This window comes from Centropristis striata, chromosome 13 (genome assembly GCF_030273125.1).
Source record: "Centropristis striata isolate RG_2023a ecotype Rhode Island chromosome 13, C.striata_1.0, whole genome shotgun sequence".
Taxonomy (NCBI): Eukaryota; Metazoa; Chordata; class Actinopteri; order Perciformes; family Serranidae; genus Centropristis; species Centropristis striata.
Window position 1 is genome coordinate 35,501,292 of NC_081529.1, and position 72,089 is coordinate 35,573,380.

General features: G+C 38.5%; 2 protein-coding genes across 3 annotated transcripts in view; one reads left to right on the forward strand and one right to left on the reverse strand.

Annotated features, from left to right (window-relative positions):
- Positions 1 to 1,790: 1,790 nt before the first annotated feature.
- gprc5ba (G protein-coupled receptor, class C, group 5, member Ba) lies at positions 1,791 to 35,662 on the forward strand. 2 transcript variants are annotated; one of them, XM_059347144.1, is made up of 4 exons: positions 1,791 to 2,764; positions 23,649 to 24,680; positions 26,933 to 27,078; positions 30,794 to 35,662. In XM_059347144.1, the coding sequence occupies exons 2-4, from the start codon at positions 23,651 to 23,653 to the stop codon at positions 30,836 to 30,838; spliced, it is 1,221 nt and encodes a 406-aa protein (XP_059203127.1). In that variant the 5' UTR covers positions 1,791 to 2,764; positions 23,649 to 23,650; the 3' UTR covers positions 30,839 to 35,662. The 2 variants fall into 2 exon arrangements, with proteins under 2 accessions (XP_059203127.1, XP_059203128.1); XM_059347145.1 differs by having other exon boundaries at positions 1,792 to 2,764; positions 26,933 to 27,054.
- Positions 35,663 to 44,835: 9,173 nt separating this feature from the next.
- Positions 44,836 to 72,089, reverse strand: part of iqck (IQ motif containing K) — a 31,783-nt gene continuing 4,529 nt past the window's right edge. Inside the window, exons 5-9 of the mRNA XM_059347157.1 lie at positions 71,869 to 71,921; positions 71,654 to 71,731; positions 70,364 to 70,448; positions 53,707 to 53,818; positions 44,836 to 45,249 (exon numbers count right to left, since the gene is read on the reverse strand). Coding sequence (XP_059203140.1) covers positions 44,948 to 45,249; positions 53,707 to 53,818; positions 70,364 to 70,448; positions 71,654 to 71,731; positions 71,869 to 71,921 — 630 coding nt within the window. The 3' untranslated portion in view covers positions 44,836 to 44,947. The remainder of the gene's footprint in view (positions 45,250 to 53,706; positions 53,819 to 70,363; positions 70,449 to 71,653; positions 71,732 to 71,868; positions 71,922 to 72,089) is intronic.

Consider the following 72,089-nt stretch of genomic DNA (forward strand, 5'->3'; position numbering starts at 1 on the left):
AAATGACCACTAAAAAGACACAAATTGACAAAAGAAAGACACAAAATTACCAAAAAGGACATAAAATGACCATTAAAAATACACAAAAGGAACAAAAAAGACGTGAAATTACCCAAAAAGACACAAACTGACAAAAAATAGATGTAAAAATGACCACTAAAAGGACAAAATAATAAAATTAACTCTTAAAACCAGATAAATTAAAGCTGCCAGCAGTGATGAACTGGCCCGAGCAGAGTGACCTGATGATTATTTGGTTCTTACCAAGATAAAAAAAACTTTAGATTTAGAACTGTTAGATCATTTATCTTGTTTTAAGAGTTAATTTCTTATTTTAAGTGTTCATCATGCTTATTTCTAGATTTAATAATCTTAATTTAATAAATCTTGTCAAGGTAAATTATCTGTCCATGCAGCAAGATCATTTCCCTCAGATTTACTGTTTGATCTGGTTTTTAGACTAAACACCTTTTTACAGTGTGACTATGACTTGGATTTGTGAGTTGAAGTTGCATAAACAAAGCAACGAGTCCTTGTGAAACAGTCCCTCAGTGAGTGTTGTTGTTGTTGTTGTTGTTGCTCAGCAGGTGGTCCCTCTGTTTGTTTGTGGTTCAATCACCGGCTCTTCTGTTCACATGTTGATGTGAGCAAAACACTAAACCTTAAACTGCTTCTGATGAATAAACCACACATGCAGCTTAGATTAACTCTAAATTGCCCATAGGAGTGAATGAGAGCGTGAATGGTTGTCAGTCCTTTGATAGTCTGGTGACTTGAACCCCACCCCTCCAGATAAAAGGTTAAGGATAATAAATGAATGACTTGTTAAACCAGTGCCTGCTGCCATCATTGTCTGTCTGCAAATAAGAGGCAAAATGTGTGTTTTGTGTAAAAGTGCTAAGCTTATATATGAAGTCTATTATTTTACTGAACTGGTTGTTTAAGGAGGAAGAAACTGATTTCTATTATGGCAAAATATTCACAATGAAAGGGACATTTAAAGTGGGGTCATCCCTCTGTTCCCCGGGACCTGTGTTTTAGAAAAAAGGTCCTATGTCCCCTACAGCAGGGGTCTCAAACTTGCTGCCCGCGGGCCAATTGCGGCCTTGTGACGATATTTTGTGGCCCCCACCTTGGTATGAAAGTTTAATGTGAGTTTTTTTATGAATGGCACTTTACCGTGTTGTGTGTGGAAGGTCCCTTTAATTACTTTTTTTGGTAATTTTGTGTCTTTTTTTAAATAATTTTGTGTCTTTTTTGGTAATTCTGTGTCTTTTTATGTGGTAATTTTGTCTGTTTTTTGGTAATTTTGTGACTTTTTAAAAATATTTTTGTGTCTTTTTTGGTAATTTTGTGACTTTTTAAAAATATTTTTGTGTCTTTTTTTAGTAATTTTGTGTATTTTCTTGTAATTTTGTGTCTTTTTTAGTAATTTTGTGTATTTTTTGGTAATTTTGTATCTTTTTAAAATAATTTTGTGTCTTTTTAAATAATTTTGTGTCTTTTTAAATAATTTTGTGTCTTTTTAAAATAATTTTGTGTCTTTTTAAAAAAGAATTTTATGTCTTTTTTTTAATATAATTTTGTGTCTTTTTTGGTCATTCTGTGTCTTTTTAAGTAATCTAGTTTTTTTTCTGTCATTTTGTGTCTTTTTATAATAATTTTGGTACTGCCTCCAGCCTTGAGAGCCTTTGAGACCCCTGCCCTGTAGCAATACATACCGAAACACGATGTGAACGTCTCTTAAGAGCTTTATTCTGAAAGAGACAACCGGAAATGGAGCTTTAATAGTCCACCTTGACGCTCTATTGGTATATTTTCTATGAGTTAGCGCAGTGAACCAGGCAAAACCAGTATCGCGAACTGGACCTAAGCAGGAGTAGAGAGTCCAGACTGGGAGTCCAGCTGCACCAGTGACACCAGGACGTTAGTGTGACGAGGTGTGTGTCTGTGTGTGTGTCTGTGTGTGTGTTAGAGACAGACAGAGAGCCGCTGTGCGCCTAGAAAGCATTTATTAAGCTGCTCTCTCTGTCAGCCACCAATTAATTTATCGGATAGTAAACCAGACACCAGGAGAGAGGACAGAGAGGAGTTAGTGGCGGCTCTGGAGAGCTGTCACTTTCTGTCTGTGTGTGTGTGAGAGAGAGAGTGTGTGTTCGTGTGCGTGTGTGTGTGCGGAGAGGGATTATCAGCACGCGCGTAATGCGGAGCGCAGTTTTTGGTGATGCGTTCAGTCGGGAGATGTGCAGCGCGGAGCAGTGAACCTTCAGCGGCATATTGAGGCGCAGGAGCAGCAGAAGGAGAAGAAGGAGGAGAAGGAGATCCTGCAGGTTTTTTTGGAGGGTTTTTTTCCGTCTCTGCGCGTCACAGGATTCCGACTCATTGTGTGTTTCATTTATTCCATCAACGCTCGTGTTCCTCTGCTGCAAAGTCAAAGATGCGCACCGCTGAACAAAGGATTTAAGGGGGAAAACGAGCAAGAATCCCCTGCACGTTTTTAATCCTGACACCCCGGGGTGCTTCGTCCATGTCCGTTCTGCAGCGGAGGACAACAGACACGGGCTGAATAAGCGGGTTCCTGTGGTTTTTTCAGAGCGGAGCTGCAGGAGGAACCATCTGGGCTGATCGAGTCCATGTGGATGGAGAGAGAGTCCTCAGCCAGCGGAGCTCTTTCCGAAATGTGACATTTTGACTCTGCCATCAAACCTGACAACTGTGCATCTGCCTTCATTCTCCTCCAGCGGATTTGTTTACATCGATTAAGGTACGTGCTGCTCCCCATGTAGCCCTCAGCATATTGATTATCAGAGCTGGGTGTGTGTGTGTGTGTGTGTGTGTGTGTGTGTGGATCAGTGTGGAGATGCGTGCCAAATGATTTATATTCAGAAGGTAGGGCTGTTTGAGCTGATCCCATTGGGGGGTCTGGCTTTATTTCAATGCATTGTGTTGTAATAATTGTTGCCAGTGAGGTGGAAGTTGCATCACTGACAGCAGAAACAGCAGAAACACGGTGTCGATGCACCAAATGCTTCTAGGTGTGTGGAGCAGAAAGGAAGGGCAACGCAGTGTTAGAGACAGAAATATACATTTATAAACAGATCAGGCTGCAGAAATGTCCATCTACACACACACACACACACACACACACACACACACACACACACACACACACACACACAGGGCCTTGACCTCAAAGGGCATTTCACATAAAACATGTTAGGTTTAACCCTTTGGAGTCTGGGGCTGTTCTGTTGGTTTTTGACTCTCAAAAAACACTAAAGATTTACAAAAAAAACCTAACACAAACTGTATAAACCATTTACAAAGTGTTCATCCTGTCATGTTGGTATCGTTGTTTTCAGTACAACCTCACCGATATGACCAGATTGTTATTTTTTTTCATTTTGACTTACTGGATCAATATTTTGAACACAAAAACACACCAAAAACATGCACACAAAAAAATACAGAAACACACACAAAGAAAGCTATAAAAAACACAATAAAATGACAAAAAACATGTAAAAACACACAGAAAACACACAATAAAATTACAAAAAACACACATAAAATGACACAAAAAATGACAAACACACACAAAATGACAAAAAACACACATAAAAACACAACAATGCACAAAAAATTGCAAAAAATTACAAAAAAACACACAAAAAAATACTTAAAAACATTAAAAATGCATTAAAAATGCATTGAAATGCTGAATGCACACAACAAAATTCAAAAAAATCTCTGCAAAAACTTAAATAAAATCATGTTAGACTTGGTCGAGGTAGTTTTAACCTTTGCTGAAAAAGAGTTGATGCGTTAAAATGAGAAAATAATTGTCAGATCATATAAATATGGGTATAGAACACATTTTTTTATGTGAATGAAGGGCAAAATAAAAAAGTATTCAAAAACGGCCAAAATAGGCTCAGAGCCCAGAGGGTGAACTACAAACATGGAGGACTTTGACCTGTGTGACAAACAATCTACCTCATTGATAAATTATAGCATTTTTAGTAGCCATTTATTTATTTTTATACTTATTTATTACATCACATCACATGTCCTTGTTCTTGTTCGGTATTTTAAAATGTTTTTACTCATGTTGTTTTCTATTATGATTGTCTTACTATAAGGGTTGTCACAATACTAAAATGTTCAACTCGATACCGATACTCAGGAAAATATTCGATACTCGATACCATTTTCGATACCACAAGGATAAAAACAAAGACCCCAAAATTTAACAGAAATATTTTTATTAACAAGAAAAATGCAACATGTAAAAATGAACAGAACCACAGATTAAATATTTATAATAAAAACAGTTGTGCAAAAAGAAACTGCAACTATGGTAACAAGCTTCAGGTCTGATGTAGTGCAAAAAATAAATAAATACAATAAACAATAACAATTAGAACAATATTTTGAGGTTGTATGCTGTGCTCGGGGGGGATCGATACTTTTGAAAATGAGTATCGTATCCGGATACGTTTTAGTATCGATACTTTTTTGAGTATTGATACTTTTGACAACCCTACTTACTATGCATTACTTATGCATTGGCACTTTTAATTTGGTTTTATAGTTATATCCTATATAATGACAATAAAGACTATTTGTATTTGATTAAGGGCTGATTGGCTGTAGCACATTTTTCTCAGGAGGATTAAAAAAAAAAAAAAGGTTGGTGTCTTTTAGTAGCCGTGCCTCCATTTTTACTCCAACAATACATGGGGGGTATTTACGGAGTGTCAATCACCCTCCAGTCTTTATTTAGAGGTTAGATGTCACACACACACACACACACACACACACACACACACACACACACACACACACACCTCAGCAACAATGGTCTTACTGCAAACACACTCTTCTGGAACCCCCAGGGACACTCCCATGTGGCTGGTATTGTCAAGAAGTGTGTGTGTGTGTGTGTGTGTGTATTCTTGTTCTTCCTACATAGTGAGGACCGGAACATGTTTTTAACCAACAGAGTGAGGACATTTTTGCAAAGTGAGGACATTTTGGCCGGTCCTCACTTCTTTAAAGGCTTTTTTGAGATTTCAGACTTTGTTTTAAGGGTTAAAGGTTACATGATGATGATGATAATTAACTGAAACTGTATTGTGTGGTTACAAAACTAACTAAAATTATAGTGAAAATGTCCTTCATTTTCGTCTTTGTCAACTTTTTTCATACATAATGAAGATGGATCAGACAAAGTAAATAAAGGCAAAATTTTAACTTTATTTAAACTAAAACTAAAGCATTTTAAAAACAAGTACTAAACTAAAACTAGCAATTAAAACTAACTGAATTTGAAAACAAAAAATCACAACAAAATAAACCTTGCAAGGGAATTCACTGTTCCAATGAGAGACCACACAAAGATAGAAGTACAAGAATGTGTGTGTGTGTGTGTGTGTGTGTGTGTGTGTGATTGCTTCAAGGTTTGAATTGAAGTTTTACTATTTTTGCAAATTCCACAATTATAAAATTGGCTTCTTAGAAACGTGTCTAATTTTCATTGTTTTATGTAAAAGTAGGTCCCCATTAGCTCTCTACAATCTCTAGAAAGGGTGGTCCCCACAGGTGATGATTAAAACGGGGGTCCCCATGATGTATGAAAACCAGTATGTGTGCGTGTGTGTCTTTTTCATTGTTAAAATAATGAAACGTCTTGGCTTCTTAGAAAAGTATCTCATTTTCATTGTTTTCTGTAAAAGTAGGTCCCTATTAGCCACCAAATACTCTGTGTGAGATATGCTAATTCATGTAAATGAGGTACCCTGAAAGCATGTTTACCGTTTTTTCTGGATGTCCTCATAAATGCTGATTAAAACATCACTTGATTTCAGAGGTTTGAAGGCGTGTATAGGCGAACTAAGCTGTGGCAAGTTTACTAAATTTTTTTCAGCTCTCTATAACCTCTAGAAAGGGTGGTCCCCACAAGTGATGATTAAAACTGGGGTCCCCATGATGATGATGTATGAAAACTAGTGTGTGTGTGTGTGTATGTGTGTGTTCTTGTACTTCCTACATAGTGAGGACCAGAACACATTTTTAACCAACAGAGTGAGGACATTTTGGGATTTCAGACTTTGTTTTAAGGGTTAAAGGTTACATGATAATGATAATTAACTGAAACTGTATTGTGTGGTTACAAAACTAACTAAAATTATAGTGAAAATGTCCTTCGTTTTCGTCTTTGTCAACTTTTTTCATACATAATGAAGATGGATAAGACAAAGGAAATAAAGGCAAAATTTAAACTTTATTTGAACTAAAACTAAAGCATTTTTTTAAAAAAAAGTACTAAACTAAAACTAGCAAACTCACTCTAAAAACTAATTAAAACTAACTGAATTTGGAAATAAAAATTCACAACAAAATTAAAACTAAAACTGGTGAAAAATCCCAAACTATTATAACCTTGTAAGGGAATTCACTGTTCCAATGAGGGTCCTCACAAAGATAGAAGCACAAGAATGTGTGTGTGTGTGTGTGTGTGTGTGTGTGTGTGTGTGTGTGTGTGTGTGTGTGTGTGAAAGAGCATTCTCCAATGTGTGTTTGCATAAAGCTGCTCCTTAGGTCAGCTAAAACCAAACCTCGTAAACAAAAGGCTTGTTGTCCAACTCTGGGAATAAATTGCTCTTAAATGGCCACTTGAGTCCAATTAGACCAGGGAAGTTAGTATGCAAACGGAAGTCAATGTATGGATTGACTTAGTGTTTGTCAATAGGCAGATGATAGAGGAGCCTGCAGCAGTATTTGTGTAGTGAGAAGCTCCGGGCCTCTTCTGGAGTTCTGTTTTCCATCATTAATCAATATTCAGCAGCGTGGGGCTGTTTATTCTCAGACGGAGCTTTCAGGAGTTAGTTAGCTTCCTCGTGGGAAAAGAGGATGCTACAGTATTTGTCCTCAGGGCTGGTGCCATATGTACCCAGTTTGGATGATTGTGTGTGTGTGTGTGTGTGTGTGTGTGCATGCGGCCTCTTTATGTACACATGACACAGCATACGAGTGTATGAGCTGGATTTACTTACACACTGTAAAAAAAAAAAAAGGTTTAAAAACAGATAAAACACTAAATCAGAGGGGAATTATCTTGCTGCATGGACAGAAACAGACAGAGGTCAACTTTGGAGTACTTTGAGATGTAAAACAATACTAATTGCTAAAAATGTCAAAATGGATGAAGATCTTATTTTATGGTGTTCCACTGGGTTCCGTTATGGGTCTACAACTTTTTTCATTACACTGCAAAAAAGGTGTTTAGTCTAAAAACCAGATCAAACAGTAAATCTGAGGGAAATGATCTTGCTGCATGGACAGATAATTTACCTTGACAAGATTTCTGAAATTAAGATTCATTTTTACATCTATTTTTTGTCAGTTTGTGTCTTTTTGGGTCATTTCACGTCTTTTTTGTTCGTTTTGTGTATTTTTAATGGTCATTATATGTCCTTTTTGGTAATTTTGTCTTCTTTTGGTCAATTTGTGTCTTTTTAGTGGTCATTTTTACAAATATTTTTGGTAACTTTTATCTCTTTTGTAAATTTTTTGTGACCAAAATAAGATGTAAAAAGACACAAAATGACAAAAAAAAGACACAAAATGACAAAAAAGACAAAAAAAACGACACAAAAAAGAAACACAAAAGACGTAAAATCACCAAAAAAAGACACAAAACGTTTTTTCTATCTTGGTAAGAACCAGCAAGCTGGTTTTTAGACTAAACACCTTTTTTACAGTGCAGGCCTTAGAGAACAGCCATATTGAAAGGCGAGAGTGAAGAAGTCCATTCACTGCTCCGGCCTTTCGGTCGTCGTCACCATGAAGAATCTGACAGTGGAAGTATTTCCCCCCAGCCTCTCCAGACATCCCCGGCCATCCTAATTAGGCCTCATTACCATGTGACTGGGCTCACAGCGACACCATATGCTAATTGACTCAACAATTAACAGTGCCAGCGCCTCCCGCCCCTCCCTCTGCTCCCCTTTCTCCTCCTGCATCAACAACCGATGGGTGGGATTTTTACATATATTTTTGGTAATTTTGTGTCTTTTTTGGTCAATTTGTGTATTGTGTGTAAAATAAGGAATTAACTCTTAAAACAAGATAAATTATCGAACACTTCTAAATCTAAAGTTTTGTTTTTATCTTGGTAAGAAACAAATAATTGTCAGGTCACTCTGCTCGGGCCAGTTCATCACTGTCTTGTTTTAAGAGTTCATCTCTTATTTTAAGCGTTCAACATGCTTATTTCTAGATTTAATAATCTTAATTTAATAAATCTTGTCAAGGTAAATCATCTGTCCATGCAGCAAGATCATTTCCCTCAGATTTACTGTTTTAACTGGTTTTTAGACTAAACACCTTTTTTGCAGTGCATTTATGCAACTTCCCTGCTTCTCCTTTCATATATGTGCATTTGTGCTCATGCACCCCTCCTCCCCTCACACACACACACACACACGCACACGCACACACACACACACACACACACACACACACACACACTCACACTCACACTCATGCTCCAGGCTCAAGGCTCGCTCCAGTTCTTCCTTCACATCGGCCTGTTCTCCTCTCTGATAATATCACTCTCTAACCAGATCTGATCTCTGGGATCAATCCCTCCATTCATCCATCAGTGTGTCTATAATAGAAGAAGGTTTTTGACTTCACACAGGAGCACAACACATGACACCGGAGGTTTCAGGCTCTGTTTTTAGGCTTGGGATGCCTTCACATCCAACCCATCGGTTGTTGATGTAGGAGGAGAAGAAAAGGCCAAAAAAAGGTACAAAAAAGACAAAAAAAGACACAAAAAAGACAAAAAGGACACAAAAAAGACCAAAAAAAAGACACAAAAAAGACACAAAAAGGACACAAAAAGGACACAAAAAAGACCAAAAAGACAAAAAAAAAGACACAAAAAAGACACAAAAAAGACACAAAAAGGACACAAAAAGACGTAAAATGACCAAAAAAGAAACAAAAGACGTAAAATGACCAACAAAGAAACAAAATACGTAAAAATGACCAAAAAAGACGTAAAAACACACAAAAAAAAACACAAAAAAAAGGACACAAAAGTTTTTTTTTATCTTGGTAAGAAACTAATAATCATCAGGTCACTCTGCTCGGGCCAGTTCATCACTGCTGGCAGCTTTAATTTATCTGGTTTTAAGAGTTAATTTCTTATTTTAAGTGTTAAACATGCTTATTTCTAGATTTAATAATCTTAATTTAATAAATCTTGTCAAGGTAAATTATCTGTCCATGCAGCAAGATCATTTCCCTCAGATTTACTGTTTGATCTGGTTTTTAAACACCTTTTTTTAGTGCAGTCTTGCCTTTCACTATGTCTGTCCTCTAAGCTTCTATCTGCACGTCTATTTTGTCCTCATAACTCCTTTTCAATATTTTAGCAGCCCCCCATACGTCAGACCTTGACGTCTACCGCATCGTTCCCCCTCTTTCTTCTCCCTCCCCTTTTGATTCTCATTTTTATCTGCCATGCGAGGGCTCGCTGACGTCACTGTGGAGCGGTTACAGATGAAGACAGACGGATCAGATAATATGATGTAATTCACCGTTATTGTTCGTTCTGTTTGAAGGACGTTGGATTGGTTTCCGGTGGTGAGCTAAATGCATTCCTTTGCATTTGTTCAAGGAAAAAAAAACAGAAGTGAGGATCAATGTCAATGTGTTCTCAAGTATCTCTGCACAGGAAACTGGTGCTCAGAGTTGCCTGTGCATAGATAGAAAAACAGAGTTGCCTGTGCATAGATAGAAAAACAGAGTTGCCTGTGCATAGATAGAAAAACAGAGTTGCCTGTGCGTGCTGCTGTGTAGCTGTGATGTCAGCTTTGCTTATTTCTGCAAATGTTCACCACAGATTTCTTCCTCAGGACTTGGAAATCTCATGTAATTTGGCTGTTCTTTTGCAATTTTCTGCGTAGGAGGTCTCAGACTGAATGCAGGATTGAAAAGGAAGGACATGTCTGCAGAGTCACAAGTTCAGTGATGACTGAATGTCTTTTTTTTTATGATGGCATCACCCTAAAAAAGATGAAAATCCTCCACCAAAATCCTCATTTGAATGAAGTGATTCATAGGATTAAATTAGTTAGTTACTTTTGTTTAAATCAACTTTTTTTGATGAGTTTAACTCGTCAGTTTGCTGCTCGACCTCGACATTAATACAGTTAATAATCGTTTGTGTGTGGCAGGCAGGAGAGAGGACAGTTTTGTGTTTGAAAGAAAAATATATCCTTTTTTCAATAAGTTTGAACTTTTAGACCAGGGGTCTCAAACTCAAATTACCTGGGGGCCACTGTAGGCAGTATCAAAATGGCCAAAAAAGACACAAAAGTACTTAAAAAAGACACAAAATGACAAAAAAAGACACAAAATGACAGAAAAAAACACTAAATTACTTAAAGAAGAAACAAAATGACAAAAAAAGACACAGAATTACAAAAAAAGACACAAAATTATTTTTAAAAAGACACAAAATTACCAAAAAAACACACAAAATGATAAAAAAGACAAAATTATTTAAAAAAGACACAAAATTACCAAAAAAATACATAAAATCACCAAAAAAGTAATTATAGGGACCTTCCACACACAACACGGTAAAGTGCCATTCATATAAAACTCACATTAAACTTTCATATCAAGGTGGGGGCCACAAAATATCATCACGAGGGCCACAATTGGCTGTTAGAAAATGTTTTGATCAAAGAAGTCAGAAACAATCAGTCCCAACCACCACTGGAATCTGATCTTATCTACGAATAATATAATACTTTTTTAACGTAGCCTAATCTTTATCTGCAACTGTGCAGAAATATTGGGTTTAAAGAGAATGAACAGACAGTTAAAAAAAGCAACTTTTGAATTCTGATTTCGAATTTGAATGCCAACTTTACTAATGAACACTCGAACCATCCGGTACTACAGTGTAAATACCAACCGTTACCCTCTCTAGGGTTAGCAAGCTAGTGAGTTTTGTTCCACTTTTTTGTAAGCAGTGTAGCATGAAAGCATGGTGGAATTAGTAAGCTAGCTAGCTAACAACAGTGTCTTGAGCTCTCTTCCTGGCCATCCTGTTGTCACTCCCAGCTCTTTAGCTGCTAATGTTTGATGAGTGCTACTCAAGAATCTGAATTAGACACACCGGGCTTTCCATTAACGTCAGAGTAAATCCATCAGCATCACTTTCAGCCGGACAGAGCAATAAGTATAATGCTGAACATGAGGGTTGATGGATTAGTCAAACAAACCTCCGACTTTAGAGACCAACAGCCGTGTTTCCTTTAGAGGGAAGTGTCCACCGGGAAAGTCTCAGGCCACGCCCTCTTAAATGTCCTCTCACTCTGCGTGTCTGCATTACTAAAAGGCTCCAGAGGGATTTAGAGACTCTGGAGGTGACGTTTGGTTTTAGATCGTCGGGTAATCGCTTAGTGACAGTTTCGACCGTGACGTCACATACGCAACGGATTAAACACGGGAGACTCAACTGTGGCCGCCGCCGCTAACTGTGCACAACGTCAGCAACTGATCATAAACAAACCAGCATGGCTAATTATGCACAGCATCTCCGCTGATCATAAACATTGCGATCGTGAATTAACCGGCATCACTAACTGTGCACAGAGTGTCTGGTGCTTGTTGTAAACAAACAGAGATCGCTAAGTGAACACCTCCTGCAGCAGCAGCACATACACACTGTACTGCTACAGAGCTAACTGTTAGCCTGTTAGCACATACACACTGTACTGCTACAGAGCTAACTGTTAGCCTGTTAGCACATACACACTGTACTGCTACAGAGCTAACTTTTAGCCTGTTAGCACATACACACTGTACTGCTACATAGCTAACTGTTAGCCTGTTAGCACATACACACTGTACTGCTATAGAGCTAACTGTTAGCCTGTTAGCAATTTGCAGGCTGGATGCTAAGGAGTTAACATCCCCTCCGGCTCTGCAGCTGGGAGAGACTGCTGCAGGAGGACTGTGCCGCGGCTCGTTAAGAAGAGTAAGAAGGAGTCTTATAAAGTCTCCAAAAACACCAGAAAAAGTTGCTGGATTTGTCTTCAGTCGCTTTCTTGAAAAATAGTCTCTAAGGGGGTCTGAAAAGTCGCTAAATATAGCAACAAAGTCACTAAGTTGGCAAAACTGCTTCGCCGACTTTTACAAATGTTGCGTGTTGTTGTGGCGTCGAGTGCTACGTGACATCCTGTTTAGCGTTCTATCCAATCAGTAACCAGGCTTTTTACAGGGGAGAAAAAAGACCCTGCTCTTCTACAGGGACGAAAAAAGTCCCGACAAAAGACCGCTCTTGACGGCTCGTATTCAGATTAGGGGAGTTTCGGCGAGTGAGACCCGCCTCATTCTGGGTATTGCCCGGTAGTGGAAACAGCCCTAATGTTGTTATTTTTCCTGTGAACATGGAAAGTGCAAAGTGACACTACAAATAGTATAATATTAATAATATTAGTGTAACCTAATCTTTAGCTGCAACAGTGCAGAAATACTGGGTTTAAACAGAATAAATAGACAAAGCTGCACAGCACTCAAAAGTTGATTTTGTATTTCGAATGTTATTAATGAATAATGTCTCGAAGATTTGAACTTTTTCAGCAAAGCCCCAGCTCGGAGGAGGCCTCTGTCCACATTAAGCTCCTTTTCACATGCAGCTTCTTCAAAACTCCAGAGAGGATAAATATTAAAAGCCAGCTTGGTGACGTCAGAAACGCACATGTACAGGTAGCATAAAGAGATTTAGCAGCCAGCTAGCTGACTGCTAGAGACACATGAGAGACACAAGAGACACATGAGTCAGAGGAGAAGAAAGACGTATATATGTAATATATCTAAGACCTTAGGTAAGACAGACAGTTCCCTCCATTCTTGACAACGTTTCAGCCCAGACTGCAACTCTAGGAACGACCTTAAGCCAATTATACTCAGTGAAGACGCTAAAGCAGCTTGAGATAGAAGTAAGAAGAGATAAAAGACGAGTCTGAGACGCCTCTAATGACAAACGTAGCTAGAAGAGCATACAAGCTTATTTAGAAACGCAGATGTGTTTTTAATCCAGAGTAAATCTTGAGACAGGACACCGAGACAGCGCGGTTATTTTAATCCTCTGGGGTCTATGATTTGTTTAAAGTGCTGAGTCATGTAAAGCCAAAGAAATGATAGTTTTAATTTGATAGTACAAAATTTTTTCTTCAAGTATAAAAGTAGGATGGGACGAGGCAGGCGTGGCAAAAATGGAAAAAAGGTGGCTTCCATATTAAAAATGCAGGAAGATTTCTGAAAAAGGGAGATGTAACAGTTTTTTTTAGATCGCTCTAACAAAGCTATTTTTTTTATTTTTCTTAAAAAAAAACATATGTAAACGTTCAGGAAGAACTCAGGACACCCAAAGTGAAGTCGGATCAATGATAGGTATTATGGTTTTGCCAAAAATGCTTTCTGTTCGAGGCCAGAAATTCCAGTCTGTCCAACTCTGGCTGCTGTCACTGTTCAGGAACATTCAGGTGGCAGTTAATTCTGTTGATTGCTCTGCTCTGATTGCCTTTGATCTTTGATGTGATTACAGTTACAGATACACGCACACACACATGCGCATAAGCGTGCACACTCCTCCAGATACACATGCTTCAAGCACGCACGCACGCGCGCACGCACACACACAGGTAACTTTATGCAATTTTCGTTACACACACACACACAAATGCGCACGTAAGCGCACACACTCCTCCAGATACACATGTTTCACACAAACACACGCGCACAGAGACACACACACACACACACACACACACACACACACACACACACACACACACACACACATTTTCAGGTTAAAGGTCATAGGTTGCTGTATAAATAAATACTTGTAAAGGAATGCTTGTTGTAGGTGTGCTCCTTGTATATAATATAGTATCATAACTTTACTAGTATTAATTGTTATAAATCTCTGAAGAATCTCATCATAGTGTAAACACACCGGCAGTAGCCCCCGTGGTCCTTTCAGAATTTCCCCAGAGGAAATGTTCTAGTTTTAATATACCATATACTGAATGAGGTAGTTAAGTAAAATACAGCCATTAAAAATGTGGACAAAATATCATAGATATATATAGATATCATATATTTTATGGGAAACGACAAGCTACCTACAAATATTGCCCTGAATGCATTGTTTTCTACAGTATAATAAGGTTTTAATGGAAAACTGTATGTTACTGTCACAATTTGGCTGTTTTTCTTACAGAAATTTGTTATGTTAGAGTGTAGCCTCAGAGCCCAGAGGGTTAACCAGGCTGATATCTAAGCCCTTATGTAATCCTAGACACTGATGTAAGATGTAAATTTATGCGCCGTCAGAAAAGGAAAGGTCTGTTAGTGTCTGTTAGTGTTAGAGTAGACAGTGGAGAAGATTATGCAGTCCTGAATGGCGTCACAGATGCCAGCACAGGTCCACCAGGTGACCTGCTCACCTCAACAGCTGGACCTGTACGTTCCTACACACACACATTTCCTCCGTCAGTAGTCGGGAATGAAACAAAAGTAGGACAAAAAAAACAGAGAATTGAAGCGAGTCGTCAAAATGCAATAATCCTCCCAATTATCACCACAGTAATTAGACAGCATCTGCTTGTATGCTATGTCTGATAATTATAGGAGGAGATAATTGTACAGGACGGCTCGCGAGATTCAGCCTGGAGCAGATTTAAGGGACTGCAGTACACTGTAAAAACAAAAAAAATGTGTTTAAAAACCAGATCAAACAGTAAATCTGAGGGAAATGATCTTGCTGCATGGACAGATAATTTACCTTGACAAGATTTCTTAAATTAAGATTATTAAATCTAGAAATAAGCATGTTGAACACTAAAAAACGAAAACAAAAGGGGTGTCTAAAAACAAGATAAATGATCTAACACATCTAAATCTAAATCTAAATTACACAAAATGACAAAAATCTGGCATAAAATGACCAAATAGACACAAAATGACCAAAAAACAGGTATAAAATTACAGAAAAATACACAAAATGACCAAAAATAGGCATAAAATGACCTCCCCTCACGGCAATAAAGGTGTTTAGTCTAAAAACCAGATAAAACAGTAAATCTGAGGGAAATGATCTTGCTGCATGGACAGATAATTTACCTTGACAAGATTTATTAAATTAAGATTATTACATCTAGAAATAAGCATGTTGAACACTTAAAATAAGAAATTAACTCTTAAAACCAGATACATTATCCAACACTTCTAAATCTAAAGTTTTTTCTATCTTGGTAAGAACCAAATAATCATCAGGTCACTCTGCTCGGGCCCAGTTCATCACTGCTGGCAGCTTTAATTTATCTGGTTTTAAGAGTTAATTTCTTATTTTAAGTGTTCAACATGCTTATTTCTAGATTTAACTATATGGAGTCTTGGGCTATTTTGTCCATTTTTTAGTCATTTTGTATCCTCTGTGTTGTTTTTTTGTGTAATTCTGTCTTCTCATTTTGTGTCTTTATGGTGTTTTTGTGTCTTTTTGGTCATTTTGTCTTTTTTGACATTTTGTGTCTTTTTTATGGTAATTTTGTCTTTTTTTGGTCATTTTGTTTCTTTTTGTGTCTATTTTTTGTCATTTTGTGTCTTTTTTTGGTCATTTTGTGTCTTTTTTTGTCCTTTAGTCCAACATAAAATGTGATTTTGAATCTATTTTTTACTTTCAAAACACTATCATGCTCAATAAAGAGTTTTAAATGGTGTAAATGTGACCAAAGGTGTCAAATCTACCATATAAGAGGGTTCCATCCAGTTCTATCATTTGATACTAAATCTATTTGAGCTTGTCTCCAGTTTTACTTGGTATATCATCATCAAACTGAAACTGGCCTCATAGAGTTTACAGCCAGAACTTTAGAGGTAAATGTACAGTAGGGCTCCACGCTGCTTTGTTTTCTAGTCTGATGGAGGCAACAAGTCTGGATTATTTGGAGCTTTTGGACACTCCACAGGGTTAAGTTGAATGTTTGTATGAAAAGCAGACACAAACATGACAACAAAATGAACAAAAAGACACAAAATGGCCAAAAAAGACACAAAATGGCTAAAAAAGAAGACACAAAATGGCTAAATAAAAGACACAAAATGACCAAAAAAGACACAAAATGACTAAAAAAAAGACACAAAATGACAAAAAAAAAGACACAAATTGCTAAAAAAAGACACAAAATTACAAAAAAAGACACAAAATTACTAAAGAAAAAGACACAAAATGACCAAAAAAGGCACAAAATTACTAAAAAAAGACAAAATAACGACAAAGAATAAAGACACAAAATAAATAAATTTACAGCAGGGCTCCAATGCTGCTTTGTTTTCTAGTCTGGATGTGATGAAGAAGTCTGCATTTGGAGCTTTTGGACACACTTAATAATCTTAATTTAATAAATCTTGTCAAGGTAAATTATCTGTCCATGCAGCAAGATCATTTCCCTCAGATTTACTGTTTTTATCTTGTTTTTAAACACCTTTTTTTTGCAGTGTGCTGCACATTTTCACTCTCACGCCTGCATGTATCTCTGTTGTGTGCATAAGGAATGCATGTTGCATATTGTCGAATCCAGCGTTGTGTGAGAATGTGCTGCCTTGACACACAGATGCATAATACATGCCACCGAGCAGAACGTTATATTTACATGCAAATAGGGGGAGCCCACGCGGGCATGATGCCAGGGAGAGTGTGTGAGTGTGTGAGTGTGTGAGTGTGTGAGTGACACGTGCAGCCTGATGGGTGCGTGCATGTCACCTCGCTACGAGCAGAATACAAAGCTAAGATGGCCTTCAGAGCGCCAGCAGCCGGCTGCTTGGCACCGAGGAGCACGATGCCCGAGAAACAGCAGCCATGCAGCAGAACTGGCAGGAGCTGGATCCTTCCCCCAGTTACATAAGATACACAGCAAGAATAAAAAGGAAAGAGGAGGAGGAGGAGGAGGAGGAGGAAGGGGCACGCGGAGGGAAGGAGTAGAAGCCAAAATGGAAGGAAGAGGGGTGTGTTTAGGATTAGACGGTGGGAGAGTGAAAAGAGGGAGAGAAGGAGTAAGGAGAGGAGGAGGTGTGTGTGTGTGTGTGTGTGTGAGGCGCATCTTTCACAGTGAATCTTCAATGTAGCGGAGAGATGAGAGCTTCTCCTTCTGCAGGAGGAGAGGTGGCATTGAAATGTGACAGAATAGAGGATTTTAAATGGAGGGAGGACAGAAATGGCTGCATGGAGCCGAGTGAGAGAGAGAGAAACATGTCTAGAAAGAGGAGGAGGAGGAGGAGGAGGAGGAGGAGGAGGAGGAGGAGGAGGAGGAGGAGGAGGGAGGAGGAAGAGGAGGAGGAGGCAGCATCCTCTGTGCTGCACAAAGAGGAAGGCCAGGGGCACTCTCTCTCTCTCTCTTTCTCTCTCTCTTTCTCTCTCTCTTTCTATCTCTCTCTCTCTCTCTCTGTCTCTCTTTCTGTCTCTGTCTCTCTCACAAAAGAACTATTAGAGAGAATACAATGTGATTGTATTTACAAATTGCGTTAAGCAAATAAAAGAGGTTTTGAAATTCAGAAAAAAATCTCTCTGTCTCTCTCTCTCTCTCTGTCTCTCTCTCTCTCTCTCTCTCTCTCTCTCTTTGCACATGACTCATATCAGTGAGAAACATGGATGAGGACTAAAGTGTGTGACATGTGTGCTGTAGGTGTGTGTTATGTACTCTGGGTCGTGCATGTGTGCAGGAGTATTGGTGATTTTGCATATATTGGCCGGCCGATATATTGGGTTAGGGTTAGGGTTAGGGTTAAAGGTTAGGGTTAGGGCGATATTTGCATTTTTTTAACTTTTATTTAACCAGGTGGGTCCCACTGAGACACAAAGACCTCTTTTTCAGGGGAAGCCTGGCCAAGACAGCAGCAGGGTTAAAAGTTACAACAATAAGACAGACAGTGCATCAGGACAAGAACAGACCATAAAACATGGAGCTACAGTCAAATACAAGCAAGCCAGACAACACAGTGAGATAGGCATGGACAGCACAAGATCATGACATCATCAAAAACAAGTGCAAAGGCGATACGAGTCTGCTTCTTCGGCCGATCAGTATCAGCCTTAAAAAACCCGTATCAGTCGACCACTGAAGTGTGTCATGTGTGCTGTAGGAGTGTGTTATGTGCTCTGGGTCGTGCATGCTTGCAGGAGTATTGGTGATTTTGCATGTGTGTGTGTGTGTGTGTGTGTGTGTGTGTGTGTGTGTGTGTGTAAGTCCCACTCAGAAAGCAGGCAGAGCAACCATCTGTGATAGAGGGCTAGACTGGTGAGAGGGTGAAGAAGTGAAGAAGTGAAGAAGTGAAGAAGTGGTCAGTGATGAGTGTTCAGGCTCCTCACTGTGTTTCTGTCTGGACTTTTTGTGGTTTCTCTCTGTCGTTAAGACGTGTGACAAGAGAAAAGACGGAGGAGGAGGAGGAGGAGGAGGAGGAGCAGTCTGCTCAGCTTGTTGAGGACGAGTGACTCTCTTTGTCTGCTGTCGCTTTTGTTTTACTGCTGTCGTTCAGAGACGGGCGGGACGTGGTTATCAATAGAGAAACAGCAGCATGTTATGCAGGAATGTGGCTGTTTTTGTGCCACTTGTGCAGGTTTGCATGTAAAAGTGATTTCACACTGCAAAACCAACAAAAAATAAGAAGTAATTAACTAGAGTTAAGCAAATACATGCTTGAAACAAGTAACATTATCTGCCAGTGCAGTAAGTAAATGTTTTTTAATAAGTAAAAATATCTAGAAACTGGACAAACCAATGATAGCTTGAAATAAATACATATATACTTATTTTGAGCAATTGTGGCTTGAATAGCCCGACTGTAGTAACATTAAAATAAGCCACAATACTTGAAACGAGCATGTTTGGTGGTAGGAAATGCTTTTGAAATATCATTTAAACTACATGCAACTAAAACTCTCAACTGGAGCCAATATTTTAGGTAAAAACTCACCATATTCAACAGTTGAATAGCTTGAAAAGCATGAAAAAGCTCACAAGGTCAATCCTAAAAAGAAGTCTTTAAACAAAAAGCTAATTACAAAAGTGCATCATAATAATAATAATAATAAAAAATATTAAATAAGCACATAACGCTATGGTCAGTAGGTAGTAAGAAAAAGATAATTACAAAAGCACATAATAATAATAATAATGATAATAATTAAATAAGCACATAATCATAATAATAAGAAGAAGAAGAAGAGTAATAATAATAATAATAATAATAATAATAATAATAATAATACTTAAATAAGCACAAAATAATAATAATATTATTATTAATAATAATAATAATAATGACAATGATAATAATAATTAAATAAGCACATAAAGCTATGGTCAGTAGTTAGTAAACAAAAAGATAATTACAAAAGCACATGATAATGATAATAATAATAATAATAATTATTATTATTATAAAATAAGCACATATAATAATGATAAGAAGAAGAAGAAGAATACTTAAATAAGCACATAATAATAATAATAATAATAATAATAATTAAATAAGCACATAAAGCTATGGTCAGTAGCTAAATTATACTCAAAACAATATAATTAAGATATTATTGCTAGATAGAAGAATAAAATACTTGGTGAGCTTCATGTTTTTTGCAGTGTGTGTGTTTTTTTTGTTTGTTTTGTGTGTGTTTTGGTGACTCATCCCTCCATAAGCACTGATTGATGTTAATGTCGGCCAATAATAACCGGCGGCAGTGAGCTGCTGCAGCGAGGCGGGAAGGAGGAGACAGGAAAGGACAGGATGAAATAACGGCAGGAAGCAGGGGAGCGAAGGATTTAGGTAATGAGGAGGAACTCTGAGGGTTTAAACCTCTGAAGGAAACATGAAAGAGCTCTAAACAAATGAATATGCACACACACACATCTGCATATTTCACTTTGATGCCCTCTGGGGTCTCGCAGAAATAAATAATTATATTTCACAAGTTGTAAACAATCGCTGCCTTAAAAATATATGTTTTTATATGGATATTAGGCTACTTTAAAAGCTTGTGAATAAATGGATGCACCAGATATGCAGGAAACATGTATGTGGGAATTTGGGGGGGAAAATAAAAAATAAAATAAAAAATAAAATAAATAAATAAATAAAATAAATAAAAATGCATTTAATTTATAAGCGCCTTTCAAAACACCCAAGGACACTGTACAACAAAACATAAAAATTATTAAAAAACAGTGGCAACAAAATAAAACATCAGACAGTATTTAGATGTTTTAATAGAAAATTGCGATAATTTATCTCTAAACATGTATTGTCTTACACTTTTTTTAAAGGGCAAAATGGTAAAAAGTCTGGTAGCACAATTTGCTAAACTACTGTATTTTACAAATAATTTCTTTAAAAATATACAATTTAAAGTAAATATCTGTATTTAAAAATATAAATATCTGTAGAATAAGTTTTTCTTCACATTCATATGACAGTGTTATATAAGTGAGACTTTTTTAAAAGAGCATTTTTGTTATGATTATCTTAAAAGATTTTTTTTTAACAATAAATCAAAAAAAATTACAGAAAGTTGTATGTGAGGTTTTTTTAAATTTATTTTATTATACATATAATTCACTGTAATTTAACATTCAAGACCATTAAGCTATTAAATAATACAATTGTATATTATGGTTAATAAGTGTAATAAAAGTAATTTACTTTTTTTAAATGACATTTGCACTCAATGTAGAAAAAAGAAGAAAATACTGTAAAAATAATACACTAAATTTCTGGAAAAAAACTTTTTATGACGTATTTTTGTCAATTATATGTCAGAACAGCGTTTAAATCTTAAATGTGAAATCCACAGTGCCAATATCTTTTTACCATAATATTAGAAAATGTTCTACCGTATTTATTACAGTAAAGTTCTGGCAACCACAGCTGCCGTTTTTTCACCATAAAAACAACAGTTTTTTAAATTTTTTACTTTGTACAACATTTCCATCTGAATTGTAGTGGAGTTTAATCAAAACGTTGCATTAAAGTCCACAAGTCAGACTCATTAAAGTCACAAATGAAAACCAGGTCTGGTGTGAGTGTATCTGCTGCAAACTCCCTCACACTGTGTCCTTGTTTTCCCTGCGAGAACATAAATCACAGTATCTCGAGGTCTGTCTCTTCCTCCATGTCTGCTCCATTTAATAATCAACATGCTGGAAGGCCTGTGTGTGTGTGTGTGTGTGTGTGTGTGTGTGTGTGTAGCCTGGCTGCCATGTATTTAAACCACTCTCCCCCGATGCTGCGACCATGTAACTCTCCCTGACTGACTTACTGGCATTGAAAGACAACATGAAGCTGGAATATCCAGTGTCCTTTACATGGTATGTAAATATTGTGGTGCAGTCTATTTGTGGACCCCGGGAGGTATTTTATGTCAAAACTACAGCTGAAATAAACTATCCAAAGTGTAGCTTCAAGCGTGGAGCGGCTCGAAAAAAAAGCGTGCGTTTGTTCTTTGTAAGAGCAGATTGTTTGACACACTAATGTATGAGGCAGCTTGGAAAGAATGTGTGTAAGCTTAGCGATGTAGTGGAGAGACAGTTGACAGTAACCTGGCAGAATGACGTGTTGTGTGTCTGTGTGTGTGTGTGGTGGCTTTAAAACACAGATCTATAAAACACACAGCTTGTCAGGTGAAATGACAGCAGTGATCATCCCAGCAGAGACCTCAATGAAAAGAAAGAGCGTGTATTTGTGTGTGCGACTGTCTGACAGTTGTGATGAATAAAGGAATAAGTAGACTGAAACAGCATTGCTGCCGTTTTTTTTGTGTTTTTTTTCCGAGACACAAAAGTGCTTGAGTGTTTGTACTTGTGCTCCAGGCGCTCTGTATATGTCTGCAGTGTATTATGCATTGTCTCATGCCTCGCTAGATGCCCTAAGATGCCTGATAGTGAGTAGAACCGCTTGTTCACACTACTTCCCGTCTCTGTATCTCCTGTTTTTTCCCATGAAAATATGCATGATGCTGCTTTCCTGTCAGAGTCCTGGCAGCCGGTTCACCGGACAAGACCGGACGAATAATAATACACCTGAAACTTACTGTAGCTGCTCTGACCTCTTTCTCTCTGTGAATGAACTCTAGATAGCCAATCTGGGCTTTTTATGCCTCTATGGCTGGTGGGGGCTGTGGCTGGAGGCATAATGTTTTTGGGTTGTCCAGCTGTTTTTTATGTCCAATTTTTGGGAATGTGATATCTCAGGTACGCCTTGAGGGAATTGAAACGTTCACTTGGACTCATAGATGAACTGTTTAGATTAGATCTGTGATCTTACATCCATCCCATTCTTGTGAATGCTATATCCCAGGAACCCCTTTAGGGAGTTCCTTCAAATTCTGCACAAATTTCCACTTGGACTCAAGGATGAACAGTTTGGATTTTGTTGGTCAAGATTCAAAGTGTCCCATTTTTGTGAACCAGCATCTCAGGAATGTTTTAAGGGAATTCCTTCAAATTTAGCACAAACGTCCACTTGGACTCAAGGATGAACTGATTCAATTTTGGTGGTTAAGGGTCTGTGTGACCTCAAGTCGAACCCATTTTTGTGAACATGAAACCTCAGGTACGCCTCGAGGGAATACCTTCAAATTTGGATCCAACATCCACTTGGACCCAAGGATGAATAGTTTAGTTTGCTTGTTGGAAGTCACTGTGATCATAAATCTGTCCTGTTCTCTTGAATGCTATATCCCAGGAGTATTTATTTTATTTTATGCCTCTACGCTGGTGGTGGCTGTAGCTGGAGGCATAACGTTTCTGGGTTGTCCAACTGTTTTTTATATCCCATTTTTGGGAATGTGGTATCTCAGGTACGCCTTGAGGGAATTCTTCCAAATTTGGCACAAATGCCCACTTGGACTCATGGATTAACTTTTTAGATTTTGCTGGTCACTGTGATCTTACATCCATCCTGTTCTTGTGAATGCAACATCCCAGGAACCCCTTAAGGGAGTTCCTTCAAATTTGGCACAAATTTCCACTTGGACTCAAGGATGAACGGTTTAGATTTTGCTGGTCACAGGTCACTGTGATCATATGTCTCTCCCATTCTTGAAGATGTGTGTGATGCATCAAGATACACCTAATTCCAACTTGACTGGTGGTGGAAGGATGCAACCGAAAGGCAGTAATTCTAGTTTCTACCATTTTTCTGTTGTTTATTTCAACAACAATGAAACCTTAAAGCTATTAAACAGGGCAGGGCTATAGGGTACTATTGGTGAAATGGGATGTGTGTGTGTGTTTATGTGTGTTTGAAAAGGCTTCAGTCATTCACCCTGCATGAACTACTGCCCTTTGTTTCCTCTCTGAAACACAGCAGTGGCTGATTGTCTGTACTGTCACTCACAGGCGGGTGATTACTGTGGGAATGACTGACTGCTCAGCTCTGTTGAATTTATGACCAGAATGACTCACTCTATTTTTTTCTCTCTCTCTTCATTCCTTTGCCTTTCTCCATTCTCCACCTTCCTTCATCTCTCTCTCTCTTCTGCTCTGTTGACCTCTCAGAGATGGCGTTCCAGCCGGTCCTCCTCCTGCTGCTGCTGACTGTTGCTCACCGCGCCGCCGGTCAAGACTCCGAGGACCCGGACGCTCTCCCGAGAGGCTGCGGTTGGGGCCTGGTTCGTCCCTACACCCTCCTCTGTGACCTGGACTCCATATGGGGCGTGGCTGTCGAGTCGGTGGCTGCCGGCGGGGTGCTGACCGCCATCTTGCTAGCCCTGATCCTACTGTGCCGCCTACACCACATCAGCGAGGCGGAGAAGCGAAGCGGCGTGGGACCCATCCTCCTGCTGCTCCTCGGCATCCTCGGCTTGTTCGGCCTGAGCTTTGCGTACCTGATCGAGCAGGATGAGTCTTTGTGTTTGCTCCGCAGGGCCCTGTGGGGGCTCCTGTTTGCCGTCTGCTTCTCCTGCTTGCTGGTGCAGGGAGTCCGCCTGCGCAGGATTGGCCGTGAGCGCCGCAGCCCCGGTGGCTGCGCGCTAACGGGCCTCGCGTTGGGTTTGAGCGCCGTGCAGGGCATCATCGCCGCCGAGTGGCTGCTTCTCACCGTGCTGAGGGAGGGACGGGCTGCATGTCAGTACCTGCCACTGGACTTCTCGTTAGCCTGCAGCTACGTGCTGGCCCTCCTGCTAGCCGCGCTGACTGCCGCCTCCCTGGCCTTGTGTGGGAAGACTCGTCAGTGGCGCTGCAACGCCATCTGGCTGCTGGTGACCTGCCTGCTGTCGCTGCTGCTGTGGGTGGCCTGGGTGGGCTTCTATCTGTACGGCAACGCCTGGCTGGGGAGGTCCCCGGACTGGAACGACCCGGCGCTGGCCATCGCTCTAGTGGCTCAGGGCTGGCTGCTGCTGATCTTCCACGCCATTCCTGAATCTCACATCTGCCTGAGACCCCCGCCACAGCCGACCGCCCCAGATTACTTCGACACCTCCCAGAACTCGACACGGATGAGGGAGACCAGCTTCGACGAAGACATCCCTCTCTCTCACAGGCAGTTTGTGGAAAACCAGGGCTACGGATACAACGACGAGAACACTGCAGGTACGGTGCACGCCAATATATCAGAGCAATTCTACAATTCTACAATTCTACAATGTCATTTAGCAGATGCTTTTATCCAAAGCGACGTACAAATGAGAGTAATACAACACAAGCTAGGATGAAGTGAAGAAACATAGCAGAATAAGAGCCGTGGGTTCAGTTTGAGTCCATTAGGACACAAGTGCTTTATAGGTCGCAAGAGCAGTCAGTGAGATAGTTGTCGTAGTCGTCAGAGGCATGTCCAAACTATTCCACAAAGGGCCGTGTGGCTGCAGGTTTTCGTTCCAACCAAGCAGCAGCACACCAGACTTGACTCAGTTAATCAACTGATCTCAGTCTTCAGACAGTTGATTGGTCAAACTGTGTGCTTTTGCTTGGTTGAAACGAAAACCTGCAGCCACACGGCCCTTTGTGGAATAGTTTGGACATGCCTGGTGTAGATCAAGAGTGAAGGTGTTCAGTAAAGAGTTGGTCTTCAGTCTCTTCTTAAAGATTGAGAAGGACTCAGCGGAACGGATGGAGTTTGGAAGTTTGTTCCACCACCTATAGGGGCTCTACAGAGGAGAAGAGTCTGGTTTGAGACGTAGAGGCCTTCAGCCAGACGTCTTTCACTGGAGGAGCGTAGTGGACGGGAGGGTTTGTGGACCTGAACAAAGGAGTTCAGATAGATAGATAGATAGATAGATAGATAGATAGATAGATAGATAGATAGATAGATAGATAGATAGATAGATAGATAGATAGATAGATAGATAGATAGATAGATAGATAGATAGATAGATAGATAGATAGATAGATAGATAGATAGATAGATAGATAGATAGATAGATAGATAGATAGATAGGCAGGCAGGCAGGCAGGCAGGTAGACTTTATTTATCCCAAGCTGGGAAATTACAGTGTAGCAGCAGCATTACACACAGAGACAATAACAACACAATTAAATAAAAAGAACAACCTAGGCATACTTCAAGCAATAAAATATAAAATACAATAAAAAATAAAGTGTCTAAAGAAGGAGTATGTATTAAGGAGTAGAATTCCAGTGCAGAATAATATGGTGCCGTGAAACAAATAAGGTGCAATGAACAGTGTGCATAAGAAGGAGCTGTGCCCGTTGCTATTTTGTAGGCAAGAGACAAGGCTTTGAATATGATGCTGGCTGTGAGAGAGGCGTAATATGTGCGGACAGGATGTAGGAACAATGTAGGCCACAGTGAGTAATAGAACAGCAGGAAACATTTGCATGCGTGGTTAGAAATAAGAACGGGAGGACTTTTCTGTGGTGCTGGATTACAAAGTAAGCGTGATATCTCAGGTACGCGTTAAGGGAATTCTTCCAAATTTGGCACAAATGCCCACTTGGACTCATGGATGAACGGTTTAGATTTTGCTTGTCCAAGGTCAGTATGATCTTACATCCATCCTGTTCTTGTGAATGCAATATCCCAGGAACCTCTTAAGGGAGTTCCTTCAAATTTGGCACAAATGTCCACTTGGACTCCAGGATGAATGGTTTAGATTTTGTTGGTCAAGATTCAAAGTGTCCCATTTTCGTGAAGCAGCATCTCAGGAATACTTTACGGGAATTCCTTTCAATTTGGCACAAACGTCCACTTGGACTCAAAGATGAACTGATTTGATTTTGTTGGTTAAGAGTCAGTGTGACCTCATGTCGAACCCATTTTTGTGAAAATGAAATCTCAGGTACGCCTTTAGGGAATTCTTCCAAATTTGGCACAAATGCCCACTTGGACTCATGGATGAACTGTTTAGATTTTGCTGGTCAAAGGTCACTGTGATCATATGTCTGTTCCATTCTTGTGAATGCAATATCCCATGAACCTCTTGAGGGAGTTTCTTCAAATTTGGCACAAACTTCCATTTGGACTCCAGGATGAACGGTTTAGATTTTGTTGGTCAAGATTCAAAGTGTCCCATTTTCGTGAACCAGCATCTCAGGAATACTTTAAGGGAATTCCTTGAAATTTGGCACAAATGCCCACTCAGACTCATAGATGAACTGTTTAGATTTTGCTGGTCAAATGTCACTGTCATCATATGTCTTTCCCATTCTTGTGAATGCAATATCCCATGAACCCCTTAAGGGAGTTCCTTCAAATTTGGCACAAAAATAAGAACGGGAGGATTTTTCTGTGGTGCTGGATTACAAAGTAAGCGTTTCTTTTTTCTAGAGAGACAGTCATGTGGTGAGTCACACTCAGTAATCTCTCTGTTTTTAACGCCATGCAGGCTTGAGGAGCGGTGGCGCCGCCGGGCAGCATAACAGCAACACCGGCGCCCGGCCCAGTGCTCCTTTCCGCAGCAACGTCTACCAACCCACCGAGATGACCATGATCCTGAACGGGGGAGCGGTGAGTACATCCTCCCAGTCTCAGGTACACGCCGCTTACACGCCGCTCTCTCATTCGACCACGCCGACAAGACTGCATGCACATTTGTGCGTTCCAGACGTCCGTACGCCATTGCGCAAGAATGAGGGAGAGGTGTGAGTATGTGTGTGTGCATTATCAGCACCTCAGATGCATGGGACTGTGTGTGTTGTGTTTTAAAGGCACATGCATGGATGGTTTTGTCAAATGGGTAAATAACAGTAATGTAAAAAGATGAAAGCACAGAATTAAACAGAAGTAGAAACAAGTGCAAGTTAGATAATGTTTAAGTGTATAAGATTGAGTTAACTGAATGGTTTTGACATTTTATGCTTATTTGCTTTATCGCAGAAGGTTAGATGAGAAGATGTGTATCACTCTCTTGCCTGTAGGGTAAATATTAAGCAGCAGATATACTATAAAACTGGCTCTGTCCAATATCAGTAACAATCTACACTTACCACACATAATTAGTGTGGATTAACGAGGTATAGAATTAATGAGCTTCAAGTCTTCTGGCAGGTTGTAATAGATAATAAAGTAAAGAGTAGCTGATGTACGTTTTGCAGGTGTGAGTATGTGTGTGTGCATTATCAGCACCTCAGATGCATGGGACTGTGTGTGTTGTGTTTTGAGGGCACATGCATGGATGGTTTTGTCACAAATGGTCACTCATCTGACATCGATTTGTGTGTGAGTGAGTGTGAGAGAGTTTCCATGTGCTCCTGTGGGTGTAAATAAGCCGCGATGCTATCTGTCCGCTGAGTGATGCGACTGTCCGCCGGCCTGTCACGCCCTTCGTTATGCAGGATGAATGGGCTCTCTGGCTGGCAGAGGTGGACTTATTTCCAGCCACTGTGTTATGAATTAAGCACAAGAGCACAACACACCAGCTCACACACCACTGGAGGCTAAAAACGCTGAAGCGACACTCTCTGCTGACTAAAAGACACTATTCCTAGAGATAGCAGGCAAGGGAACGCAGACGCTTCTCCTCAAGCTGTTCTGCATAAAATATCACTGTTTTGTTTTGGTGCCATCATTCTAAAGCGTTAATGTATACAGCATGCTTCATACTAGGGCTGCACAATTAATTTAATTTTAATCGTGATCACAATGTCAGAGTAAGAACGAGGCAAAGCGGCACAGTCCTCCTGCAGCAGTCTTTCACAGCTGCAGAGCCGGAGGGGATGTTAACCCCTTAAGTGATCACGATTTTGGCGTTTTCACGATTAAATTAACCTGATCGTCGGCGATTATTCCATTTTAAAATGCGTCTCTCCTGCATATCTAATCAACACTTTCTACACCAGTAGTCCACCAACCACCAGGGGGCGGGGCCATGTTTCACCCCTGAAAAAAGCCTGGTTGCTGATTGGATAGAACGCTAAGCAGGATGAGAAGTAGTACTTGACGCCACATTTGTAAAAGCCGGCAAAGCAGTGTTGCCAACTTAGCAATTTTGTTGCTATATTTAGAGACTTTTCAGACCCCCTTAGCGACTATTTTTCAAAAAAGCGACTGGAGACAAATCCAGCTCGTTAAGAAGAGTAAGAACGAGTCAAGGCGGCACAGTCCTTCTGCAGCAGTCTCTCCCAGCTGCAGAGCTGGAGGGGATGTTAACCCCTTAGCGTCCAGTCTGCAAATTGCTAACAGGCTAACAGTTAGTTCTGTAGCAGTACAGTGTGTATGTGCTAACAGGCTAACAGTTAGTTCTGTAGCAGTACAGTGTGTATGTGCTAACAGGCAAACAGTTAGCTCTGTAGCAGTACAGTGTGTATGTGCTAACAGGCTAACAGTTAGCTCTGTAGCAGTACAGTGTGTATGTGCTAACAGGCTAACAGTTAGCTCTGTAGCAGTACAGTGTGTATGTGCTTCTGCTGCAGGAGGTGTTCACTTAGGGATCTCTGTTTGTTTACAACAAGCACCAGACACTTAAAACTGTTCCTATTGTTTGTTTAAAAGTAGTGCAATAAAAATACTGATGTTTTCCCTAACATGATTAATAACCGTGATTACAATATTACAAATATACAAAATAATCGTGATTATCATTTTGGCCATAATCGTGCAGCCCTACTTCGTACTCAAAGGGAAGTGCTTTGCATAAGACACAAAAGATAATAAATTAATAAATGAGAAATTCAGCTTTTAATGTAACTTAAATGGGTAAAAAAACAGTAATGTAAAAAAAGATGAAAGCACAGAATTAAACAGAAGTAGAAACAAGTGTAAGGTAGATAATGTTTAAGTGTATAAGATTGAGTTAACTGAATGGTTTTGACATTTTATGCTCATTTGCTTTATCGCAGAAGGTTAGAGGAGAAGATGTGTATCACTCTCTTGCCTGTAGGGTAAATATTAAGCAGCAGATATACTATAAGCCTGGCTCTGTCCAATATCAGTAACAATCTACACTTGCCACACATAATTAGTGTGGATTAACGAGGTATAGAATTAATGAGGTTCAAGTCTCCTGGCAGGTTATAATAGATAATAAAGTAAAGAGTAGCTGATATACATTTTGCAGGTGAAGTAGTCCTTTAATTAACGGTGTGGAGCGCATGAAGAATTATTTTAAGATGTGTGATGTTAAGAAGAGCTGAGTCGGGTCTAATATCATCTGGAGGCTTGTTCCAGCTTTGCAGAGCACGATAAATAAAAGCTGCTTCTCTGCCTTAAAATCTGGGACAGTTGCTACCAGATGACGCCAGAGAGTTTATTTACAGTAGAATAAAGTCAGAGATGTATTTATTCCTAAACCACAGAGGGGTTTGTAGAAAAGCATGAGTAAAATGGGTAAATAAAGCCGATGCAGCTGCTGTATGCATGTGTGTAAGGATGCAATTGTGTATATACAGGTACATCTAAAAAAATATTAGAATATTGTGAAAAAGAATATTTTTTGTCAATTATTTCAGAAAGTGAAACTTGTATATTATATAGATTCATTACACATAGAGTGAAATATTTCAAGCCTGTTTTTCTTGTAATTTTGATGATTCTGGCTTAGAGAGAATGAAAACACAAAACTCAGTGTCGCAGAAAATTAGAATATTACATAAGATCAATTTTTATTCTAAACACAAATTTCAGGCTTCTGAACAGTCTGTTCATTTCTATCCATCAATACTTGGTTGGGCTCCTTCTGAATCATGAATTAGTGCATTAATACTTGGTGTCATGGAGGAGATCAGCCTAGCCCAATGAGGAAAAAACTCATTAATTTACAAGAAAAAAAAAAAAAAATTAAGACAAAAAAGTACAAATTTACGAGAAAAGAAATCTCAAATTTATGATCCAAAAATTCAAATTTACAAGAAAAAAATCACAAATTTAAGAGAAAAAAATCACAAATTTAAGATAAATGTTTTTCAAAATTTATGACAAAAAAATCACAAATTTACAAGAAAAAAATCTCAAATTTGTGATAAAAAATTCAAATTTACAAGAAAAAAACGACAAATTCAAGAGGAAAAAAAAAATCACAAATATAAGAGGGAAAAAAAAAAAATTAAGAGAAAAAAATCACAAATCTACAAGAAAAACAAGCTTGAAATATTTCACTCTATGTGTAATGAATCTATATAAAATATGAGTTTCACTTTCTGAAATTATTGACAAAAAATACTGTTTTCATGATATTCTATTTTTTCTAGATGTACCTGTATGAGGCTATCTGAACTATTTGTCATTAACAACCTATTGTTTCCTCCTCCAGGTGCCCTCTGCCCCTCCCACCTACACGGGGAGGCAGCTGTGGTGAACGAGAGGATCGGAAAGATGAAGAACGGTAGAAAATGAAGAAGAGGATGGAGAGACTGAGGAGGGAGGGGGTCTGGGACGAGGGGCCCCCGAATGGTTGAATTGGACTTGGACGCCAACAGGGGCCCCTTTCACTCTGTGTACAGACTTAAACACTGACTGTGTGCCAATCAACTACCGTATGAGTGTATGAGAGCCTGAGAGAGAGAGAATAGGCTATGGAGGACAGAGCTAAAGCTCTTCTAGCACACAAATCTCCATAGAAGGGTTCCAAAAACTTGAAATGTGACCAGCAAGTAGCAAAACAAAACACGCTGACTCAGATCTGAAGATATAAACATGCAGTATTTTCCTTTTTCTTTTTGATTTGCTAACCCTGAGACTATACAGCACTGTAAGCATCCTTGAAAAAAAACAAAAAACTGTGAAATCTATCGCTTTTTTTCCCTCTCTTTCCTGTCAGTCAGGATGTTTTTTCTGCAATGCTGGCGCTCTGGTGGAAACATTTGGCTCTGTCCTCCATCCATCCACAGTGTAGGTGAAGACAGAGCACATGGGCGACTGTACAGCGCTTTAAAAGAATCCAGCCTCTGTGGGTGTGTATGTATGTACAATTAAAAAAAAAAAAACGAGTGTGTGCGTTCCCTACATCTCAGACGAACCTTCCCCCCTCCGTGAACACTTCTTCTTCCCTCTCTTATATCCGGTTTCACTGCACCGTCTGTGAATATAACACATAGCTCTCACCTTCCTCATCCTCCCACCTGCATGGACACTTTCACTCCACGTGAAAAAAACAAAACTGTGAAGCCCGAAACTGCAGTTGGACGAGAAGTTCCCATGCAGCGAAAGCAGCCCGGAGCACCTGAACAGACGGAGTTGCAAGCTGCTAATGAACTGCTGTTAGATATATAGACGGTGGAGTAGAGCGTGGCTTCTGATTGGCTGAGGAGGATGTCAGTCATCAGAGGAGGGCGGGGCACCGCTTGGTGAATCTAGGTCAGATTGCTGCTGTGTGCTGCTCTCCCACATCTCCGGTGGCCACTGGCGTTTTTAAAAACCAGCCAGGAGAAACTGTCACTTTATATCAGCAGGAAACGGAGCGAGGAAATGAAACGTTCTCCTCTAATCTAATGTGTTTATGTGTGCGTATACGTGTGATTTTATGAGTGTTTTCGGTGGGGGGGGGGGGGGAGTTGATTCAAAAGTAAAAGGTTGCTTTCTGGTGCTAAATATTCCTCCAACACAACTTCCACACATGCAGAACTGCAGGAAACAAAAAGCTACATGCAGATTACAGTTGCCACAACTGTGAGTGACAGGCTAAAGATAGAGCTGCGGTCTGGTGTGTGGAGATATCCGAGACGCTTAGAAAAGATCAGATTTATAGCCGAGCGAGGTCGGAAGAGGGAGATCAAATGGGAAAGAGGAGGAAGAGGAGGAGGAGGAGGAAGAAGGGGGGATGGGAGTGAGGAGGATGGAGATATAGCGGTCCGAGGGGAATCTATCCATGCGACAGATCTGTGTGACAAAAATGGCTCCCGGTCTGTTTGTGTCCACTGTAAAAAATGTCCCGTTGTTTTTACAGAAAGAAACTGGCAGCTGTGGTTACCAGAATAATTCAGTAAAAAATACAATCCATGTGTCAACATCTTTACAGAACAACTTGTACATTTTACATCCTAAAAGTGTTGTAATTTTAAAAAAAAAAATACATTTAAAGTTGTAGATTATGCAAAATTGACATGCCGATTTTGCTCCCTGTGCATTGAATACCATTAAAAATTTAAGACGAAAAAATACAAATTTATGATTAAAAAAAAAAAAAAAAAATCATGGGAAAAATACAACTTTATGAGAAAAAAATGACAAATTTAAGAGAAAAAAACCCCACAAATTTTAGTGGAAAAATCATAAATTTACAAGAAAAAATATCACAAATTTAAGAAGAAAAATCACAAATTTAAGAATTTATAAAATTATTTATGCAAAATTTACATGCAGATTTTGCTTATTGTGCATTGAATACCAGTAAATTAACATTCAGTTATTATTTATTGTACACTGAATACCAACTAACTGTACAAGTTGTTCTGTAAAGTTGTTTACATTTGTTCTGTATTTTTTGCAGAATTATTCTGGTAACCACAGCTGCCATTTTTTTCTGTAAAAGCAACAGAATTTTTTTTACAGTGTGTGTGTTTGTGTGTGATCTGCTCTGCTCTATGTGGTCTTCTTCTTCTTTATCTGGTGAAGCTTCTCCTCCTCCTCCTCCTCCTCCTCCTCCTCCTCCTCCTCCTCCTCCTCCTCCTCCCTGTGGTCGGCTACAGCTCAAGTGTCGCCTCGTGCCAAGAAAGACTCTTCTTCTCTGGAGTCTCCGTTTCACGCCCTTTTTCCTTCATCAGACACCCGAGAAGCTCCATGTGTACATATTAGTGCTGTAAAGCTTTGCTTGCTTCTTTACTTCCTCCTTTCTTTCTTTTCTTTCTTTTTTAACTGTAGCCTGAGTTTAGACACCAGTGACCCACTGGAGAACTGACTACTGCAACCTTTTTTATCTGGGGATTTATTTTTTTTAGTTTGCTTTATTTCATTGTTCATACATTTGCTTGTTGCTACATTATGCTTTTATTTCTCTATCTCTTGCTGGTGTCTTTCATTTTTTTAAACTATAGCATTTTGGAAATGTTTTGCCAACACTAGATATGCTTTTATTATTATGATAATTTTATTTTTTTTGTTTGATTAATGTTCAAATAAATGATGTAAGTTGTCATTTATAGGGATTTACATGACCTCCCGTGCAGGAGAGGTTGTCTCTTTGCTGCAGCAGGATACTTATTTTTATTTTTTCAGAAAAATTATGATAATGGCTGTGAATATTTCTTTTGGCACTTCATGCAGTAATCAGTGATATATTCTGCAATACTTTAGGGGAAATTATCAACAAAAATATATCTATATACAGATCAGGGAGGGCTGAAAAAGTAACTTCAAGCCCCCCAACAGTCATTTTGTTGACTGAAGCCCTGTTCAGACCTGCCATTAAAGTTGTTACTACCTGAATCTCTTCACAATGTGTTTCCACATTAAAGTTGTGATTGGACCCCCGCTCCATGCCTTGCTCAGGGGTCGGCAACCTGCAGCTCCGGGGCCACATGAGGCTCTCCAGGCCCTCTGAAGTGGCTGTGACAAAAAAAATTATACAAAATGAAACGTTTATTTTTCATTGGTGCAGGCCCAAAGCGATCTGTACTTTTCAATTGTAAAAATGTGTAATTATACATGGCTGTAAAAAGATTTTTAAAACATTTTAATCAACTAAAATGTGCATTATAGCTTATAAAAGGTCTACTGGTCGCCACCTTAAGCTCTTTTGAGTTTCCCTCGCTAGGCTAGCTTTCCATTCCAAATCTCATGAGATATTTCATGCAAAAATCATACAAAATCATAACAATAAATGCTCATTATGACCTATTATTAATGTTGATAGGCTAATTTAGACCTAGTAGGCCGTATTATCTTTATTCTAAGGCTTAAAATAAGGTATGCGGCTCCATTTTGACTGTTATTCTCTTATTTTGGCCGACAATATTTTGGCTCTTTAGTTAGTAAAGGTTGCTGACCCCTGGCCTAGCTAAATGCTAAATCAAGTCTAAGTCAAGCTTTACGTGACCTACTTAACTACCGATAGTGAGGCAGACATTCATTTAAATACCTTTTTTAATTCTCTTTTGCTATGCCTAACCATGTGCTTTTTCTCTTAACCTTAAGCCAGTAGATGTGTGCCTAATCCTAACCAAAATACTGCGACCGTTTCACAACGTACACGATGTATCTAAAATGATAAAAGGACCTGTTGGTCTCCTGCTAGCAGCTGCGCTAATAGTCGTGTTTCGACTCGGGGTAAAAGTGTCCACTGGGAAAGTCTCAGGCCACGCCCCCTCTAAAGTCCTCTCACTCTGCATGTCTCCATTACAAAAAGGCTCCAGAGGGATTTAGAGACTCTGTGCACAATGTCAGCAGCTGAAACCAGCATGGCTAATTATGCACAGCGTCTCCGCTGATCATAAACACAGTGATGGTGAATTAACCAGCATCGCTAACTGTGCACAGAGTGTCTGGTGCTTGTTGTAAACAAACAGAGATCGCTAAGTGAACACCTCCTGCAGCAGCAGCACATACACACTGTACTGCTACAGAGCTAACTGTTAGCCTGTTAGCACATACACAGTGTACTGCTACAGAGCTAACTGTTAGCCTGTTAGCACATACACAGTGTACTGCTACAGAGCTAACTGTTAGCTTGTTAGCACATACACACTGTACTGCTACAGAGCTAACTGTTAGCCTATTAGCAATTTCCAGACTGGACGCTAAGGGGTTAACATCCCCTCCGGCTCTGCAGCTGGGAGAGACTGCTGCAGGAGGACTGTGCCACAGCTCATTAAGAAGAGTAAGAACAAGTCTCCAAAAACACCAGAAAAAGACATGAACACCTCCTGCAGCAGCAGCACATACACACTGTACTGCTACAGAGCTAACTGTAGCTAACTGATGCTAACGGCGGCTCTTCTTAACGAGCCGGCCTCCGGCTCGTTAGCGGCTCGTTAAGAAGAGTAAGAAGGAGTCGCTGGATTTGTCTCCAGCCGCTTTTATGAAAAATAGTCGCTAAGGGGGTCTGAAACGTAGCTAAATTTAGCAACAAAGTTGCTAAGTTGGCAACACTGCTTCACCGGCTTTTACAAATGGCGCGTGTTGTTGTGGCGTCGAGTACTACGTCACATCCTGCTTAGTGTTCTATCCAATCAGTAACCAGGCTTTTTTCAGGGGAGAAAAAAGACCCAACAAAAGTCCGCTCAGGACAGCTCATATTCAAATTAGGGGCGTTTCGGCGAGTGAGAACCACCTCATTCTGGGTATTGCCTGGTAGTGGAAACAGCCCTAATTCCACCAACGTTCCTGTGGGAACCCATATTTGATATTTGAGGGTAGGAACAAACGACCTATGTGGTCGTCTGGTTTGGAGGACTCTGATATTTGTGAATTGGGTACATTTTATGCGCGGACACTGCCATTTCTGTGCAGAGCACTGGAACATAAACAGCATAATAACTAAAAGCAATATAAGAAGAAAAAAACAGCAGCAGCAGCTGGCAGCTTTGTGATTCGTGTACGTAGTCTGATATAGATATATAGCCCATAGATAAGATATATTTTAATATGTTGCTAAAGCCTATAAAGAAAATACAGTTGTTCCGACCAGGGTTACAGTAGTTCACACAAGCCATTTACTCACAGAGTGCTTGTCTGCCTGTCTGTTCAATTAATGTGGTCCAGGACACATTCACACACACTCTGCTAAAGACCTCCTCTGAATCAATGCATCCTCAATGCGTCTTGGGTGCATTCAGCCTTGTACATGGAGCTGCACACGCAACAACAACATGGTCTAAAGTGACCCGACAGAGTTTATATGTTCTATATCTTTGCAATAAATTATTTTCATCATTCAGTATTCCAGGTTTTCCTCAATTATTTTGTTTTTGATCATCATACATCCTAATTTTATGTTTTCCTTTATTCATTTTTGAATAAAATCCCTTTTTGTGTCACTACTCTTCTAATGCACAACATGGGACAAAAATTACCCATATCCATTTTTTAGCTAAGTAGCTTGCTAAGCTAACTACTTAGCCAAGAAGTTAGCTAAATTGTAAGCTTAGCAAGCTACTTAACTAAATTCTGAGCCAAGAAGTTAGCTCAGCAAGCTACTTAGGTAAATACTGAGCCAAGAAGTTAGCTAAGTAGTTAGCTTAGCAAACTACTTACCTAAATACTTAGCCAAGAAGTTAGCTAAGTAGTTAGCTTAGCAAGCTACTTAGCTAAATACTTAGCCAAGAAGTTAGCTAAGTAGTTAGCTTAGAAGCTACTTAGCTAAATACTTAGCCAAGAAGTTAGCTAAGTAGTTAGCTTAACAAACTACATAGCTAAAAAAATGCATATGGGTCATTTTTGACATTAGAAGGGTAGTGACACAAAAAGGGATTTTATTCAAAAATGAATAAAGGATAATAATATATAAAAACATTTTTAAAAAATAGAATAAAAATGAGGATGTATGATGATCAAAAACAAACTAATTGAGGAAAACCTGGAAAAAATGAATGATTTAATAATTTATTCCAAAGATATAGAAGATAAAAACTCTGTGGGGTCACTTTAGACCATGTGGTGCATCAAAGGGTTAACTGCAGGTCTGAACAGTGGCCTAAGAAAAGCCAAAGGGTCGACCCTGACTGCTGCTGTATGTTTATGTCTGGCTCTTCTAAAATAGGACTCAGCAGGCCGGCTCCATGCCCAAAGAAGAGAGCGTGTCCTGCAGAAACAGGCTACAGCCACACAGATCTGAGCTCCGTAGCCCATGAAGAAGAATTGTCCTCAGGGTTTTGGACGGTCAGCAGTTATGAGACAAAAACTCTCAGAGCGGAGGAGGAAGAGGAGGAGAAGGAGGAGGAGGAGGAGGGAGGTTTCAGTTCTTGTGATGTTTTCACTCATGTGGAGTACAAAAAAAAACAATAACATGTGACTTTGTAGATTTTGCACTTGTCGACTACCTATCTGTGCATGCTTATCACCATTTCTACATGTAAGACCTTTCTCAGACGTACTTTTGAATACTAACTCTATTTATGTAAAGGGTCGTGTGACAGCAATCATAATTTCAGTGTATATCAGATGACACACTTAATGTCTGCACTGTAAAAAATGTCCCGGTGTTTTTACAGAAAAAAAATGGCAGCTGTGGTTACCAGAATATTTCTGCAAAAAATACGGTACAAATGTAAACAACTTTACAGAACGACTTGTACATTTTACTGGTATTCAATGAATACACTGAATACCAGTAAAAATTTAAGACAAAAAAATACAAATTTACGAGAGAAAAAATCTCAAATTTAAGAGAAAAAATCTCAAATTTATGATCAAAAAATTCAAATTTACAAGAAAAAAGTGAAAAATTTAAGAAAAAAAATCATAAATTTAAGAGAAAAAAATCACAAATTTATGAGAAAAAAATCACACATTTAAGAGAAAAAAAATCTAAAATTATGAGGAAAAACTCTAAAATGTATGTGAAAAAGACAAATTTACAAGGAAAACAATCACAAATTTAAGAGAAAAAAAATCACAAATTTAAGAGAATAAAACTAATACATTTACAAGAAAAAAAAATCAAAAATTAAGACAAAAAAATACAAATTTATGATAAAAAAAAAATCTAAAAATTCATTAGAAAAATACAAATTTACGAGAAACAAATCTCAAATTTATGATATAAAAATTCAAATTTACAAGAAAAAAATGACAAATTCAAGAGAAAAAATCTCAAATTTATGAGAAAAAAAATCACAAATTTAAGAGGAAAAATCACAAGTTCTGTAAAGCTGTTTACACTTGTATTGTGTTTTTTTTTGTTGCAATTATTCCGGTAACCACAGCTGCCATTTTTTTTCCTGTAAAAGCAACAGAATTTTTTTTACAGTGTTTGCTTTCTTAAACACAAAAAGAGAGCTGGCTCTTGAGAAGCAAAAAGAGATTAAAGTCGGAGGGGAAAACGGTCCAAAATAGTAAATGATTCCCCATAAAGGAACAAACTGGGCCTAATAATAACTTCCTCTGTTAGTTAGTGTGAAGACTGGAGGGGAAAGAAAAGAGAAATCTTCTGACTGATATCGTCTCTGTGTGTAAAATCAAATAGACTGTGGTGAAAATTTGCACAAAACTTCTATATGTAAAGTGTGTCGGCCCACTGAACACCTATCCTGGCTGGGTTTGACATGTCCCTGCCTGTCCTCTCCTGGTTTGTCTTGCCTGGTTTCAGCCTGTTCCAGCGGATCAGCTGACAGGCTGATATTGGTTTCCACAGCTGTGACTGTGCAGTGACGCAGCATGCCTATGTATAGAACTTGATTCCTCTGATTAGAAAATTAAAAAAAAAACACACAGTTAACTCTCTTGTTTCTGTAACTGAATCAGGAAAAAAATAAGTTCAATAAAAGTGTCATGTTTGTAGTTAACTTTTAACTGGATGTGGTGTTTTTTTTTACTACCCTGCTAGTGTTGAAATTAGAGCCGCAAATTAGACAGATTTGACAATCAGATAAGGATATGTTAGTGCTTTATAAGATAAGAAACACACAATTTCTACACTGCAAAAAAGTGTGTCTAAAAACCAGATAAAACAGTAAATCTGAGGGAAATGATCTTGCTGCATGGACAGATAATTTACCTTGACAAGATTTCTTAAATTAGGATTATTAAATCTAGAAATAAGCATGTTGAATGCTAAAAATAAGAAATTAACTCTTAAAACAAGATAAATTAAAGCGATGAACTGGCCCGAGCAGAGTGACCTGACAATTATTTGTTTCTTACCAAGATAAAAAAAACCTTCTTGTCTTTTTTGGTGGGGTTTTTTTGTCTTTTTTTTTTATTTTACGTCTTTTGTTTTTTTTTGGTCATTTTTATGTCATTTTGTGTCTTTTTTTGGTCTTTTTGTGTCTTTTTTGGTGATTTTTAAAAATCTTTTTATGTCTTTTTATTTTATTTTACGTCTTTTGCTTCTTTTTTGGTCATTGTATGTCTTTTTGAGTCTTTTTTTGGTATTTTTGTGTCTTTCTTCCGTGTTGTTTTCGGTCGACTACTCCTCCCAGAGTTTTGGTCACACATACACTAAAAAGGTATCAAATCGATCGGCTCGGCCATGAAAAGTGTGCTATGATTTTTCTAAGGGTTTCACCAAACGGTTTGCAAATATATTCGGCAAAAACGCGCCAAATTGTGAGATACTTATATTATTGCTAATATCAAACCACCATGCTACAGCTAGCTAAACAATGGCTAACGGGTGGGGATTGTTTTTGCACCTTTTTCCAAAAAAGAGAGTTAGAGAGATAAGTTGATACAGAGTAAACAGGCCATATGTTAGGGAAAGGCATTAAGTATTTACAAGTGGGAAGGCTTAAGTCCAGGTTGAGTTGCAGTTTGTGGCTCAAGTCCAAACCTCTAGAACTTCCTGCATGTTTTAATGTTTTAGGAACGGCCGGTCGCTAAGCAACTCTCAGAATTCCTCCTACAGAACAATCTTCTTGATCCAAATCAATCTGGTTTCAAAAGCGGTCACTCAACTGAAACTGCTCTGTTGTCTGTGACAGAAGCCTTAAAAGAAGCAAGAACAGCAGCAAAGTCCTCAGTTCTCATTCTGCTTGACTTTTTAGCTGCGTTTGACTCAGTTACCCATCATCCTCCTCTCTACTCTCTCTAAAATGGGCATCTCTGGCTCGGCTCTGTCCTGGTTTGATTCCTACCTCAAAGGACGCTCATTCAGTGTATCCTGGCATGGACAGTTGTCTACTATGCATTGTCTCACCACAGGAGTCCCCCAGGGCTCAGTGCTGGGACCCCTGTTATTCTCTATCTACACCACCTCTCTGGGTCAGATTATCTGCTCACATGGCTTTTCCTATCACTGCTATGCAGATGACACTCAGCTATATCTGTCATTTCCTCCTGATGACCCCTCGGTCTCTGAGCCTCTCTGACATCAACACATGGATGAAGAACATCACCTCCAGCTGAACCTTTCCAAAAACTGAGCTGCTGGTCCTCCCTGCTAAACCTACAATACACCACAACATCAACATCAGAATTGACTCCCTGTGTCTTGCCCCCACCAGGTGGTGAGGAACTTAGGGGTGATGATTGATGACCAACTCACCTTTTCCAGTCATGTCGCCTCAGTTACCCGGTCATGCCGCTTTGCACTTTACAACATCAGAAAAATCAGACCTTACCTAACTCAACATGCCACTCAACTCCTGACACAGGCTGTTGTCATCTCTACTGTAACGCCTCCTGACAGACTGCCAGCCTGCACAATAAAACCGCTTCAGATGATCCAGAACCGCTGCTCATTGAGCTCCACTGGCTTCCTGTTGCAGCATCAAATTCAAATCTCTAATGCTGCCTACTAAGTTGTCTCCGGTACTGCTCCTACCTAGCTGAACGCCCTGATTCAGATATATGCTTCCTCACCACCGTTGCGCTCTTCCAATGAACGGCGCCTGGCTCTGCCCCCCGTTGGTCCAAGACAATCCAGACTCTTTGCATTTCTTGTTCCCCGCTGGTGGAACCACTACCAGTTCCTACCAGAGCAGGAACGTCCCTCTCTACCTTTAGAAACCTCCTGAAGACCTTCAGAGAGCATCTTCTCTCCTAGACCACATGATAATTCTACTCCTCAAAGAATTGTCACTAGCACTTATTGATGAACTAATAGCTCTTATTGCACTATACCTTGATTGTTTGCTTTTATTCTTCCTATAAGTCGCTTTGGATAAAAGCGTCTGCTAAATCAGTAGTTCTCAACCTTTTTGAGTTGCGACCCCAAATTTAACATCCATGTTGTCCGCGACCCCCTCTCACTGAACAGAATCTCACACGCACAGTTCAGATCACCCAAAAAACAAACAAAATGACCAAAAAAAGGAAACAAAATGACCAAAAAAGACACAAAATGAACAAAAAAAGACACAAAATGACCCAAAAAGACACAAAATGACTAAAAAAGGCACAAAATTACCAAAAAAAGACCAAAATTGACCAAAAAAGACACAAATTGACCACAAAATGATAAAAAAAGACACAAAATGACCAAAAAAAGACACAAAATGACCAAAAAAGACACAAATTGACCACAAAATGATAAAAAAAAGACACAAAATGACCAAAAAAAGACACAAAATGACCAAAAAAGACACAAAATGACTAAAAAAAAGTGACCAAAAAGACTAAAACACATTAACACATGAACACTTTAACACAGTGGAGACAGAGCTGACTTCCAAAATGATTTGGCGACCCCCAGAAATCATCTCGCGACCCCAATTGGGGTCCCGACCCGAAGGTTGAGAATAGCTGTGCTAAATGACTTAATGTAAAAGTAAATGTTTAGGCGTTTGAACAACGTTTTGTGGCATAGTGTTTACATCTACCACATGGTGCCAATGTAACTTTGTGTGTTCGTAGCCCACGCAGGAACTCACTCTGAGTGTAAACACTGTTGTATTCTACACTCCCACCTTCAGCCTGGATCCAGTAGTTTCCTGGCTCTGCTCTGACAGCCTGCTGCCCACTGATCCGGTTTCACTCAGACTCTGTGGAGCTGGCTGCACTATCAGATATCCCCAGAATGAAATGGGCTGTTTTATCACCTCAGCCAGTGGCAGCTGTCTCCCAGACATCCACATCCCTGCAGAGGGAGATACATGACCCTAGCCCATGCCTCGCTGTGAGGCGGCGTGCATCAGTGACTGGGACGCTCAGGAAAACCGTCCATCATGAGACCGCCGCCGCCGCCTCGCCACTCTGCAGAGACACTGGAGGGGAAACCAGACGGATCCTCTCAGGTACGGGATGGAAACACGCCAGCAGAGCACTTTATCCACCCCGTTAAACTGATAAAGTCAGGAGAAGACGGTTAGAGGCTGCACACTCTGCTACGTTGACATGGAGGAGAGAAACAACTGCAGTCTTTTCATACCGAATATTTTTGCTCATCAAATTTCATGAACTTTCCACATGGCTGATAGGCGACATTTAGGATGACGTTTGAACAACCGGACGCAAATCACAGGCAAAATGCAAAAAGTCTGACATTTAGCTAAACTTTGCAAATAACCCACTAAATTCCAACTCTGCTGTCATGTTGTGAGAAAACACAAAAATAAAATACAGCATATACAAATAAAGATTCATAGCTGATACTAAAGGACACTTTAGTGCAGGGGTCTCAAACTCAAATTACCTCGGGGCCGCTGGAGGCAGTATCAAAAAAGACACAAAATGACTCAAAAAAGACACAAAATGACTCAAAAAAGACACAAAATGACCAAAAAAAGACACAAAATTATTTTTAAAAAGACACAAAACTATTTTTAAAAAGACACAAAATGACCCAAAAAAGATACAGAATTACTAAAAAAGACACAAAATTATTTAAAAAAAGACACAAAATGACCCAAAAAAGATACAAAATGACCCAAAAATACACAAAAATTACTAAAAAAGACACAAAATTAGTAAAAATAAAGACACAAAATGATTTAAAAAAGACACAAAATGACCAAAAAAAGACACAAAATTATCCAAAAAAGACAGAATTACTAAAAAATACACAAAATTATTTTAAAAAAAGACACAAAATTACCCAAAAAAGATACAAAATGACCAAAAAATACTAAAAAAATACTAAAAAAAGACACAAAATTATTGCAAAAAGACACAAAATTACAAGAAATAAATTAAAGCTGCCAGCAGTGATGAACTGGCCCGAGCAGAGTGACCTGATGATTATTTGGTTCTTACCAAGATAAAAAAAACTTTAGATTTAGAAGTGTTAGATATTTTATCTTGTTTTAAGAGTTAATTTCTTAGTTTAAGTGTTCAACATGCTTCTTTCTAGATTTAACAATCTAAATTTAAGGCATATTGTCAAGGTAAATTATCTGTCCATGCAGCAAGATCATTTCCCTCAGATTTACTGTTTGATCTGGTTTTTAGACTAAACACCTTTTTATCAGTGCATCTATGGAGAATATTCCTGTGTGCTGCTCTGTCAGCTCGCTGTCAATCACTCACCAGAGATCTCAGTGATGTTTTTGAAACACTCCCTTTTTTTATTCTGTTTCCCTGACAGCGTAATTTCCTTCCCTGATAAACAGGATATAAAAAGCTGCTCTGCAGGCCGACTGGCCTCGACTGTAACCTCTTCTGTGGACTGATATGTATTGCTAAGGAAAGAGGAAATGACAAGGCGAGGAAATAGGGCCGGGTTATCTCCCAGTGAGCTATCAGCTGGAGGTGGAACCATCCAGTCTGTTAGTGGAGGCAGTAATAATATGTGAAGCGTTCTATACGCTGTTCATTTGTCGGGTGAGACTCGTAAAGGGAAGTGATCCATCACAAAGGCAATGAAAGCAATCAACTAATTAGACACCAATCTCAGAGCATAAATCCTGCCTGGACATTTCCAGCTGGTTACAGGAGTTTTAACGGCGTGTTTGACTGATCGCTTTGGTCACTCTGACATCAAACTAACACAGTTTAATAGCCTTTAAAGCCTCTGGAGTCCCTGAAAGCACCGCAGCAGGATTTCTTCATGACGCTGCAGCGTTAAAAACGAAGCAGCATGGAGCTGCTGGCAGCTTTTACAAGTTTACATGTCCAATTTAGTGAATCAACCCTTTTACAGCAAAGGTTAAAAAAAAAGACACAGAGGTTTTTCATATTTTGCAGTTTGCGTTCAGGATTTTTAATGCAATATTTTGTGTTACATTTTTTTTTTGTGATTTTTGTCAATTTGTTTGTGTGTTTTTTATGTTTTTTTTGCGTGTTTTTATGAGTGAGTTTTTTTGGGGTTTTTTTGTCAACTTTTGTGTGTTTTTTGTCATTTTTTGTCAATTGTTGTGTGTGTTTTTTGATGTTTTTTGTGTTTCATGTGTGTTTTTTATCATTTGTTGTGTGTTTTTTTATGTTTTTTTGTGTGTTTTTTATGGGGTTTTTATTAGTGTTTTATGTATATGTTTTCTGTGTGTTTTTATCTATGTTTTTTGTCATTTTTTGTGTGTGTTTTTTATGGGTTTTTATGTGTGTGTTATGTGTGTGTTTTTGTGTGTTTTTTTGTCATTTTTTGTGTTTTTGTAAAAAAAAAAAAAAAAATGTATGTGTTTTCGGTGTGTTTTTGTGTGTTTCAAGTGTGTTTTTATGTGGGTTATTTTGTAAAAAAAAAAAAATCTGTTTTTTATGTGTGTTTTTGTAACTTTGTGTGTTTTTTGTGTTGAAAATATTGATCCAGTAAGTCAAAATGAAAAAAATAATAATCAGGTCATATCTGTGAGGTTGTTCTGAAAACAATGACACCAACATGGCATGGTGAACACTTTTGAAGTCGTTTATACAGAATGAAAAGGAGTCAAAAACCGACAAAACAGCCCCAAACTCCAAAGGGTTAACCACCAGAAGAACCTTGTTCACCCAGCTACTGGTTTCAGTTCCCAGTAGCACCAGTCCAGCTCAGGTTTGGAGCTCCTAATAAAGAAGGAGAAGCTGCAGTCAGAGGTTTGTCTCCATGGACAGATCCAGTCAGGAGGTCAGTGGGAGACAGAGAGGAGGAGGTTCTCTCCACGCTGAGCAGGCCGGGGCTCAGCCACTCCACGCCGGGGTCAGGGGTCATCTGGGGGGTGGGGGTGTGCACCACGGTGCTCTGGGGGGTGGGAGACACCACCTGGATGGACACGTCTGAGTCTCCGGGCTGGGGGCTTCTGGGAGGATCTGTCATGGCCGAGCCCACTGGAGACAAAGAGAACCAGATCCTTAGAACCAACAGGTAAAGAGGTGTTGACAGCACACCAAAATGACCAAAAAAGACACAAAATGACAAAAAAAGACACAAAATGACTAAAAAAAGACACAAAATGACTACAAATAGACACAAAATGACCAAAGAAAGACACAAAATGACTAAAAAAAGACACAAAATGACTACAAATAGACACACAATGACTAAAAAAAGACACAAAATTACTAAAAAAAGACACAAAATGACTACAAAAAGACACAAAATGACCAAAAAAAGACACAAAATGACTACAAATAAACACAAAATGACCAAAAAAGACACAAAATGACAAAAAAAAGACACAAAATGACCAAAAAAAGACACAAAATTGACAAAAAAAAGACACAAAATGACTACAAATAGACACAAAATGACTAAAAAAGAAAAAAAAAGACAAAAAAAGACACAAAATGACCATAAAAGACGTAAAATGACCAAAAAAAAGACAAAAAAGATTGTTACGCTAAACACACAAGAGCCAAATAAAATGGAGTCCCACTAGAATAAAAACCAGAGTTGATGACAGGATCACACACAATCACAAGATCACATTTATGTTCTTTGTTTCTTTTTGGTTCTAAATGTTGATCCAGTAAGTTAGAATAAAAAAATCTATTATTATTATTATCAGGTCATATAGGTGAAAAAAATATACCAACATGGTATTTAAACATGTTTTAAGTGGTGAATACAGGCAGGATGGAAGGAGTCAGACATGGAGGAAATAGACCAAAAAGACTCCAGAGAGTTAAAAAGAATCATTTGTAGCATAAATTTCTCTCTGTAAAGCAAAGACACGTCTGATTTATTTACTGCAAGTCTCCTGTTTTTGGTAAGAACATCATGCTGGAGTACAATAAGTTTGTTTTTTTAAAAGTTGTGTTATTCCCAGTTAATATAAACCATATCTGAAGCAGACCAGAGTGTAAACCTGTTTAACAACCATGATTCAGCTGATTACTGACACGTTCTCCCTGACAGCTGCAGGTTGTTGTGGCCTTTTGTTATCTGACAGTAAAAGGCTCTGACATTATGGAAGTCAGGCTATGATGAATAGATTTGCTATATTTGGCTGTTTAACCACAACAAAAGCCACACACACACACACACACACACACACGCACACACACACACACACACACACACACAGTAAATGATAGTAGTGAAAGCTGCTTTGCTTTATTTACAACTTAATGACTGTAACTGTGGTTTAAAGTGTGCTTTAGAAAATTCTTTGCGGTGCATCGATACCATCTGTAGCATCAGCAGCTGTGCAGATTATAAAGCCTTTTTATCATCTAAAATTACATTTATGTATTCCAGATACCATGACTCATACTTTAATATTGTTCTATTTAAAAGCATGGTCTTTTAACCCTTTGATGCACAACATGGTCTAAAGTGACCTGAGTTTCTATGTTCTATATCTTTGCAATAAATTATTTTCATCATTCAGTATTCCAGGTTTTCCTCAATTAGTTTGTTTTTGATCATCATACATCCTAATTTTATGTTTTCCTTTATTCATTTTTTAATAAAATCTCTTTTTGTGTCACTACTCTTCTAATGCACAGCATGGGTCAAAAATGACCCGTATCCATATTTAGCTAAGTAGCTTATTAAGCTAACTACTTAGCTAACTTCTTGGCTTTTTTTGTGTGTTTTTTTTTGTCTTTTTATGTCTTTTTTCTGATTTTACATCGTCATTTTGTGTCTTTTTACATCTTCTTTTTGTCACAAAATGACCAAAAAAGACTAAAAATGTACAAAAGAGATAAATGAAAGCTGCCAGCAGTGATGAACTGGCCCGAGCAGAGTGACCTGATGATTATTTGTTTCTTACCAAGATAAAAAAAAAAACCTTTAGATTTAGAAATGTTAGATAATTGATCTTGTTTTAAGATTTTCTGTGTTTTTCTAGTTTTAACCGGTTTTATTTAAGGGATCTCTTGGTTTTATTCTTGTTTTAAATTGTTTTATTCTGGTTTTATTTAAGAGATCTCTCGGTTTTATTCTGGTTTTAAATGGTTTTATTCTGGTCGTGGTTTTATGTGATTTTATTCTTATTTTAGGAGTTAATTTCTTATTTTAAGTGTTCAACATGCTTATTTCTAAATTTAATAATCTTAATTTAATAAATCTTGTCAAGGTAAATTATCTGTCCATGCAGCAAGATCATTTCCCTCAGATTTACTGTTTGATCTGGTTTTTACACACCTTTTTTTTATCAGTGCAGTGTATAAAACTAAATTTCAAGTTGAGAACAACATGAATTATTATTATGACTTTCCCATGCTGGCTTTGTTTCAGCACACTGCTGGTAAAGCTGTCAGGCTCCAGTCAAGGACGGTCCTGCAGTGATTGATGGAGTGTCGAGAGCTGCACCTGCCCAACCAGCCGTGACCTTTGACCCCGGAGGATCATCATGTGTCCTCTCTGTGGGCCACGACGCTCTCTCCCCTTTTGTTCCCCTCCCGCCTCGGACTGGTTCTGATCTCAGACGGTGAAACGGCAGCAGAGGAATCTGTGCTGGTCTCCTCGGGTCGAATGAGACGAGGGCAGCTGCTGGAGGATCAACTTAAAGAGCCTCTATACAGTAGAGAGGAGGGGGGGGGGGGGGGGGCTCTAAATAATATATCTCTCTGCTACAGCCTCCAATCTCTGACGGGGTCATTTATCTGTCAGAGCTGGCTGTGTTGGGGCGCAAGGTTATAATAGTTTTGGATTTTTCATTAGTTTTAATTTTAATTTCGTTGTGAATTTTTGTTTTCAAATTCAGTTCGTTTTAGTGAGTTTTTAGAGTGAGTTTGCTGGTTTTAGTTTAGTTTGTGTATTTTTTGTGTCATTTTGTGTCATTTTTTGGTAATTTTGTGTCTTTTTTTGGTCCTTTTGTGTATTTTTTTGGTCATTTTGTGTCTTTTTTTGGTCATTTTGTGTCTTTTTTGTGTCATTTTGTGTCTTTTTTTGGTAATTTTGTGTCTTTCTTTGGTCCTTTTGTGTATTTTTTGGGTCATTTTGTGTCTTTTCTGGGTCATTTTGTGTATTTTTTGTGTCATTTTGTGTAATTTTTTGGTAATTTGTGTCTGTTTTGGTCACTTTGTGTCTTTTTTTGGTCATTTTGAGTCTTTTGGTCCTTTTGTGTATTTTTTTGGTCCTTTTGTGTCTTTTTTGGTCCTTTTGTGTCTTTTTTTGGTCATTTTGTATCTTTTTTTTAGTCATTTTGTTTCATTTTTTTGGTCATTTGTGTCTTTTTTGGTCCCTTTTACAACATTTGTGTTTATCAGACTAGTGCAGTGCCCGTAGAAAGTATGTATTCGTCTGCAACTCCATATTTTTTTATTAGTTTGTTTGTAATGGGCTATGTGTTGGGTGCCAGATTCAAAGAGGTCATAATACATTTTGCCTTTATTTCCTTTGGTTTATCATCTCAGCCCCAATAAGGTTATTAACTCTTACAGTTCTGGGGGGGTTGAATTTTGGTTCTAGTGTAAACATCCCAGTCTCAGTAAACATATTCACTATGTGTTGCATGTTCAAATAGAAACACTGAATTATGAATGAAAAAAGTTGACAAAAACAAAAACTAAGGACATTTTCACTATAATTTTAGTTAGTTTTGTAACCGCACAATACAGTTTCAGTTAATTATCGTTTTTTTAAAAACTACTACTTTTTATTTTTATTTCAGTTAACGAAAATCTTTTTTCAATTCTAGTTTTGGTTATTTCATTGGTTTTCGTTAACTATAATAACCTTGGTGGGGCGGTGCACGCTTCATTACATCCAAAACAAAAACAGGCACAAAAAAAAAACAGCAAACAAGCTGCAACTTCAGCACTGATCTCTAATCCGTTTATCATTCCTTCTTTCCATTTTCAATTGGCAATCAAAAATCAAATAATGAAACTTTGACTGGTTATTTTGTTATTTATTTTTTATTATAACTAGGGTTGTCACGATACTAAAATGTTCAACTCGATACCGATACTCAGGAAAATATTCGATACTCGATACCATTTTCGATACCACAAGGATAAAAACAAAGACCCCAAAATTGAACAGAAATATTTTTAACAACAAGAAAAATGCAACATGTAAAAATGAACAGAACAGAGAATATTTTCTCTTAGGTTATTAAGTTTACTGATTTACTGCATGTTTTATGTGGTAATTATGTTTAATGTTTGTTTGTGTCTAGTTTTAGTTTTAATATTATTTAATGTGTTAAATTTCTTATTTCTTATTGTTGTTTTATTTATTTATTTAGGTTGGTTTTGTGATTTTGTTGTTGTTGTTGTTCTTTTTCTTTCTTTTTTTCTTTTTTAACTGTGTTTGTCCATTGGTGACTTATGTTGTGTTTTGTTTAAATTAATAATAAAAAATGAACAGAACCACAGGTTAAATATTTATAATAAAAACAGTTGTGCAAAAAGAAACTGCAACTATGATAACAAGCTTCAGGTACTCGATACTTTTGAAAATGAGTATTGTATCCAGATACAACGTTTTAGTATCGATACTTTTTTGAGTATCGATACTTTTGACAACCCTAGTTATAACACAAAAATGGGGGGGAAAGCTTGTTTTTTCATATTTCAATATTAGGCTCAGATCAAAATGGAAAAACGGGCACCAGGACTGAATTTGAATTATAATTATTATATAGGGACGGCTGGTTTGACTACAGAGAAGAGAATAACGGCTCACTGGACCAACAGTCAAACTTCCGGGTCACGTAAACCAATTAAATATTAAAATCAAATTCAGTCCTGGTGCCCGTTTTTCCATTTCATATTTTTGATCTGAGCCTCATATTGAAATATGAAAAAACAAGCATTTTTTTCATTTTTTGTGTTATAATAAAAAAACAAATAACAAAACAACCAGTCAGTTTTTCATTATTTGATTTTTTAATGCCAATTGAAAATGGAAAGAACGAATGATTCACAGATTATTATGGTTCTCTCTCTCTCTCTTCCATTTCAGATTCTGTTGAAGAGGTCAGAAAATGGCTTCTGTTCACACACACACACACACACACACACACACACACACACACACACACACACACACACACACAGATCCCCAGGCCCCTGCTATAATGTCAGGTCAGCAGCTCAGCGTGGCGTGGAGCGCTGGAGGAATGTCGGCCGGGCCGCGGCGGCAGCAGATCGCCTTTGTTGTGTGGAATGTGTCAGTGTGGAAGAACGCTGTGTTGATGGTGGCGTCATTGTTTGTGCGTGACAAAAACAGAGATGCTACGACTCTCAGCTGGAGCACGTGTGTTCTGTATTATCTCCACTAGTGCAGTGGGAGAATGTGTTCATATAGTGGGAGATGAAGCAGATTTATCTATTCTGGACAAAGAGGTTGTGTGTGTAGTGGGATGAACAATGAGTGTATAATGGTGTAATACTCCTGCTAGTTAACATGAACCCAATCAGCTGATTTACTTTATTGCATGTTAGTATCTCATATTAAATGATTATGATCATTACGCTAAGCAACATGAATGTCATCCCTGAATTACATAGTGATGCAACATAAGAAGTGAATAAAGAGAAATCTCCGTGAATTGCGAATAACAGAATTTGCACATTACATGCAGACCACAGTCTTTTTTTCTTTCTTATTTTGGTCATTTTGTGTATTTTTTGTGTCATTTTGTGTCTTTTTTGGTCACTGTGTATTTTTTGTGTTATTTTGTGTCTTTCTTTGGGCACTTTGTGTCTTTTTTTGGTCATTTTGTGTATTTTTTGTGTCATTTTGTGTACTTTTTTGGTAATTTTGTGTCTTTTTTTGGTCCTTTTGTGTATTTTTTTGGTCATTTTGTGTCTTTTTTTGGTCATTTTGTGTATTTTTTTGGTCATTTTGTGTCTTTTTTTGGTCATTTTGTGTATTTTTTTGGTCCTTTTGTGTATTTTTTTGGTCATTTTGTGTATTTTTTGGGTCATTTTGTGTATTTTTTGTGTCATTTTGTGTAATTTTTTGGCAATTTGTGTCTGTTTTGGTCACTTTGTGTCTTTTTTTGGTCATTTTGAGTCTTTTTTGGTCCTTTAGTGTATTTTTTTGGTCCTTTTGTGTCTTTTTTTGGTAATTTTGTGTCATTTTTTGTCATTTTGTGTCTTCTTTTGTTCCTTTTGTGTCTTTTTTGGTAATTTTGTGTAATCTTTTGTCATTTTGTGTCTTTTGTATCTTTTTTTAGTCATTTTGTATCATTTTTTTGGTCATTTGTGTCTTTTTTGGTCCCTTTTACAACATTTGTGTTTATCAGACTAGTGCAGTGCCCGTAGGAAGTATGTATTCGTCTGCAACTCCATAAAACACTTGAAGCACATACGCACTGAACATTGATATTCGCTGGAAACAATTAGAATATTATTGTAAAATCGAACCTTGTAGCCACTTTAAAACTCCTAAAGATAGGTAGGCTAAATAGACTTACAGGTGAGATGAGTCCGATCGATCAATGCTATTTTTAAGCAAAATACACCTAATTTTATACTTTTTTCCTTGTTTTTGAGAGCTGACTTTTTGCAGTGCAGCTGTTTTGGTTTTCTGGAGATACTAAGAGCTCTCAGAGTGCCTGAGTTCTTGGTGCTAAATGCTAATTCTGGCATTCTAACAATAAAGTATTTGACAAATTGAAGATTTGACCTGATGATGGTGCAAGAGGAAGAACATTTCATGGCAATCAATCAGATCTTATAATGAAATATTTCAGTCTGGAGCAAAGTGTCAGACTGATGTGACTGTGACTCATGTGTCCTGCATTCTCAGCTGCTCCGTCCTTCACATATAGTACACACACACACACACACACACACACACACACACACACACACACACACACACACACAGAGTGAGAGCACACGTGCAGATGCAGCACATGCCATGTCAGAAAAAACATCATCAATAGCTTAATTAAGTTGCAAGCTAATTCATGCAACAGTAGCCAAGCTACCAGTGCTGTCCATGTAGAGCAGGGGGCTCAAACTCTAATTACCTGGGGGACGCTGGAGGCAGTATTAAAATTACCAAAAAAAGACACAAAATTACTAAAAAAAAGACACAAAATGACCAAAAAATACACAGAATTACCAAAGAAGAGACAAAATTACTAAAAAAAGACATAAAATTATTTAAAAAGATACAAAATTAACAAAAAAGAAACAAAATTACAAAAAAAATACACAGAATTATTAAAAAAAGACACAAAATGACTAAAAAAGACATAAAATTATTAAAAAAAGATACAAAATTAACAAAAAAGAAACAAAATTAACAAAAAAATACACAGAATTATTAAAAAAAGACACAAAATGACCAAAAAAGACACAAAATTAAAAAAAGACACAGAATTACTAAAAAAGACAGAAAATTATTTTTAAAAAGACACAAAATTATTAAAAAGCGCAATTATTAAAATACACACACACACACACACACACACACACACACACACACACACACATATTGAGGCCTCGACACACTTTTATATTTTATACTTCCCTCTGTCTTCATGCTCTCTCTCTTCTCTTTCTCCTCATGTCTCCATCCTCTGCTCTATCTCTCCATCACTCTGAGCCCTGCAGACATTTTCTTTCTCTCCTTCACTTTCAATCTTCTCTCTCTCTCTCTCTCTCTCTCTCTCTCTTCCATCGACTCACACTCTCCCTGTTTCTTCCTCTATCAGTGTCTCTGCCCTTGTTCTCTCTCTGCTCTAACGTCACAGTTGTCAGATGAATACTGTAACACGGCAGTTTATATGTCTGTAACTGTGTGTGTGTGTGTGTGTGTGTGTGTGTGTGTGTGTGTGTGTGTGTGTGTGTGTGATTGTACTTTGCACCAGCTAACATGTGTATATTGGTGTGTATTGGACTTGGGCTGCAACTAACGATTATTTTCATTATGGATTAATCTGTCGATTATTTAAACGATTAATCGATTAGTTGTTTGGTCAATAAAATGTATAAAAATATCAATCAGTGTTTCCCAAACCACAAGATGACGTCCTCAAATCTCTTGTTTTGTCCACAAACCAAAGAGATATTCAGTTTATTGTCATAAAGGAAGAAAGAAACCAGAAATATTCACATTGAAGAAGCTGAAATCAGAGAATTTGGACTTCCAATTATTGGATTATCAAAATAGTTGACGATTAATTCAATAATCGATTATTGTTCGATTAATCAAATAATTGTTGCAGCTGTATGTTTTACTATATGGGTTTACTACTATGTGTGTTTGTGTGATTCTATCGTGTTTTGGCATCCTGCCTCCTATCAGCAGCTGCTGTCGACCACATGAGAAAGTTCAAGATCAATGGTATTATGTTGCCAGTGAGCCTGAGGCCTGTAATCACTGATACCATGTGAGTGTGTGTGTGTGTGTGTGTGTGTTCTCACCTCGGCTCTCTTGTTTGGCCCAGAACTTCTCGACAGTTTTGGCGATGTCGTGGTTTTCTCTCAGTTCTTTCTGCCACTGACGGAGCTCCTGCACATCTGGACGAGCCCTGATCTGTAACACACACACACACACACACACACACACACACACACACACACACGTGCAAATGTAGCACGTGCATAAAGCCATGTCAGAAAAAACATCATCAATAGCTTAATTAAGTTGCAAGCTAATTCATGCTACAGCAGCCAAGCTACCAGTGGTGTCCATGTAGAGTGTCCAATAGGTTTGTTAGTTAATGAATCTTCATTCACTGTGTTTAGAGACACTCACAGTAACCTCTCATACTTCACTCTCTACTGTTGTCAGGTCTCATCTGTTCAGCCGACTGTGCTGATACTTCATCACTTCTGTAAATAATATATTTGTGCTCATATTCATGGGTGAATTATGAGGCAACACTGAGGGGGAGTGTTGACATGCAAAAGCCCCCACAGCCTGTCCTACACACAGACTTTACAGTAGGGTTAGGGTTAGGGTTAGCCGGCCCATATATCGGTCTATCTCCTGTCAGTAAGCTAATGATGATTTCGGATTCTTCTCTCTTTTTAGTCTTCAGCTAGCATTAGTTATACTTTTGTTCTTGGAGGAATCACCTGAGGTTGTATGTGTTAGTGTGCAGGGCTAGCTCTAGGCGACATAAGCGGTCGCCTAGAGCGCCATCTGCTGGAGGGGCGCCGCCAGTCACCCTCAAGGAAGAAAAAAAATAAATATTTTTTTTGATGCCCATTGTCGCCCTCCCTTTGTGGTGCTGAGTCACGTGATCATTGCCTCGCCCCCCTTTAGACGATCAGATCTTCCCCCTTTAGACGGTCAGATCGGCCCCCCTTTAGACGGTCAGATCGGCCCCCCTTTAGACGGTCAGATCGGCCCCCTTTAGACGGTCAGATCGCCCCCCTTTAGACGGTCAGATCGGCCCCCTTTAGACGGTAAGATCGGCCCCCCTTTAGACGGTCAGATCGGCCCCCTTTAGACGGTCAGATCGGCCCCCTTTAGACGGTCAGATCGGCCCCCCTTTAGACGGTCAGATCGGCCCCCTTTAGACGGTCAGATCGGCCCCCCTTTAGACGGTCAGATCGGCCCCCTTTAGACGGTCAGATCGCCCCCCTTTAGACGGTCAGATCGGCCCCCTTTAGACGGTCAGATCGGCCCCCTTTAGACGGTAAGATCGGCCCCCCTTTAGACGGTCAGATCGGCCCCCTTTAGACGGTCAGATCGGCCCCCTTTAGACGGTCAGATCGGCCCCCTTTAGACGGTCAGATCACTGTCACAGAGGTCACGTCAAGTGACAGACACGTTATGTTTTGATATTTTGCAAGATGAAACACCATCAAAGCTCTCCGGTGCTCAGTATCGAAAGAGAAGAAAAGAGGAGAAGAAGAAGCCCCAATCTTTTTTTAAATGCTGTTTTGTGTGAAGGCGTTTCATTTGTATTAGCTTGCTAGCTAGGTTGAAATAAAGCAACGCTAGCTTAACACAGTTAAGCACATTTTTCGCGCGGTTTGCACTTTCATTGTTTCTCTTGTCTCTAACTTTATTCACGGTCTCCAGCTGTGCTTCTTTGTGAATTGACGTGTAAGTCAATAATCATATAGACAGACAGTTGTATTATACAGCTGGTTGGCACCGTGGGCAAACAAAAACAGGAGTTCCCCCCTCCATGAAACAGCAAGCGGAGCTGTTCAACACCAATGGATCTGGTCTATAGGGCACCAGATGGACTAGAGCCAACCCTGATAGTATGTGTGCGGCTGGCTTTCCTCAGAGATTACACACACTACTGTTTAGATAAATAGATGTCTCATAAGGGCTCATTCTTCTGTTCTTCCTGTATCTCCTCCTCCTCCTACTACTACTCCTTCCTTTTCCTCCTCCCTCGTCTTCCTCCTCTTCTCCTTCAGGTGAGCCTCTCCTCCTCTTTTCACGCTCAACTTCAGACATTATCTCTCACTCCAACACCTGATTCTCTTGTCATCGATGTTTCATCTTTTATTTTTCTCTCTACTCTGTATTCTCTCCCGTCTCTCCTCTCTCCTCTTCTTCTCCTCTTCCTCCTCCTCCCTCTCCGTTCGACTGTTTGAATGGCTACAATAGTGTTGCTATTAGCCGTGGCTGTGGAAGTGGGCCTGTTATATAAGGCTGGCGGCGGGCTGAGGACTGGTGAGTCTAGCTCCAACAGTTCATTCAGCGGGTGTCACAGAGCTGCAGCAGCCTCCATCTGATGGGAGAAACCATAGAGATGGAAATGTGGGGTGAGGGTCACGGGGGGGGGGGTCTGTCCTGTTTGTTCACCATCGCTGCTGTGTGTCTATTTGTGTCTCTGAGGACATTTCTGCTCCGTCACTTTACATCGGTGTCCTCCAGCTCCCTCATACCTCCACTTCTTCTTCTTCTGCTGCTGCTGCTGCTGTCAGCTGAACCTCCACATTACTTCACGGCTGTGAGACGTTGCTGTAAAGTCTCAGTTCTTGGAAAGCTGAATTTTTGAATAAACAGGCATTCCACAGGAGGCTGACGGTTTGTGTGTGATAGCAGGAGACAAAGAGCTGAGTTGTGTGTGTGTGTTTTTCTGTGTGTACGTGAGCATTTTGAAGCCTGTCTATGTGCATCAGTACAGCAGGTTAGCAGGGGTGACGTATTGTTTTGAATATGTGCATCTAGACTAACTGTATTCCTGTATGTTGTGTCTATAACAGTGGTCGACTGATACAAGTTTTTTAAGGCCGATAACGATATTTGTTTGACAACAGATCCCCGATATCTGCAGACGATTTTTTTGGGCCGATTTTTAAAGCTGATATTTACATGATAATATCATGATCACTGCAATATCAGTCAAAATAGATGCAATCATATAATTTTCAAATCATTCAGCCCTACTTGTATGAGCAGTAGCGGCTGTGGCTCAGTTGGTAGAGCGGGTCGTCTACCGATCAGAAGGTTGGTGGTTCGATCCCCGACCATGACAGTCTACATGTCGAAGTATCCTTGAGCAAGATACTGAACCCCAGATTACTCCTGATGCTGCGTTCATCGGTTTGTGAATGAATTCCCAATGTTGGCAGTGTGCCCTGGTAGCCCCTAACACCAGTATGAATGTGTGTGTGAATGAGTGAATGAGCGCAGTCTGTAGTGTAAAGCACTTTGGATAAAAGCGCTATATAAGTGCACCCCATTTATAATTTCTAACATCAAAATTAGTTTTTCTCAGCTGTTCTTCCTGCTATGAATCATTAATGAACCTTTGATAATACAGTGTTACTTGTGTGCTTGATAGTTGGAATAAGAGTGTTTGCTTTTTTTAATCATAAAATATTGCATGACTGCATGAATTCACACACATTATTTGACATGCTAAAGCACAACCAAGAACAAATATACACACACACATATTGAAAATCACACAAAAGCACAAAACACACACAAAAAAGGTCCTCCATCCTCCACCTCTTACAGCAGAACCCCCACACTCACACACAAGAATGTGTTCAGCCACACGGTGACACAAACAACACACACTCTGGCCTTTTTCTCACACACTTCAATCCGGCTGCAGCCTTTCAGGCTTCCTGTGAGAGCGAGCTGCTCTCTCAGTCTCACACTCTGCAGCAGCACAATGGCTTCTGTTTGGAGGAACTGGCTGCAGTCACATCACTGACAGGCTGCATAAAGACATAAAGACACCACAGCCTGCTGCATCCACTCCTCACACCCCACACACCCATCCAGCAGCTTTCTGTTGACCGACGCTAGCTAGCAGCGAGGCTTAACCAGCTCAAGAACCTGTGGTCTGATTCATGCACTGCAAAAAAAGCCAACTTGTATTTTTTGGCCTAAAACAGTGATTTAATTTGGTAAAACTTGGAAATATAAGTTATTGACATTTAGGGCAATAATGTAAGTTAGCACAACAAAGGAAGCCATTTGTCTGCTCAAAAACAAGTTGGTGAGTTGTTGTTACTTATATCTTTAAGTTGGGGTTCACAACAAGGGACAATAGTTCTGATAACTCTTATTTCTTTGTTGTGAAATTCGGTCATTAGCGAAAGCTAGCGGCTAACTGATGCTAGCGGCTAACTGATGCTAGCGGCGCAGCTTGTTACAGCTACAAGAGTTAGCCATTAGCGTATCAATGCTAACTCAAAATTGTGATCACAACATTAGCTGACATTTCATAGCGGCGTTACAATCGTGCCAATTCAGCACATTGCAGAAGTTAGCAGAAGTAAGGATTAAAAGTTATTACAATGTAAAATTATAAGTTCAAAAATCTGAATTCATAGTTGAGCAAACTCAAAAACAAAACTTAAAATATTTACTTTAATTGTCCAACTTAAAATTTTATCGAAGTTTGTTGCCTTGATATTTTGCGTTCACCCAACTTTTCTTTTTTTGCAGTATGGCTTTGTAGACTCAAGCACAGTTAATGGTTGCACTGTGAACTAGGGCTGCAACTAACGATTATTTTCATTATCAGCCTCAAATATCAAATATCACGTCCTCAAATCTCTTGTTTTGTCCACAAACCAAAGAGATATTCAGTTTATTGTCATAAAGGAAAACAAAGAAACCAGAAATATTCACACTGAAGAAGCTGAAATCAGAGAATTTGGACTTATTGTCTTTAACCCTCTGAAATCTTGGACTATTATGGCCTTTAAAAAATCTATTAAAATATCTTCCCCATGCCATGTTGGTATAAGTTTTTTCAGCATTACCTCACCTATATGTCCTGATAGTTAATTTATAACTTTGACTTACTTGATAAAAATGTTGAACCCAAAAGAAACAAAGGAAAACATAAAATCTGATCTTGAAAATTATGTTTCAAAACACAGAATTTTAAATGTTGCAAATATGAATACAGGTTGCAAATATAACAAATAACAGGTAAAATGAGGATAATATCTGTTCTATATTTTTATACTAAATATACTTGACATTATCTTGTTTTACTTGGCTGAATATGATCCAAAAAAAATCTGGCATGGAGTTTGAAGCCAGAACTTTAGAGGGAAGCTGATGGCTGAAGGCTCCATGTCACATCATTTTTATATCTTCACATCATGAAGAAGTCATATGCAAGTGATTTCATGGACTCTAGAGGGTTAAAAAACTGCTCAAACCAATTGTACGATTATCAAAATAGTTGACGATTAATTTAATAATCTATTATTGTTCGATTAATTGGATAATTGTTGCAGCTCTACTGTGAACTTGTAGTCCTTTGTAAGAACACGTAGAGTGAAAACACTTCCTATATCTCATGTGCTGATGGTTATTATAGGACTACTGAGGAGACATTTCATGCTGTGGCCCTTACAACCCTAGTGGAAGGGGGAGGTGAGGACAAACAGAGCCACCGGCTACTGGACGTCCTGATTGAGAATTTTCTGCATGAACGTGACTACACGTGTCCCGTCACTGACTAAAGCCTGGACGTCATCAACCCATTCATCTATCACTGGCCTCGGATCATTCAGCTGGAATCACAGACCTAGTTATGCTGTTGACTCTACAGCTCACTGGGTGTGTGTGTGTGTGTGTGTGTGTGTGTGTGTGTGTTCTTGTATTTCCTACAAAGTGAGGACCGGAATACGTTTTTAACCAACAGTGTGAGGACATTGTTGCAAAGTGAGGACATTTCGGCCGGTCCTCACTTCTTTATAGGCTTTTTTTTTAGATTTCAGACTTTGTTTTAAGGGTTAAAGGTTACATGATAATGATGATTAACTGAAACTGTATTGTGTGGTTACAAAACTAACTAGAATTATAGTGAAAATGTCAACTTTTTTCATACATAATGAAGATGGATAAGGCAAAGGAAATAAAGGCAAAATTTACTGTGACCTCGTTTAATCTCCCACCCAACAAATACCCCATTACAAAAAAAATAAAACTAATAAAAAATAAACTAAAACTAAGGCATTTAAAAAAAAAAAAAGTAAACTAAAACTAGCAAACTCACTCTAAAAACTCATTAAAACTAACTGAATTTGAAAACAGAAATTCACAACGAAATTAAAACTAAAACGAATGAAAAATCAAAACTATTATAACCTTGCAAGGGAATTCACTGTTCCAATGAGGGTCCTCACAAAGATAGAAGTACAAGAATGTGTGTGTGTGTGTGTGTGTGCGTGCATGTGTATGTGTGTGTGTGTGTTTGACAGAGAGTCTTTCCAACAGCTCTATTAGTTCATGTCATGTGGAATAGACTCCGTCCTCAGTGTCCTACATTTCAACAGTAACTGTCTGATCGCTCTAGAAGACTTTCCTTAGCATGTCGGGACTGTAACAACAATTATTTTACTTACAATTAATTACCAAATTATAATTAAATAATAATAATAAACATATAATTTTAAAAAGCACCTAGTGAGCACTTAGCCCACAGCGCCCTCTCTCTCTGCCTGCAGGTCAGAAGGCCTGGTGTTGATGTCGATTTGACATAGTGGTGAAACGGTGGGATTACGATTTCCGGATGCGTCACATGATGCGATTGGGCCCAGAAAGATTTTCCGCGTACCATTAACATTGTGAAAGAAACATCTGGAAATCAGCAGATCTTTTTTTTTTTCTCGAAATGACTCGTTTCACTATCAGACTTTGAATCCATTCGGTCTGATAACATTTTGAAAGTCCGGAAGACCCGTTATCATTCAAATGATTTATTCACATTGGAATTAGCGGGAAGCTAAACTGGAAGTAGCCGGCTCGACTGGCAGAAGTCTTTCGTTCCCAAGCACCAAAGCACTAACTAGGGCCCAATAGATCGGAAGAACAGTGGAAGAGCCAAGATTTCTGTATTTGTTATGCAAGGAAGTTTAACTTTTTTGGCATCATGAGCCATTAGGGCTGTTTCCACTACCGGGCAATACCCAGAATGAGGCGGGACTCACTTGCCGAAACGCCCCTAATTCGAATACGAACCGACCGGAGCGGGCTTTTATCTGGACTTTTTTAGTCCCTGTAGAAGAGCAGGGTCTTTTTTCTCCTGGATGTGACGCGCCATTTGTGAAAGCCGGCAAAGCAGTGTTGCCAACTAAGCGACTCTGTTGCTAAATTTAGCGACTTTTCAGACCCCCTTAGCGACTATTTTTCAAGAAAGCGTCTGGAGACAAATCCAGAGACTCCTTCTTACTCTTCTTAACGACTCGTCGGCTCGTTAGCGGCTCGTTAAGAAGAGCTGCCGTTATCGCCGGTTAGCTACAGTTAGCTCTGTAGCAGTACAGTGTGTATGTGCTAACAGGCTAACAGTTAGCTCTGTAGCAGTACAGTGTGTATGTGCTAACAGGCTAACAGTTAGCTCTGTAGCAGTACAGTGTGTATGTGCTAACAGGCTAACAGTTAGCTCTGTAGCAGTACAGTGTGTATGTGCTAACAGGCTAACAGCTAGCTCTGTAGCAGTACAGTGTGTATGTGCCAACAGGCTAACAGTTAGCTCTGTAGCAGTACAGTGTGTATGTGCTAACAGGCTAACAGTTAGCTCTGTAGCAGTACAGTGTGTATGTGCTAACAGGCTAACAGTTAGCTCTGTAGCAGTACAGTGTGTATGTGCTGCTGCTGCAGGAGGTGTTCACTTAGCGATCTCTGTTTGTTTACAACAAGCACCAGACACTCTGTGCACAGTTAGTGATGCCGGTTAATTCACCATCACTATGTTTATGATCAGCGGAGACGCTGTACATAGTTAGTCATGCTGCTTTTAGCTGCTGACGTTGTGCACACCACCAGAGTCTCTAAATCCCTCTGGGGGCTAACTTGTAGTTGAAACACGCAGAGTGAGTGGACTTTAGAGAGGGCGTGGCCTGAGACTCTCCCAGTGGACACTTTCCCCCGTAGTGGAAACACGACTATTAGATCATGGGACTGAAACAAGAAAACAAATCTTGTCTCAACCAAGTTTGACTTTAGGCTAAATGTAGCATGCCGTGTGAGGTCAGACAGGGCTGTGCTGCTCTGCTTTGAAAAGGCCAACCACACGTTTAATAAGCAGTAATGACTGTGATAAAAGCTGCTTCTCCACCTGACCACAGACTCTAAATAGTGACAGCTTAAAGTTAATGCCTTTTTATTACACAGCAGCCACATTACTCCAAGTCAGCTGAGCAGCCTGGAGAGAGCTGAGAAGTCTTAGTGATAGAGAGAGAGAGTGTGTGTGTGTGTGTGTGTGTGTGTGTGTTCTTGTACTTCCTACATAGTGAGGACCGGAACACATCTTTAACCAACAGAGTGAGAACATTTTTGCAAAGTGAGGACATTTTGTCCGGTCCTCACTTCTTTAAAGGCTTTTTTAGATTTCAGACTTTGTTTTAGGGGTTAAAGGTTACATGATAATGATAATTAACTGAAACTGTATTGTGTGGTTGCAAAACTAACTAAAATTATAGTGAAAATGTCCTTCATTTTCGTCTTTGTCAACTTTTTTCATACATAATGAAGATGGATCAGACAAAGGAAATAAAGGCAAAATTTACTGTGACCTCTTTTAATCTCCCACCCAACAAATACCCCATTACAAAAAACTACAACTAATAAAAAAAATTAACTAAAACTAAAGCATTTAAAAAAAAAAATACTAAACTAAAACTAGCAAAATCATTAAAACTAACTGAATTTGAAAACAAAAAATTCACAACAAAATTAAAACTAAAACTAATGAAAAATCCAAAACTATTATAACCTTGCAAGGGAATTCACTGTTCCAATGTGGGTCCTCACAAAGATAGAAGTACAAGAATGTGTGTGTGTGTGTGTGTGTGTGTGTGTGTGTGTGTGTGTGTGTACATATGTGTGCATTACAGTAGCAGGCATGGATGAATGGATTAGAGTTGTGCTAAGGCACACAGTGTAAAGACGATTATGTAATATGTTTAGACCCAGCAGCTCTTCGTAGTTGTACGTGAGAAAAACAAGAGACAAGCGCATTGTCTAGGTCATAGATGTGAGTTAGAGTGTGTGTGTGTGTGTGTGTGTGTGTGTGTGTAGGTACACTATCCCTACCGCTGCTCTTCTTCACTCCTCAATATGTTTTGATGAAAGAGATTAATAATGGAGGGATAAAACCCAAGCTACAAAAATACTCCCGTCCCTGCTTCCTGCCCCTCAGTCTGTCTGTCTGTCTGTCTCACACACACACACACACACACACACACACACACACACACACTAACGCACACACACACACACCCTTTGCAGTCAGCGCTGCGTCAGGCAGGTTATATAACAGCAGAGTGTATAAGAGTGAGGGGGGAAAGAGAGGAGAGGGGGTGAAGACAACAATGAATATTGATAAAGATAGATATAGAGGGTAGAGTTTGAATACAGCTGATTTGGTTTGTATATGTTACATTATTTGTGAAGTATTCAAGAAGCAGTCAAAAAAAACCTCATCCTCATCATTGAGTCAAATGGAGTTTCAGTTTTTTTTCCCACAGCAAAATCCCATAATCCTATTATACTCCTATTATAAACTCTCAAAAATATTCTCAAGTACTTAACAATTAGGACAGATTATGGGGAAATATAGCCGGATATTGTTTACTTAGATATTAAATCTTAGAACCATGATACTCTCTACATTAGAGTGTTGTGGGGATGCATTAATAATGAGAGACGATGTGTACTGTACACGACGTACAGAACATGGAAAAACTAGCAAACAAATGTAGTTTGTGGATGATTACGCCTTTACAAAGTGACACCAAGCGTCTGTACGACATGTTGGAGCCACGTGAAGATAATCCTGCTCAGACGTTGAACAATAGATATGCTTCTAATGCCATGCACATGCTACTTAAAGAAAAAAAACACAGTACAAACACATTCACACGAGTACAGACCAGGCGGTAACCTCCTGGTCTGAGCAGGGAGGCAACCAGGAAGTGCCTTAAGCTGCATTCTACTGAGAACTCCAGCAGGGGGCGCTAAATGTGGCTGCAAAAGCATTTTAGTCCATTCATTTCAATGCAAAATGAGAAAACTTATCACTTGATTTATTCCCTCAGAAATGTTTTTCAGGACAACACTATGGTCTCAATCACTAGTAAAAATCTTCTTCAAGACAATCTGATGTTAATAGTGTAAATAATGGCCCCATTTAGAAGAAAATAGAAGATAAAGAATCGCATGATTTGGGGCGGGGCTACCTTTGATTGACAGGTCACTAACAAGGCGAGCCGTCATCAGGAGAGAAGCAGAGCAATGCGTATCCACGGCAACGTGTCAATAAAGTTATTTAGATAGAAAAGAGGACGTTTAGTGGTTTGGTCTCATAACTTTGACCCTTTCACTGTATTTTCACTTAATGACACGATAGTGTGATGATCACTTAATGTTTATTTGACGGTTTTGTCATTACGTCATTAACGTAAAAAGAAAATGTACACAAAAACATTTCGGTCCAACCAAATGCCCCCAAATGTCAATCAAAGGGGTATTTTACATCCCAGCTCAAGATATCTGAATAAAAATGGGTTCTATGGATACCAACGAGTCTCTACTTTACAGACATGTCCACTTTATGTTAATCCCATGAAGTTCTTCTCCAGCAGAACAAATGTTCCTACTGTATCTGAATATTTCTGCATACTGGGATCACTACACAGTCTTAAACTGCAGAACGTGGCTCTCACTGGAAAGCTGAGCACGACTTCATTCATGTGTGATGATGTGCGTCCTCAAGTTGTCTAAAATGACCTGCTGCGACTTCTCGGATAATCACAGACTCGTGAAACTTTACAACCACAAACAACAGACCGGGAGCATCCAGAGGTTGTATGGCTGTCTTATTTATATTGGCAATAAGGCTTCAGAGCAGTCTCCAAACCAAAAGGGCTCACCAAAACAAAAGGGCTCACCACACAGTTGCTGAAAAATGCTATTCTTGCAGAAATCTCCAAAATGTCAAACCATTTTTAAATAGTGTTGTTAAAGTCTTTGTGTCTTAATGTGGTATTATGGACAGATAAGCAGATTAGACTTAACGTCATCCACCCTGTTACTGTCTTGTGTATTTGTATAATTTCTAATTTTACTTCGATACGACAGCTGGGGGGGACTGAGACTGAGACCCCTTTTTCTTTTTTTTTCTCACTTTACTTTTATTGCTGCCTTTATTTATTTATTTATTTATTATTTATAATTCATTTTTTTTATTTATTCATTATTTATAATTCATTTTATTTATTTATTATTTATATTTCATTTATTTATTTATTAATTTATTATTCATATTTAATTTCATTTTACTTATTTATTTATTTATTTATTATCTATATTTCATTTCATTTATTTATTTATTTTTCATTTCATTTATTTATTATCTACATTTCATTTATTTATTTACTTATTTATTTATTTAGTTATTATTTATATTTAATTTCATTTTATTTATCTATTTATTTATTTATTATTTATATTTCATTTTATTAATTTATTATTTATATTTCATTTTATTTATTTATTTATTCATTATTTATAATTTATTTTATTTATTATTTATATTTCATTTATTTATTAATTTATTATTCATATTTCATTTCATTTCATTTTACTTATTTATTTATTATCTATATTTCATTTAATTTATTTATTTATTTTTCATTTCATTTATTTATTATCTACATTTCATTTATTTATTTACTTATTTATTTTCTTAAGTTATTATTTATATTTAATTTCATTTTATTTATCCATTTATTTATTTATTTTTATATTTAATTTCATTTTATTCATTTATTTATTTATTATTTATATTTAATTTTATTTATTTATTTATTAAACCACGCGTCCTCTACGGAAAAATGAATAGGTGTTCTCCAGACTAGATCTCATTAGTGATCTAGTCCGGTGTCAGCCCGGCCCCCCATCTGGACCGGTCCAGAACCGTTACACACACAAACTAATAATATCTTCCAGAGCTTCAGTGTTAACGGACGACTGTTTGTGTCTCTGCTCTGCTGCCCACTGAGCTGTTAACTGCTGTTTTCTGTAGCCGAGGTAACAGCAGCCGAGACACACCACCCAAAATATCTCCACCCTGCACCCTGAATAAGTCATGAGCTGCCAAGCCTCCAGTTCGGACCCTGTTCTCCTTCCCTCCCTATTCTCAGCCGTTACAGATGTTGCTAAAGCTGCATCTCCCTCCACCATGCATGGCCCTCTCCTGATCCAAATCCACTCTGCAGCATCATCTTTTCCCTCTCCTCCCTTTTGTCATCCATCCATCCATGCATCCCAAAATGTTCCTGACGTAGCCTGAGCTTCATCCTTCCAGATATATCCTCCCATTCTCTCACTGCTGTCTCTTTGTGGCTGTCTGTCTTGCTGTAAACCCCTCGGGGCTGCAGGGCTGCAGTGCTATCAGCGGCCCTGCTGAGCGCTCTTAGTTCAGGGTAAACAAAGTGAGGAGTGACAGGCAGCCGGCTCACTGCTGCCCCCCCATGGCAGCAGAGGACAGGGACAAAAATGTGTGGTTACAGGAAAGAAAAGAGGGAAAAAAGAGGAAGTGTTGCCCCCTGCTGGTGCACAAGGAGCCTAAACATGGCTGCATGCACACACACACACAGTCAATGCATCTTTTCATGCACAAAACCACAAATTCAGCTCCATGCAAAGATCATTCAGACAGAATGTGATTGTGCATGACAGCACAGCTGGCGTCTTTTCGTCTCAACGGTTTGATCAGGAACAGTGAAGCTGTTGGATCCTCCCACAAGCACGAAAGAGAAGAAATTAAAAAATAACACGAGTGTTAATTCTCTGGAGCTATTTTTTGAATCCTTTTCATTCTGCCTGTATATAACATTTAAAACAATGTTCACCACGTCATGTCGGTATCTTTTTTTTTATCAGCACAACCTCACCTTTATGACCTGATTATTATTTTTTCACTTTGACTGACTGTATCAACATTTTGAACCCAAAGAAACACAAGAAAATGTAGCAAATGTGGACATAAGTTGCATATAAGAAGTAAAATGAGGAGAACATCTAGTTCAGGGGTCTCAAACTCTAATTACCTGGGGGAGGAAGTATCAAAATGACCAAAAAAGACACAAAATTACTAAAAAAAAAGACAAAATGAATGAAAAAACACTAAATTACTTTTTTTTTAAACACAAAATGACCAAAAAATACACAGAATTATCAAAATAGACACAAAGTTATTTTTTTTTTAAAAAGACACAAAATGACAGAAAAAAAACTAAATTACTTAAAAAAGAAACAAAATTACCAAAAAAAGACAAAGAATTACCAAAAAAGACACAAAATTATAAAAAAAGACACAAAATTATTAAAAAAGACAGAAAATTATTAAAAAGACAGAAAATTATTTAAAAAGACAGAAAATTACTAAAAAGACAGAAAATTATTTAAAAAGACAGAAAATTACTAAAAAAAGAGAGAAAATTACTAAAAAAAAAGTAATTAAAGGGACCTTCCACACACAACACGGTAAAGTGTCATTCATATAAAACTCACATTCAACTTTCATATCAAGGTGGGGGCCACAAAATATCGTCCTGAGGGACACAATTGGCCCGCGGGCCGCGAATTTGAGACCCATGCTCTAGTTCTATATTTTTATACTAAATATATTTGACCTTATGTCTGGTTTCACTTGACTATCATCATGATTTTAATCCAGTATTTTAGAGGGAAGTTGACGGAAACACTGCTTGGTTTCTACACCATGACGTCATGAAGAAGTCATATGATTTGATAATATTGGCGTGATTATTGACTCCGGAGGGTTAAGACAGATAAACAGCATGACCCCTGCTGTTCTAACACTGAGTTCATTTGTGTGAGTGTGGAGAAAGTGGCTGTGTTTGCCTCTGGAAGTGTCTGTTGGTGTCTATTTATATCACAGCACAGCGTTCTTCAGAGCAAACGCCCACACAGGAAGGATTAAATCCCCTCATCACTGATGACATAATCAAGCTGAATGAAACTGCAGTCCCTGTGGAAGAGGGGCTTTTCATCAGGACCGGATTATACAACCAGATCACACTGTGGGCCGCCGCACACGCAGGAGGACGCCTATTGTTTGTTAGGATAACACACACACACACACACACACACACAGGCAGCGGGCAGGCTGGCTGTGGTGTGTGTGTGGTGGTTGCAGGGTTCCTTTAAGCTTTTGACTTCAAAATCCCTTCAAAATTAACACTTTGTAGCTTCTTAAATCAAGCTGAAAAGTCTCAGAGTTGACAGGTTCAGCCAAAGTTACACTACAGGACAAAAGTCTGGAAGCAAGATCAAATTTGCCTGTATATAACACTTAAAACAATGTTCACCACGTCATGCCGGTGTCTTTTTTTATCAGCACAACCTCACCTTTATGACCTGATTATTATTTTTTCACTTTGACTGACTGTATCAACATTTTGAACCCAAAAAAACACAAGAAAATGTAGCAAATGTGGACAAAAGTTGCATATAAGAGGTAAAATGAGGAGAACATCTAGTTCAGGGGTCTCAAACTCTAATTACCTGGGGGAGGCAGTATCAAAATGACCAAAAAAAGACACAAAATTACTAAAAAAAAACACTAAATTACTTTTTAAAAAAGACACAAAATGAAAAAAAAAAATACACAGAATTGCCAAAAAAGACAAAAAAATATTTAAAAAGACACAATATTATTTAAAAAAATCACAAAATTATTAAAAAAGACACAAAATTACCATAAAAGACACAAAATTGCCAAAAAAAGACACAAAATTACTAAAAAAAGGTAATTAAAGGGACCTTCCACACACAACACGGTAAAGTTCCATTCATATAAAACTCACATTAAACTTTCATATCAAGGTGGGGGCCACAAAATATCGTCACGAGGGCCACAATTTTTATCAGCACAACCTCACCTTTATGACCTGATTATTATTTTTTCACTTTGACTGACTGTATCAACATTTTGAACCCAAAGAAACACAACAAAATGTAGCAGATGTGGACACAAGTTGCATATAAGAGGTAAAATGAGGAGAACATCTAGTTCAGGGGTCTCAAACTCTAATTACCTGGGGGAGGCAGTATCAAAATGACCAAAAAAAGACACAAAATTACTAAAAAAAAACACTAAATTACTTTTTAAAAAAGACACAAAATGACAAAAAAATGCACAGAATTGCCAAAAAAGACAAAAAGAGTTTAAAAAAAGACACGAAAGTACTAAAAAGACACAGAATTATTAAAAAAAGACAAAAAATTACAAAAAAGACACAAAATTACAAAAAAAGACACAAAATTACAAAAAAAGACACAAAATGACCAAAAAAAGACACAAAATGACAGAAAAAACTAAATTACTTAAAAAAGAAACAAAATTACCAAAAAAAGAAAAAAAGTTTTACCAAAAAAAGACACAAAATTATTAAAAAAGACACAAAATTTGGAAGCAAGATCAAATTTGTACAAAAAAAAGATCATAGCAAGCATTAGTTCATTATAAGTCTTCATTATAAATAACTATACAAACATGCTTGGTCACAGATCCATGCACAGTATTCCTACGGGTGTTTTTTAAAGTTTAAAAAAGTAAAAGTCTATTCACAAACAGGTTTAACATTTAGAATCATTCAAACTTTTCTGTGTTTTCCTTTAAGATGCCACACTGCTGCAGAATTCTGTCACAAAACATAATTTCGGTTGTTCATATCTCTGTAATATCTAATTTAATGTGATGTGGAACTGCAATAATTAGTACTGTTTGTACTATATGTACACTACAGGCCAAAAGTTTGGAAGCAAGATCAAATTTGTACAGAGTTTGATCATAGTTTCATGGCTATAGTTTGCAACAAAATAAAGCTGATTATTGTATAAAGAGTGACTTATTAGAACACATGTTGACTCTAATTATCAGCTCTTTGGGTTTTTATTGCTTAGACTTTGTGTTTCCTTCTTTCCTTAATGTATAAATCTGAACTCTTGTTTCTTTTGTCAGAGATATGAACACAGTTGAGAATTATTGGCATTTTTGTCTCCAAACTCTCAAAAGACAAAGAGATAAAGTGAATAATGCAAACTGGGATTTGTTTTTGTACTTTTTCTTTTGGTAACATTTATTCACCAATGGTCTGATAACATCAATGTTTACCTAAAGGTCAATGGAGGAAAATGGTTCAATTCAATACAGGTAAAGTCTGATCATGTAGTAAACACATCCAGAAATACACACAATACACACTGGTTTTAATAGGAAAGACATTGAGAAAACAACATTTAAGTTGCTTCATAACTTGTGTATGACACGTTTTCGTTTCCTTTTGAAAATTATTCCACAAATTAGCTCGTTTGATTGTTTTCCATCTTTGCATTTGTTTTTGTAAACATGCAAATTCTTATGTGTTCATACTGACTCGCCCTATTTGCTGCTTTTTTTTAACTTCATACATTAATTGTGTCCACCAAACTTCTGCATTTAAGACTGTGTGAAATTCTAAAGGACATTAAGAATTAAGTTTATGATAATCAGCTTCTGTAACATAATTGGATGTGTGATTGTTTTATATGCATTTCTCTGCACTACTTGTCCCCATTCTTTAGTATTCTTTCATTTAGTCATGTCCAGTTTACCTTGTATCCTCTCCAGAAAGCCTGGATGAGCAGAGCAGCCTGGTCCTCACTGAGCAGCAGAAACAGAGGGATGGGAGGTCTGGGACTGGAGGAGAGAGAGAAACAAAGAGACGTGACGAGAGAAAAGACAGGAGGGAGAGTCACCTCAAGTTCCCCTCCAACAGAAAGCATTTTAGTCCAATCCGTAGCTCCTATCATTGATCTGACTTCTCTTTGAGCATCCTCAGTTCTTCCTGAACGTCTACATATGTGTTTTGTGAAGAAAAATGAAGAAATTGTTTTTTAAAGTGATCAGAAGAAACGGGTAGCTCTGCTTTTCCTCCAGAAATTTTCCCTCCTTTTTCCCATGGAGGTCTATGAGGCTGTGGGTGGTGTTGATGGATCATCTGTGCGTCCTACGCCCACTCTAAATGCCCCGTAGGAGTCAATGAGTGATTATTTACTTGTTATGTTGGTTTGACTGGATGCTGTCAGACTCTAACAAAGAATTCAATGTCGTTTTATTGGGGAACAAAGATCGTTTTCAGTTGATTCAGGAGATGAAATGATTCGTCACACACTTTTTAAACATCTGCTACGACTTAAAACTTGTTAATTTGGACTTTTATGGTGTTTTTTACTAGTTAAAAGATTTTTTTATTTTTCTTGATGGAATTTTTGATCACTGGGTTGTTGTTTTTTTATCAGACCGTCAGAAATGTGAAAACCCAACGATGGTTTAGAGACAGAATTAAGTGATTTTGGTGAAATTTTCCTATTTTGAGCTTGGATTTGTTTTGTTTTTTACTAACAAAAGTGCGCATCTTTGCGTCCTACGCCCAAACTAGAACTCTGACAGCTTTACCACACCAATGAGAGGGAGAAGACACATTTAACTACGTTTATATCTATAAATTATTTCTGTAGAGTGGCATTTGCGGCCTCCAGCACAGTTTCTAAATTTATTTTTGACAATTTTTCTCTCCCTCTGCACTCTAGCGATGATGTCATCCACTCTAGCCTCTCCATAGGGTAACATTGGGGGGATTTTTTGTCGTGTTTTTGCCGAATAATTTGAAAACCGTTTGTCGAAACCCTTAGAAAAATCACAGCACACTTGTCATGGGCGAGCCGGTTGATTTGATACCTTTTTAGTGTATGTGAGACCAAAAAAAAAACACAGCAGAAACGGAAGAATAAAATCTAGGATTAACCCCGGTGAAAAGTATATATTGTGCTTTTTCAAGCACACTCAATTAACAGGTTACAGTTGTGACCTGATTGACAGTAACAGGTTGGAGAGACACTCACTGCAAGCTGAACCAGTTCTTGACAAAAGGGATGTCACTGAGCTTGACTGGGACCTGTTCTCGTCTGCGAGGGTTGTGGCTGCAGGGGAAAAAAAAGAAACATGACACACAAACTATTTTTTTTTAAACACATCGCTTAAATTATAGCATTTGAAGACATTGCTGGGGTGAATGAGTGTTTTAAGTGGAGAGAGAGCTGTGTGTCTGGGTTGTTACTTGTAGAGCCACTCAGCCAGGAAGTCACACGGATTAAAGGCTGTTTTTTTCCTCTGCAACACAAAAGACAACATTCAGTCCCAAGCATCATGCAGAATCACTATTCAGCAGCACTAAAACACTCATTACATCAGTAAAAGCAACAACAGAACTATGTAGAAATACTCCAAGTACAAGTCATCTGAAATCACAATCACAAGGCACAGAAGAGTATCGGCAAA

Excerpts from the sequence above, each read along its gene's own strand:
- gprc5ba (XM_059347144.1), top strand. The coding sequence starts at position 23,651 with ATGGCGTTCCAGCCGGTCCTCCTCCTGCTGCTGCTGACTGTTGCTCAC. Across the intron at positions 24,681-26,932 it reads CAACGACGAGAACACTGCAG|GCTTGAGGAGCGGTGGCGCC; the intron begins GTACGGTGCACG and ends AACGCCATGCAG. Across the intron at positions 27,079-30,793 it reads GTACATCCTCCCAGTCTCAG|GTGCCCTCTGCCCCTCCCAC; the intron begins GTACACGCCGCT and ends TTCCTCCTCCAG.